Source organism: Malania oleifera, chromosome 4, assembly GCF_029873635.1.
Source record: "Malania oleifera isolate guangnan ecotype guangnan chromosome 4, ASM2987363v1, whole genome shotgun sequence".
Classification (NCBI taxonomy): Eukaryota; Viridiplantae; Streptophyta; class Magnoliopsida; order Santalales; family Ximeniaceae; genus Malania; species Malania oleifera.
Window position 1 is genome coordinate 3,536,321 of NC_080420.1, and position 58,792 is coordinate 3,595,112.

General features: G+C 36.2%; 2 non-coding genes across 2 annotated transcripts; both read right to left on the minus strand.

Moving 5' to 3' along the window:
• Positions 1 to 5,848: 5,848 nt before the first annotated feature.
• Positions 5,849 to 5,929, minus strand: TRNAL-CAG (transfer RNA leucine (anticodon CAG)). The gene has a single exon. It is a non-coding gene; the product is annotated as a tRNA-Leu (tRNA).
• A 30,264-nt stretch (positions 5,930 to 36,193) lies between these two features.
• On the minus strand, positions 36,194 to 36,274 carry TRNAL-CAG (transfer RNA leucine (anticodon CAG)). Its single transcript has one exon. It is a non-coding gene; the product is annotated as a tRNA-Leu (tRNA).
• Positions 36,275 to 58,792: the final 22,518 nt, after the last annotated feature.

Genomic DNA, 58,792 nt, shown 5'->3' on the forward strand with positions numbered 1-58,792 from the left:
AATAAAATCCCGGCCGTTTGGAAGTTAGAAATGATTGATTTCGATCCAGAAATTTTTTTTTTTTTTTTAGCAAAGTGGAGGAAATAATAAGGGAAAATTTTGTTTTGTTTTTTATTGTATTTTTATATCAAAATGTTATTACAAATTATTTTTTAAATATATATGTTAAAAAATAAAGAAACTTCAAATGCATAAAATTGATTTTTATTTATTACTCTGTTTTATATATATTAATATATATATTCCTACCATTTTTAAGTTCCAAACATGCCTTAAGAAAAAAAAAAAAGGAAAATACAAATAAATCCACTTTTTTGTGTGATTATCAAGAAAAATACGAAAGAAAATAAAAATATTTTAAATACAAGAGAAAATAAAAATATACTAAATCGATCAATGATAAAAAAAAAAATAATTTATACATTATCAAATTTATTTTTAATTATATTAGAACCAATTTTTACTTTTAATATTATTTGATATAGACAAAATTTTTAACGAAAAATAATTATTTTTTATTTTTTCAAATAAAATATTTAATTCAAATGAGCCCTCAATGAAATTAAAATTTAAGAAAAAAATTATTTAAAAAAAAAATTGATTAAAAAAAAAGAGATTTCATTGAACTGTGAGTGTGTGTGTGTATTTTCAATAATGACATAATTATATAATTAAAGGGATGTGATATGATTTAGGGTTTAATATGTAATTAATATATTAAATAAAATATGTATTTAATACATCAAATTGAGGAAAGGAAAGTTACTTGTAATGAACTTAAAAATATTTCTTAAAAAATTTGTAATCGTGGATACTGCTAAAATGAAATATAAAAATATGGAATTTTTTTCGGGAAGCAATATAATATAATAATTTTTTTTCTACTAACTATATATATTCATGTTTTGTGGATGGACACAACACACACTATTAACCATTCATGCCTTGTGGATGAATAACCACTTACATGTATACACCAAAACAAATGGGAATGGTGAGAGGGATCAAATATAACTATTATATTTCAAATTTTTAAGTAGAAGGTTTTGTGTCGAGGGTAAGAGACTTGAACCGTCCGAACCTTCTATATATATTGAAACCCTTTTATGTACGAAGAATCTAATGGTGCATTTGGATGTCGGAATACAAAACCTCTTTTTAAGACCGACATTTTTATATTTTTTACGCGCACGCGCGCGCACGCACACACACTTATAGTTCAGAGTTACAACCTTAAGGTATGTTGATCATGTATTTCTAAAAATAAAAAAGTAATAATATAAAGATTTGATAATTTACAAAAATAAATATGTTCTCTCATCATAAATGAAACGGTTAACATATTAGAAAAAGTATTTATTAATTTATTTTATTAATTATAACTTAAGTAATTAATTTCATCCACCTATTGCAACATTATATGTAAAAGGAAAAAAAGTACATTAGTTGCATATTCAAAAAATAAGTTATGTTAATTTCAACCAAATATTGTAACATTATATGCAAAAAAAAATAAATATATTAACTACATATTAATTACACAATGTGTATATTGTTATTTTTTTTTAGGTGTAGAATGCATATATTATTATTATTATTATTATTATTATTATTATTATTATGGTGCCAAAGGGCCATTACCGTCTAGCCTCCATCTAGCTTCGACCCTACTGTAATGACTCGAAGAATAATAGTATTTAAATAATAAGACAAAGGGAAATGGGAAATAGAAACAAAATGTGGCACTATGAGCTCGTCGATGAGGGTGCATTTCATCGACGAGAAGATATTAAAAGGATGTTTTGGGTGACTCTAAATTTCGTCAACGAAGGGGAGAGTTCATCGACGAATTTCCTCTTGACCTCGTCGACGAGGTGACATGGCTCGTCGACGAAACCCATAGTATAAATAGTGCAAAACTTGGTTTTTACGTAGAAAAATCAGAAAATCTTTACTCTCTCTCCTCCCTACGGTTTCTCTCTTCGATTTTGGCTCCGCTATTCGCCGAATCGACGATCTAAGGCCACCACGACGCTCCTGAGGAAGTTCTCTCCAAATCTACTGGAGCGGATTGTTGGTAGGGTAGAGTTGGAATTCATCCATGGTTTAAGGTAAGACTTTTTATGTAAAATTTGGTATTTCCATAGTTATAGGAAATGATATTTACAAAAAAATACTGAAATTTAGTTCTGAGAGTTGTCGTTTTCTGGGCGTTGAACGGGGAACCCTGCGAGTGCATGACCAATAGATTTGAGGGGGGTTTCTTCTCAAAAATCAAGTAAAGGAATAAACTAAAGCAGTAATTTTTCCATGAAAAATTATTATTAATTAGAAGAATTATGTTCAGGAAAGCATGTATTATTTTTGTACATTACTAAGAAAATGCATATTTTGGAAAATACTACTATTATGTTGAAATGTACATATATTAGTATGAAATGTTAGAAACTATGATTTTAGAATGAAATGTATGGTTTATTCAGTATTGTGTGGCATGAATATTATTTTACATGGAAAGTATTGTGTTATGACAATTTTACAAATGAAACATGTTTTTAGAGATTATGAAATAATGCAGCACATGATGGTTTTTACAATACATGATAAATGAATTATTTATTTAGAATGATATCTATGAAATATTTGGCGTAAGGTCGTGATTGATAGTCGGCGCAAGGCCGTGTTATATGTATGATTTTGGCGCAAGGCCGTATTTATGAAATGTTCGGCATAAGACCGCAGATATGAAAGAAACGGCGCAAGGCCATATGTATGTATGTTATTTCAGAGAATGCTATTGTAACGACCCGAATTAAAAATGGAATTTCAATGATAAAAGAAAGGGGGATGGAAACAAAAATAAAGAAGGAAGCTGCCAAACTTCATCAATGAACACAGGGTTTCGTCGACGAAGGCTTTAAAGATTTCGTCGACGAACACAGGGCTTCGTCGACGAGAAAATGCTGAGAGGGGTTTCGGAGCTAATTGAATTTTGTCGACGAGGAGTGGATTTTGTCGACGAAATTTGTGAAGAACTCGTCAACGAAGGTCGGGCTCGTCAACGAATTCCGCCACCTATAAATATGAAAAATCCGATTTTTATTTCATATGCAAGCTTCCTCTCCACTCTCTCTCTCTCTCTCTCTCCTCTTTAGTCCTCTCACTCTCTCTCTTCGATTTTGGCCCCGCTAGTCATCGGATCGAAGATTTGAGGCTGCCACGATGCTCCTGGCAGAATTCTCTACAAGTTTTCCAAAGCGAATCGTTGGGAAAACGATGTTGGAAATCATCCCTAAGTTGAGGTAAGACTTTTTAAGCCAAATTAGACTTTATGGTAGTTATAGAAATTGTTGTACGTATGAAAATATGGATGTTTAATACTGGAAATTTTAAGTTTCAGGGTATTGAGTAGGAAATCCTACAGGGGTTAGGCTAGGAATTTTGGGGGCTTTCTCAGTAGCCAGGTAAGGGAATAAACTAAAGCAGTAATTTTTCATACAAATTATTATTGATTATGAGTAAATTTATTTTCATAAAAAGCATATGTTATGTTGTGTATTATGAATGAAATGTACGATTGGGAAAATACTGCTATGATGATTAATATATATATGTATGAGATGACTAGAAAGCATGATTTTAGAATATGAAGTATGATATTTAACAGCATATGTGTGACAAGAACATTATTTTTTTTTATGTGAAGCGAATCATGATATGAATGATTTTATGAGCAAAACATATTTTCAGGTATTTTGAAAAGACGAATTATGCTATACTGAGTTTGATGAATATATGATAAATGAGTTATTTTCAGAATATAAATACCTGAAATGATTTTGGCGCAAGGCCACATGTATGTTATCGGCACAAGGCCGTATTTATTTTTTGCCGCGAGGCTATACTTATATTATCGGTGCGAGGTCGTATTTACTATGTTTTGGCGTGAGACCATATTTATATTATCGGCGCAAGGCCGTATTTACTATGATTTTGGCACGATGCCATATGTATGATTTCGGCACGAGGTCGTATCTATGTTTTTGGCACAAGGCCGTGACGATATTATGTATGTTCATGTATTATATGTTATTACAGTCAGGATGTTAGTTTAGTTCAATTCAGGGCTCGGTACTGTAGCTATATGTGTAGATCAGATATCTACTTCAGATTAGTGCTAACCGTCCCACGAGGGGATGGGAGATGGATAGTCGATGTGGTTTTCAGTAGAGTGTGGACGTCCACCTAGCAGTCCGCACCAGGGTGTGGCAGGCTCATCGTACTTACAGACATATTTGATTCGGTAGTGGTCGGCCAGCCATTGTGGAGTCTCGCCTTCGGGCTACACAACCCATCATGGGGGTAATACATGATATTAACTAGCTATTCATCCTGGGTATATTTTCAGTATTACAGTTATAACAGATGCTTATATATGTTATAATTATCCAGTATGATATTATGATTATTTCCAAAGTTACGATTGTACTGTATATGTATAAGTACTTTAAATGTTCATGTTACCACACAGTTGTATTTAGTTTATTTTCCCTTACTGAGAAGTGTCTCACCCCCAACATTAATATATTTTTCAGGAAACCAAGAGAAACCAGCGGGTCAAGGCTGCCGTTGAGTGAGTGGAGCTTCCCTACTACAAGGGTAAGCGTTGAGCTAGGACTAGGAGATTTTGTTGCATAGTCTTAGAGTTATTTTGACTTTTTGGAGATTGTACATATAAACAGTATATTGATGTTAATAGAAAGTTCTTGTATTATGTTTTATGATTGGATGTTTGAGATTTTTATATTTACTGCTGCTAGGTTTTCCTCTGTGTTTGACAGGTGTCCCCACTACCCACGGGTTCGAGTTGACCATTTGATCTATTATGTGACATTTTATGTTTAGAAATTGAGGGACGTTACAGCTATCAATCTATTTATGTTAGACAAGTATATTATCATGTATTATATGTTATCAGAACCCGGATGACAGTTCAGTTCAGTTACAGGAGCATGGTACCGTTGCTATACAGATCAGATATCTATGTTCAAACTTGTGCTAACCACCCCACAAGGAGGTGGGAGATAAATAGTCGATATGGCTTTTAGTGTAAAATTATAGAAGACATCCACCTGACAGTGCGAATCAGGGCGGACATGAGCTTGGTTCAACTTTTCATAAATGCCTCTCTTATGGGATCTCATCATCTATAAAGGTAACATGATTAGTTATTGTGATGTTCCCCACCAAATGATTAAAATTTTCAATGTTAATGTTGCAGGGGACATGGGCTTGGTTCAATACTTTTATCAATGTCTCTCTGTGGGGCTTTGAGTTCAACAAGGATAAAATGAAGATCCTACCAGGTAGATTATTTAGTTATTCAACAACCCTAAACTTATTGTGTTTTAATGATCTTTAGAAATTTACATGCATCCTTATGAGTTATAGGTTCTTGAAATGGTTGTAGTACTTTAACTATTTGTTGAATTTTAATGTTTAAAAATTTAATTTACATAAAATCAAAACAAAAGAAAAATATCAATTTATATGAGTTTTAAATTTTAATTGCATCTAATGGTTAGATGTTGGTATAAAATTTGTTCTGGCATCTTTTGTATATATATTTAAAAAAAAAAAATGGTCCCCATGTCACTGACAAAAAACAATTGGGGAAAAAAATCCAATTACATTAAGATAAAATTATTTAAAGTATGTTTTAAAGTAATTCCGAACAAAAGTCCGTGCAGTAGCTTCAAATCATGCCATGTGGGGCCTTAGCCAATTATGCCTGGAATGGGATACGTAAAAATTGAGGTGAAATAAGAGGTAAAAGACATTACAATATTGTCAAGAATGGGATTCGAACCCATGCCCTTTCGGACCAGTACCTGAAACTGGCGCCTTAGACCAACTCGGCCATCTTGACAATATGAATTTTTTTCTTCAAACAGATACTCTTATTTATACTTTTCACGCCTATATTTTTTAAAACTTTTAAAAAATTATAAAGAGAATAAAGGACTAATTAAATAAGAGTATTTTGAGATAATTATTAGTTATAAGAAAAAAAATTGATAAAATTATAAGCATATTTTGAAATAATCACGGGCAATTAAAGGACTACTTTGAAATAACTATTGTGGGTTATAGTATAGATAGACATATTAAATGAGTGTATATGGGTCTAGATGGGTAGAGTCAAAATAATTACGTAATAAATTACCTAGTTTAATTTAAATTGATAATTATAAAAAATAATATAATTACGTGTTAATATAATTATAGACTTATCTTAGCCAATGACTTACGTAATTAAATACATGCATGCATAATAATTGGCATGCATAATAATTGGCTTGCATAACCGAAATCAACCAATTACGCACATTTATAATTAAATAATTACGTACACATATATTTAAACTAATGTATCCACAATTACTAAATTAAGTATATAGATTTCCAAATCATAATATTGATTTTGTAGTTAATTATATAGTTTAATTTAAGAGTTAGTTACATTATGCACATATTTATAAATTATGGATATATCTTAATCAACCAATTATGTAATTACTTACATGCATGCATGCATATTAACTAATTATAGTTTGCAATTTTACATAAACGAATCCAACTAATTTCGTACACTCATAATTACATAATTACGTACACGCACAAATAAAACAAACCAATTATGAACATATGATTACATAACTACTTACAATATATATATATATATATATATATATTGTTGACCTTATAGGTCACGCCTGGTTTTGATTATGACAAATACTCATTGTATCTAATAAGTATTTGAAGTTTTGTGCAGAAATTAAAATTGTTAAGATCAAAATGTGCACAAAGCAAGCAAATCCTGAAGACCAATTTCTATTCAGCGTTGTAATATATTTCATTTTAATTGGTCTGTAATAGTAACTAGGACTCTGGTTTGTAATAAGCTCACACACATCACATGTATGATAATACGTAAGCTCAAACAAACCGTAAGTGAGAAATGACCTTAGGGTTTACCCTTCGGTCGACCGACATCAGACTTTTTCGATGTCTTCAAATTGGACCCCAAATGACCTTAAGACACACACATGTGCACATATATTTGTTAGGCACTTCATTAGGATTTGTATGTCTCAAAACAGGACCGAAATACACACTTGGTGCACTTTCGGTCGACCGAACCAGGCAGTTCATTATGCCCTGGTCGACCGAACCAGGTAGTTCAAAAAGGCCTAGTCGACCGAAACCTCCCTGGGTCAACATTTTGACCATCTGGTCGACCGAGTCAATTTTGTACTCCAACTACCTGATCGACCGAGGGTTCTCGGGAGAAATCTCAGCGTTGTGGTCGACCGAACCAGCTAGTTCAAAATGGCCTAGTCGACCGAACCTCGAAAAATTTAGAAATCGCCCTCTCCTGGTCGACTGAGTCTTCAATTCAAAAGTCCCCTGGTCGACCGAACCGTATGAGACTTGGTGGACCGGACCTCTCGAGTTGCCCTGATTTTTACCGCAGTTAAATATTTTTTAAACAGGGTTAAAATGCTTTAAACATCATTAAACTTCCCTAATAATACCCAATAGCTCCCCAACGGTCATATTTTCTCCTATGCCTATATATATGAGATCATTTGAGAAAATTAGGAAGAATTAGCTACTTTGATTAAGGGAGAATTATCTGAAAATCCAAAAACCTATACTACTCATTTTTTAGTCTTATTCACTCATGCTTATATTCTATTAGTGCTTACATCATCTGTAAGTGGATTGAGTGTGTGTTTGGAAAGGTTTGCTCTCCTTCTTCTATTTTCTTGACACGTTTTTGTTTGAGAGCAAAACCTAAAGATTCTTAGGGGACTTCGTTGATAAGTCTATCCTAAGAAGACTTTGATAGATCTTCTAAGCTTGCACATTCATTACAATATATTGAGAAGATTGTATTTATTTTTGGTTGTAAAATATTTTCAAAATACTTTCAAATATCTATTGTACTTTTATCTTGAAAAACATTTAAAGAGATATTTGTTTGTGTGATAAAATCTTTGTTACAATATTCATCAACTCACATGTACTTTGCTGAATACAAAGATTGAATATCTTTTGTAAACCGAACATATATATATATATATATTGTCTGACTAGTATCTTTGTGTGAACTATTAAATTGAACATATCTCGTGATATAAAGATTATTTGTTTGACACTCTCACGTACGCATTACACTGATAGAAAATATTTTTGAGAGTTGAACCATCTAGACCATATTGAGCTTACATATTGAATCATATTGTGGTGTATGTTATTGCACATATTTGGGTACATATCTGTTTTACACGAAAGCACAATCACTGTGCCATTTGATTGCAATACACATCTATTGTATTTCCAGGCACGGGCCTGAAGAGGGAGACTAGCCTTGGAAATAGTCTTGGGTTGGCTTAGACCCAGTTAGGAAAGCTAGGTGTGTTGTCCTGTTAAGGCGTGTAGGTTGAGGTTAGCCCCGCTAATTGACCTGGTTAAGATTGAGGTCGGCCCTGTGTTAATTTGACCTGGTTGTAAACAGTGCTGCTCCACCCTTAAGTGAGCAATTAGTGGAATTCTCTGACTTGTGAGCTAGAGGCGGGGACGTAGGCACAGTTGGTCGAGCCCCGATAACATATCGTGTGCCTTGACCATATTTCTGCATTTTACATTTACCGCACATGTATGTTATTGTGTGATTGATGCGCTTGATTTAAATTTCCGTATACTATATTTATCAGCGCATTTGGAATTGCATAGAAAGACCCTAGGTTTGTGTAATACTAATTGTAGTATTAGTCGAACCTAAGAAGAAAGTTTAAAATTCCAATTCACCCCCCCTCTTGGGAATACACCTTTTCTAACATATATATATATATATATATATAATTGTATAATTGTGTACATATATTCTTACTTATAATATTAATTACATAATTTATAATTTAATTACAAATAATAAGTATAGACAATGCTATAATCATATACCAACATAATTACAAACATGTATAAACTAAACTAATTATGAAATTGTAAGAACCCGAACCGTGAGAAATTGGAATTCTGCAGATTTTGTTGACGAAGCCAGAATTTGTTGACGAAGGTAGAAGGCTTTTCGTTGACGAAATTCAGAGGTTCGTCGACGAAGAGAAGCTGAGAGGCGGAAGTTGGAAATATCAGGGTTCGTCGACAAAGGCACCATTTCGTCAAGGAAATTCCCGATATTTCATCGACGAAGACACCATTTCATCAACGAAATTGCCTGAGTCAAAGGTCTATAAAAGGAAAATTTCATTGCTTAACCAGTAAGTTACTTCAAAATCTCTCTCTCTCTCTAAACTCTCTCTACTCTCTCCTTCTCTCTAGATTTCTTCGCCGATAGTTGACGGATTCGGGAAACGGAAGTTACCATGAGGATCGTGGAAGGATTCTCTACAACTTCTATGGATTGGAATCTCGTTTCGGAGGTTTTCGGGTTTTGGCGAAAAATCGAGGTAAGGCTCGATTTTCATTTCTGATCTGGTAGTTTTGTAGAGGATGGTCTTGTGAGTATATTCTGTATTGTGATTTGTAAGTTTTGGAACTCGGTTCACTGTTTAGGAGACTTGGAGTTTGAGTTTTGTTATACGGGGTTAAGGTAAAGGGAAACTGTGTTATATTGGTTATTTTTGAAATCGGACTCGGTGGAACTGTTGTCCACGGTCCTGTGTGTGTTTTGACTACTCATTTGGGGGGGATCTAACGAGGAAAACTATAGGTTTTTCATTAATGCAGTTTTGGGACAAAGGGGGCGACGGGCTGAATCTCGGGTTTTGTTGAAAATCGAGTATATGTGTGATTTATATTGCGAGATTGGGATGGTCGTGCCTTGACTGTGTTTAAACTGTATTTGTTTGGAAAATCATGATTTAGATTACCAAATAAGTGTGGTTTGTTTGGTTATATGAGCATGCATGTGTGTGTGATGTATTGAATTATTAATGGGACTGCGATTCCAAAATGAGTCCAGGTACTGAGAGTGTCCGGCTCTATATCCGAGGGCGTGTGTTATCGCCTGCCACGTAGGCAAAAGTGTCCAGCTCTATGTCTGAGGGCGTGAGCCTATTCCGGCAGATCAGGCCCAAGGGTGTGGATCCACCAGTTAGCGCCGGTACGATACCATGGGCATCAAGGACTAGCCATGTGTCGGTGGCATTGTGCTTCGCAGATGGCTACGAGCCAATGCTGGATTGTCGCGGACCGGCTTCAAGCCGATGGGTGTGACGACACCGGGTTACTGATCATGTGTGTGTATTGTGATGGGGTTGCGTATAAATGGCCGCCATATATGTGCGTGAACGCACTGTGTGAATTAGTACTGGATTCCATTCAACTGCATGTATGTTGTCTCATGATAACACTCAAATGCCACACACCGATATAACTTGTGTCTTCCTTACTGAGAGGTGTCTCACCCCTGCTGTACGTACATTTTTTTACAGGTCCTTCGAGTAACCGGAAGTAGCGTCCTGGTGTAGGGAGCATAGTGGCCAGTGTACTGCGTTAGCACTTGGGTAAGTGCTAGGACTGTAATTTTGTTGGGTTGCCATTTTTGGTTGTATTTGGGCACCAAGTTTGTACGTTTTGTTAAAGTCATGTTCTACTCTTGTATAGACTCTGGTATGGTACTGCATATGTTGATATAAAATGACTTTTTTCGCTGCGTATATGATTATGTTGGATGTGTTTAGGGTGCCTGGGAACCCCACGGGTTCGGACCCTCATCCATTGTACTATATCTTTGATGATTTGTATGATACAGGGACATGTTAGGTTACTTTACTCACCTCTAGGTCCCATTTCGGGGTTCGGGGCGTGACAGCTTGGTATCAGAGCTAACCAGGTTACTAGATCTTGTAGACTTGGTTAGGCTTAGTTATGAGTACATACAAGAGTATAGGATGTGGATATGGGTAGAGTTGGTTAAGGGTTGTTCGGTTGCTAGACCGGGATTTGTCGATGGTATTTTGTGTTTTTCCTGGGATGACGATTCCAGTAAAAGCAGGGCAGATCATTGATGACTTTCGTGTCGGTGTGATAGGACAGACCTAGACCTGGCAGGGAGTAGTTAATACGATTAGTGTAGATTATTGTGTTAACTGTATGTGTTGTAAGGATATTGATAGATTCCTATTGTGTTGCAGCATGGAGCCCAAGGATAATAACCTAGGAAGTGGCTCCGAGAAGACTGCGAGTGATGAGTCTCCTTTTATGCCTCGGGGTTTGACGAGGTAGGTATTACGGGAGATCGGGCAGAGTGTGAGGAGACGCGAGCGCTCTTTTGTTGCTGCGGGGTGCACCATTGAGAGGTTCACACGCATGCATCCTCCGACGTTCTCTGGAGGACCTGACTTGACGGTAGCATAGGATTAGGTGGAAAAGACTAAGAGGATCTTGGAGGTCTTGCACTGCATAGACAAGCAGCAAGTTCTCTATGCCACCTTACAGCTATTTGGGGAGGCGGGTCGATGGTGGACTGCGGTGAGTCTGCTGGAGAAGCAGAAAGTCTGTTCAAAGGAGATGACGTGGAACCGTTTCAAGGAGGTGTTCTTTGACAGATACTTCCCGGCTTCAGTATGTGATACGAAGGCAGATAAGTTTTCTATGTTGGTACAGGGGAGTTTGACGGTGTAGGGGTATGCGGCTCGATACATAGAGTTGTCCCGCTTTGCACCATGTATGATCTCAAGCGAGTATGAGAAGACTCGGAGGTTCGAGAAGGGTTTGAGAAAGGATATCTGCAGACTGGTGAGTATGCTTCAGATCCGCGAGTTCTCAGTATTGGTGGATAAGACCACGGTGATCGAGACTGGTATTCAAGAGGATGAGGCGGATCAGGAATCGAGAAAGAGGACAGTACCTTCTAGTTCTCAGGCAAGATCTCGTCAGGGATCGTGGAAGAAGAGGAGCAAAGGCTCGAGTTACCTCCAGAATACCGAGTTCTAGGATTCTCAGGGGAGCTAGACTCATGGACGTTATGCCAAATGCCACAAATGGCACGATGGTGAGTGCTAGTCATTTGGAGGCAGTTGCTACAACTGTGGCGAAACAGGCCACAAGTCTCGTGATTGTCGAGCACCGAGGCGAGACATGCCTGCAGTTAGTGGGGACCGAGGGAGCAATCAAATATCTCGGGGAACCTCTCAGACGAATACAGCTCCGACCAGAGTATACTCCCTTACTCCAGCGGACACTGAGTATACAGGTAACGTGGTGACAGGTACCTTATTATTGCTTTCAAATAAAGCTTCTGTTTTGTTTGATTCGAGTGCAACCCATTCCTTTGTGTCTGTGAATTTTGTGGGACAGTGTAGGGTTGAGACCCGAGATATGAATGAGGTGTTATCTGTTACTACGCCATCTGGGAGTGTATCTTTCTACAGGAAGATGTTGGTAGACTACCCGGTGGAAATTCAGGGGAAGCTGCTACCGACGAATCTTGTGGTATACGACATGTCAGGGTTCGATATCATTCTGGGGATGGATTGGTTATTCTTCAGTTATGTTGTGATCGACTCTCGAAGGAAGGTGGTAGTTTTTAAACCTCCTGGGGAGCAGGAGTACGAATTCGTGGGATCGTGTGTGCGTTCAGCGCCACAGATTCTATCGGCACTACAAGCGAGGAGGCTACTCTTGGATGGATGTCAGGGGTACCTAGATTGTATAAAGGAACTGCCAAGGGATGAGTTGAGACTCGAGGACATTCGGGCAGTTAGCGAGTTCCCGGATGTGTTTTCAGATGATTTACCCGATTTACCTCCGGATCATGAGGTGGAGTTTGCAATAGAGTTGCTGCCCGATAAGGCACCAAACTCTAAAGCTCCGTACCAGATGACTCCAGTAGAACTTCGGGAGTTAAAGGAGCAATTGCAAGAATTACTAGACAGGGGATTCAATCGACCTAGTGTTTCACCTTGGGGAGCTCCAGTGTTGTTTGTGAAGAAGAAGGACGGAGATGCGGATGTGTATTGACTACCGTGAGATTAATAAGGTAACTATGAAAAATCGATATCCTTTACCTCGTATAGATGGTCTTTTTGACCAGTTCCAGGGGACACAGGTCTTTTCGAAGATCGACTTGCGGTCAGGATATCATCAGGTAAGGGTTAGAGCAGAAGATGTAGCAAAGACAGCTTTTTGAACCAGATATGGCCACTACGAGTTCTTAGTTATGCCTTTTGGGTTAACGAATGCTCTAGCGGTGTTCATGGATCTGATGAACAAGGTTTTCCATGAGTACCTGGATCGGTTCGTGGTGGTATTCATTGACGACATTCTGGTATACTCGAGGAGTACGGAAGAGCACGTGAAAAATTTGAGGTTAGTGTTACAGATTCTGAGGGAGAAGAAGCTGTATGCTAAGTTGAAAAAGTGTGAATTCTGGTTGAGTCAGATTACGTTCTTAGGCCATGTGGTTACTGGGGATGGAATATCAGTTGATCCTAGCAAGATTGAAGCTGTGGTCGACTGGGTAAGGCCGAAGAATGTGCAGGAGGTTTAGAGTTTTCTAGGACTAGCGGGTTACTATCGTTGGTTCGTAGAGGGTTTCTCTAAACTGTCTAGACCTCTGACTCGATTGACCAGGAAGGGAGTCCAATTTGAGTGGACCAATTGTAAAAACCCCAAAAACAGAGATATAAAAAAATTAGTGGATTCATTTCCAAAAAATAAATAAATAAATAAATAAATAATTAATTAATTAATTAAAATTTTAATTAATTACCTAATTAATTAATCGAATTTAAAAAGAAAAAGAAAAAAAATTAATTAAAATTTATTTTTATTTTTATTAATAAAATATATTATTATTATATTAATTAAATATATTATTATTATATTAATTAAATATATTATTATTATTATTATTATTATTATTATTATTATTATTATTATTATTATTATTCCTGAAGCTAGAAGCATCAGGAATTCATTTGGCAGGCAGGCCCCCCCCCCTTTCTTCCTATCTTCTTCTTCTTCTTTCTTTATTTTCTTTTCTTTTCTTTTCATTTAACTTGCAGCTCTGCAAGTTTTCTCTCTCTCCTCTCATTCTCTCTCCCTCTCTCCTCGATTTCGTGACGGATTTTCGCCCGATCGAAAATATGAAAATACCACTGGACTCCATTCCCTGCTGCCGTCATTTTTACCGGAGCGGATCGGTGGTAGGAGTGGCGTAAGCGTATTCTCTGGGGTAAGCCATTTTTTCCTTTTTCTTTAATTTCTTGCAAAATATAAGCCCAATTGACAAACGGACACCACCACGAGAATCTAGGGATGATTCTCTACAAGTCTAGTGGGACGGAATTCTCGTGGAGGTGTCGGGCCAAACCCCTAAATTTGGGGTGCGGCGATTATTAAGGGGTTTATTTTTAATTAATTAGTATTAATTTAGAAATACTAAAATATTAAGCATCTGTGACTGAAGTAGGATTTCTGGAATTTAGGGCCTGGGTGAGCGCCGCGGGTGTAATTTTGGGACCCACAGGCAAAATTTAGAAAAATTAAGTGGGGATGTTAAATAATAGTTTAAATATTAATTTTAGGTATATGGAGCCTAGGGAAGGCTATATGAGTATTATTTTGGAGAAATAGATTAATTAATCTGAGGAAAATGTAAATTTCAGGAGTTGAATTTCGAGCGCCAAGGGCGTGAAATTTTGCGTCCTAACGAATTTCTTAGTAGCCAGGTAAGGGAATAAACTAAAGCAGTAATTTTTCATACAAATTATTATTGATTATGTGTAAATTTATTTTCAGAAAAACATATGTTATATTGTATATTACGAATAAAATGTACGATTGGGAAAATACTGCTATGATGATTAAAATGTATATGTATGTATGAGATGTAAGTAATTCACGATTTTAGAATATGAAGTATGACTTTTAACAGCATATGTGTGGCATGAATATTATTTTGTGTGAAATGTATTATGATGTGAAAGATTTTACGAACAAAGCATGATTTCAGGTATTATGAAAATATGAGTTATGTTGTGATGGTTTTGACGATTATGTGATAAATGATATATTTTCAGAATATATATACCTGAAATAATTTTGGCCGAGGCCATATATTTATGTTATCGGCACGACGCCGTATTTATGTTATTGGCGCGAGGCCATGTATTTATGTTATCGGCACAAGGTCGTATTTATATTATCGGCACGAGGCCATATTTATGTTATTGGCGCGAGACCACGTATTTATGTTTTTGGCACGAGGCCGTAATTACTATATTTTCGGCACGAGGCCGTAATGATGTTATATATATGATCATGTATTATATGTTATCACCACCAGGATGTTAGTTTAGTTCAGTTCAGGGGCTCGGTACCGTAGCTATATGTGTAGATCAGATATCTACGTCAGCTTAGTGCTAACCATCCCACGAGGGGATGGGAGATGGATAGTCGATGTGGCTTTCAGTAGAGTGTGGACGTCCACCTGGCAGTCCGGACCAGGGTGTGGCGGGCTCATCGTACTTACAGACATATTTGATTCGGCAGTGGTCGGCCAGCCATTGTCGGGTCCCGCCTTCGGGCTGCACAACCCGTCATGGGGGATAATACATAACACCAGCTAGCTAGTCATCCTGGGTTTGTTTTCAGTACTATAGTTATAACAGATGATTATATGTATGTTATGATTTATTAACAGATGTGAAAATATATGTTTACCCAGTACGATATGATGATATTAATAAAATTATGAAATGTACTGTATACGTACAAATGCATTAAATATTCATGTTGCCACACAGCTGTATTTAGTTTATTTTCCCTTACTGAGAAGTGTCTCACCCCCAAACTTAATTAATTTTTCAGGAGCCCCTGAGAGACCGACGGGTCAGGGCCACCGTTGAGCTAGTGAGATTACCCTGTGAGAAGGGTAAGATTTTGTAATAGCGTTAGAGTTATTTTGTGTTTGACCCTAGAGATATTTTGATGTATGTGAGGATGTATAGAAAGCTCTGGTATTATGTTTTATGATTGGATGTTTGAGATTTTATGTTTACTGCTGCTAGGTTTTCCGCTGTGTTTGACAGGTGTCCCCGCTACCTACGGGTTCGGGTTGACCATTTTATTTATTATGTGATATTTTATGTTAAGAAATTGAGGGACGTTACACCAATGATTGCGAGCAGTGCTTTCAGGAGTTGAAACACCAGCTGGTTACTGCTCTAGTGTTGACCATTCCTTTGGGGGATGGTGGATTTGTGATTTATAGCGACGCATTTCTGAAGGGCTTAGGATGTGTGCTTATGCAGTAGGGTAAGGTTGTGGCGTATGCTTCTCGGCAACTAAAGGAGTATGAGAAAAATTACCCTATGCATGATTTGGAGTTGGCTGCTGCTGTGTATGCACTGAAGATCTAGAGAAACTATTTGTACGGGGTGCAATGTGAGATCTTCACTGACCATAAGAGCCTCAGGTATTTTTTCACGCAGAAGGAGTTGAATATGAGGCAAAGGTGGTGGCTAGATTTGATTAAGGACTACGATTGCACGATCAGTTATCACCCGGGGAAGGCAAATATAGTGGCTGATGCGTTAAGTCGGAAGTCAGGACCTACAGCTGTATCTGCGGTTGTAACTCAGTGTCACATCAGACCAGATTTGGAGAGGTCAGGTATAGAGTTGGTGGTTGGTGATTATCAGGCTTATTTTGCTGGTTTGCTAGTCCAACCGACCCTATTTGAGCGTATAAAAGCAGCACAGGCTAGTGATGCGGAGTTGTCAGAGGTTATGGAAAATGTACAGCAAGGATTCGCTACAGAGTTTAACATCTCTGAAGGAGGTGTGTTGAGGTTTGGGACCAGACTATGTGTTCCGAACGATGATGAGATCAGAAGGATGATTCTAGAGGAGGCGCATCGTTCTATGTATACGGTACATTCTGGTAGTACAAAGATGTATCGGGACTTACGCGAGACCTTCTGATGGTCTCTTATGAAGAGGCAGATTGCTCAGTTCGTGGAGCAGTGTTTGACGTGTCAGCAAGTGAAAGCTGAACATCAAAGGCCGGTAGGGCTGTTGCAGCCTTTGCCTATTCGTAGAAATGGGAGCATATTTCCATGGATTTTGTGACCGGTTTGCCACTAGCGCTTCACGGGCAGAATGCTATTTGGGTGATCGTGGATAGATTGACGAAATCTACTCATTTCATACCGATGAAAGTTAGCTATCCTTTGAGTAGGCTAGCAGATTTGTATATGCATAAGATTGTGAGAATGCACGGGATACTAGTGTCCATAGTATTAGATCGGGACTCGAGGTTTACTTCCCGATTCTGGATGAGCTTGTAGGAGGCATTAGGGATGAAGCTTACTTTGAGTACAACGTTCCACCCCTAGACTGATGGACAGTCGGAGAGGACGATACAGATATTGGAAGATATGTTGCGAGCTTGTGTGTTAGACTTTGGTGGTAGTTGGATACAGTTTATGCCACTTGTGGAGTTTGCTTATAACAACAGTTTCCAATCTAGGATCAGGATGGCACCGTTCGAGGCTTTGTATGCTCGGAGGTGTCAATCTCCTTTGTGTTGGGATGAGGTTGGTGAACGTCAGGTGTTAGGACCTGAACTTGTGCAGTATGCATCTGAGAAGGTGGGTTTGATTTGAGAGAGGATTAGATCAGCTCAGAGTCAGCATAAGAGTTATGCAGATGTTCGCCGCCGTGATTTAGAGTTCGAGGTGGAGTATAAGGTATTTTTGCGAATTGCTCCGATGAAAGGGGTGATGAGATTCAGCAGAAATGGCAAGTTGAGCCCGAGGTATATCGTACCATTCAAGGTACTTAAGCGAGTGGGTCCGGTAGCCTATAGAGTTGTATTACCTCCAGCACTTTCGAGGGTCCATGATGTGTTTGACGTATCCATGTTGAGGAAGTACGTGTTAGATCCTTCGCATGTTATTTTTTATGATGAGTTGGAAATTGGGGATACTTTAGCGTATAAGGAGATACATGTCCAGGTTCTAGACTGTAAAGTTTAGAAGCTTCGTACCAGAGAGATACCGTTAGTGAAGGTATTGTGGCGAAACCACGAGATTGAGGAAGCTTCTTGGGAATTGGAAACAAAAATAAGCCGAAAGTATCTACAGTTATTTTGAGCACTTGTACATGATCCTACTGTGGGTTGGGATAGGTGGTTAGTCGTCGGGAGTGTGTATGTATTGTGAACTCCTGAGACCGTTGTATATGTAACCACGGTATTCCTCCGCTATAAGTGAGGGTATGTATGTGTATGTGTATGATGGGACTGCGCTGTGATGATCGCCAGTTCGCTCTTAAGTTGTGTCTATGTGTTCGATTGTATGTATGATTTTATGAATGAGAGACGACAAATTTTGAGGACGAAATTGTTGTAAAGAGGGGAGATTGTAAGAACCCGAACCGTGAGAAATTGGAATTCTGTAGATTTCGTTGACGAAGCCAAAATTCGTCGATGAAGGTAGAAGGCTTTTCGTCGACGAAATTCATAGGTTCGTCGACGAAGAGAAGCCGAGAGGCGGAAGTTGGAAATATCAGGGTTTGTCGACGAAGGCACCATTTTGTAGACGAAATTCCTGATATTTCGTCGACGAAATAAAATTGGTCAGGTTAAAGGTCTATAAAAGGAAAATTTTATTGCTTAACCATTAAGTTACTTCAAAATCTCTCTCTCTCTCTCTAAACTCTCTTTACTCTCTCCTTCTTTCTAGATTTCTTCGCCAATTGTTGACGGATTTGGGAAACGGAAGTTACCACGAGGATCGTGGAAGGATTCTCTACAACTTCCACGGATCGGAATCTCATTTCGGAAGTTTTCAGGTTTTGGCAAAAAATCGAGGTAAGGCTTGGTTTTCATTTCTGATATGGTAGTTTTGTAGAGGATGGTCTTGTGAGTATATTCTGTATTGTGATTTGTAAGTTTTGGAACTCTGTTCGCTGTTTAGGAGCCTTGGAATTCGAGTTTTGTTATATAAGGTTAAGGTAAGAGGAAATTGTGTTATATTGGTTATTTTTGAAATCGGACTTGGTGGAACTGTTGTCCACGGTCCTGTGTGTGTTTTGGCTACTCATTTGGGGGGGATCTAAAGGGGAAAATTATGGGTTTTTCATTAATGCAGTTTTGGGAAAAAGGGGGCGACGGGCTGAATCCGAGGTTTTGTTTAAAACCAAGTATATGTGTGATTTATACTGCGAGATTGGGATGGTCGTGCCTTGACTGTGTTTAAACTGTATTTGTTTGGAAAACCATGATTTAGATTACCAAATGAGTGCGGTTTGTTTGGTTATATGAGCATGTATGTGTGTGTGATGTATTGAATTGCTGATGGGACTGCAATTCCAAAATGAGTCCAGGTACTGAGAGTGTCTGGCTCTATATCCGACGGTGTGTGTTATCGCCTGCCTAGGCAAGAGTGTCCGGCTCTATATCCGAGGGCGTGAGCCTATTCCGGCAGATCAAGCCGAAGGGTGTGGATCCACCAATTAGCGCCGGTACGATGCCATGGGAGTCGAGTACTAGCCATGTGCCGGTGGCACCGTGCTTCGTGGATGGCTACGGGCCAACGCTGGATTGTCGCGGACCGGCTTCGGGCCGATGGGTGTGACGACACCACGTTACTGATCATGTGTGTGTATTGCGATGGGGCTACGTATAAATGGCCGCCGTATATGTGTGTGAACGCACTGTGTGAATTAGTACTGGATTCCATTCAACTGCATATATGTTGTGTCATGATAACACTCAAATGTCACACACCGATATAACCTGTGTTCTCTCTTACTGAGAGATGTCTCACCCCTGCTGTACGTACATTTTTTTACAGGTCCTTCGAGTAATCGGAACTAACGTCCTGGTGTAGGGAGCGTAGTGGCCGGTGTACTGCGTTAGCGCTTAGGTAAATGTTAGGACTGTAGTTTTGTTAGGTTGTCATTTTGGGTTGTATTTGGGCACCTAGTTTGTACGTTTTGTTAGAGTCATGTTCTGCTCTTGTATAGACTCTGGTATGGTACTGCATATGTTGTAGACAACCCATTTTTTCCCAGGCCCAATATAACAAAATTTTCATTATTATTGATATTACCATTATGTTTATTATTTTTTATTATTACTATTATCACTATTTATTATTATTATTATTATTATTATTATTATTATTATTATTATTATTATTATCTTTAACTATAAATATAATTATTATTATTACTATTTTACTATGATTATTTTCATTATTCTTATTATTACTACCATTATTATTATTATTATTATTATTATTATTATTGCCAGTATTATTTTTAGTATTTTCCTTGTAATTATTGTTATTGTTATTATTTTATTATTGTTACTTTATTATTACTACTTTCATTATTTTTATCATTATTATTATTACCTTACTATGATTATTGCTCTTTCCATCTTTATTAGATTATTATTATTACATTATTATTATTATTATTATTATATTAGCATTATTTCCATATATTTTGTTACTATAAAGATATAAATAAAAAAAATAAAAAAATAAAAAAGAAAAAGCAGAGGAGCTAGGATTTTCCAAAAATTTTTATAAAAGGAGCCCGGGGCAGCGCACAGCGGGGGCGCGGGCCAAGGGAGCCAAATAAAAAAAAAAAAAAAACTGTTTTCTTCTTCTTCTTCTTCTTCCTCTTCCTGCCAGTTGTCTCCTCGGACCCATAACCGCGCACCATCACCCTAACCTCTCACTCATCTCTCAAATCTCTCCCTCAGTTCTTCCGGCAGCTGCTACCCGAACCCCTGCAGACCATTATCACGCATCATCTCCCTTCCGGCAGCCTCCAGGCAGCAACTCACCATCCACGCAAGGCCACAAACAGCCCAGCCTGCCGCCATCGTCGCCGCCGTCCTTGCCCCTCACGACCTCACCTGCAACCACGCCTGGCCGCAGCCCTCCACGTTCTCACCTGCAACCACCATCAGTCCCCCATACACAGTCATAGCCCCGCCCACAGCTTCCTCGGATCTGCGAACACCATACCAGCCTGAAAGTTGAACCTGCTACAGCTAGAGTTCCATCATTGCCGCAGCCGAGCACCACCTGCATGAGCCAACCACCCGAGGAGTTGCTCCCCACTGCTGCTCCGCTGCCAGCCCCCTCTGCTCCAGCAACGACATCCACAGCACACCCGAGAATATCCAGCCACCATCTCCACACCAGCAGCCCAACTCCGACAGCCAAACGTCCAGTTGAACAACCATCCAGCATTGTCATCTTCCCTGCAGGTAGCCACCGCGACCAAGGACAGCCGTGAGCCCTCTCCTTCTCCAAAGGTTTGATTTTTAGGTATTGAATGTATTTTAGGGGAATTTTTTTTATTTTTATTTACTTGGTTATGTCTTGTATATATGCGGGATTGTATATTTATTTTCGCAGGTATTAAATCACTGGTGTATATTCATGTTATTTTCGTATTATTATTATTATTATTTTGTATCATCATATTATTGTTATTGCAGTGTATGTTTATGTTATGGTATATTCAGAATGTTTTTATTATGGTGTTCTATATTTATATTGCATGCTTATTTATTTTGTAGGTTCCGATTATTATGGTGTTCTACATTTATGTTATTTTATTTCGTATATTTATGCTATTGGTAGTATGTTAGTATATATTTTCACATATTTGTGTTATTATTAATGTGCAATATATTTATGTTATCGGTATTTTATTGTATATTTAATTTGCATATGTATTATTTTCATTGCCTTAATTGTTTATTGGCATATTTATATTATCATTTAATTGCATGGGTAGTTTGCATATTTATTATAGTGATTGCCTCATATAATTATTTGCATATTTACATTATTATTGATCACACATTTTATTGTGTTTCTTTTTTTGATGTTTGCTAGGTTTCCTAATTATCACATTGTTTCCATATTGTACATGTATACACTTGCATAATAGATTTGTAGTTTGAATTATTTCCATAATTGTGTTTGCATGTTGATATATTGTATACTATTTATGGGATTTAATTATTTTTACATTTGTATTGTCATATTTATATATAATATTCGATGTGCGTACCATTATTATTATTATTATTATTATTATTAGTATGGTAGGAAGCATTATTATAGTATTTTTAGTATATATGGTATTATTACTGTGTTTGTAGTTAGTATTACTTATTAGGGTAGTTTTAGTACTTTAATATATATGGTATTACTTATTATACTGTATATTTATTATTTTGTACTATGGTACTTATTTTTATATTTTAGTATTATTGTTATTATTTTTAAATAATTTCGATTTTCTTTATCCCTATGATTTTAATGCGGGGGTATGAGCCTTCGGGCTTTATGTATCTTAAGCTCTGAGGGAATATATATATGTATATATTATATTTATTTATTTATTTATTTATTTATTTTTTAGGTGTATTTATAAATTCATAAAAGGAGTAATTTAAAGACTTTTTAAATTAACTTAGGGATAATTTCAAATTAATTAGGTACCGTTCGTAAGAACGGGCGCATAGGGGGTGCTTGTACCTTCCCCTTGCGTAACCAAACTCCCAAGCCCAACTCTGATAACGTAGACCCATTCTACCCCTAACGGGGTAGTAATCATATGATCTAACCATACTAAAGGTTAGTGGCGACTCAAATATTCCTATTTTTCCTTGAAAATTTTAAAACACATTTTTATTTCGCCGCCCGGTGCACACGCGCTCCGGGACGTCGCAACAGATATGTTGATATAGAATGACTTTTTCTGCTGCGTATATGATTATGTTGGATGTATTTAAGGTGCTTGGGATCATCCATTGTACTCTATCTTTGATGATTTGTATGATACAGAGACATGTTAGGTTACTTTACTCACCTCTGGGTCCCATTTCGGGGTTCGGGGCGTGATAGAAATTACAAACATGCATGAATATTAATTAGTTTGAAAACCAAGTTAAATTATACATGTAATTATTCAAATATTCAAACTAAACAATACATAATTACATTACATACATAGAAATTCGAATTATAATATTAGTTATTTACTTGTAATATATTTCAAAATGTGATAAATTAAATAGATTAATTAAGGTTGAAAATTTAAATGGGTTGATGGATTAAGCGGGTATACCCATTTATGACCCAAATAATTATATGTGTCTATCCTAACCCTTGAAGACACCCTAGTTTGCCTTACCGTTATATAGAAAAATTTAGGTCTTTTACCTTACTTTTCGTTTTGATTTGAGACTTTTTTAGGGTAGTTTTGAAGAATGAATTGGAGTGTCATCTAAGGTATTGGCCTAAGTGTTCACTCTTCAGACAGAGTTCGACAAGTCTTCTTATCTTTTCCTTCATGTTTTCACCTTTTCTTCTTTGTTTTTTTCCATTTTTGATCATTTCGGATAATCTAGAATAGCTTGAAATGTTTAGGTGGGGTCCAACAATTTCACCCTCGAGCATGTAAATTGAGGCAAGTTGATGTCATTATGGGCTTTTCTAGTCTCATTCTGCCAAATCAAAATGCACCAAGTGATTTGGGGCAATTTGAAATGGTAAGGAGATGCCTGATGATGATTTTGTCCTTAGAGACTCAAATCGGGGCAAAACCACCGTCATTACAGGCTTTTCTGGTCTCTTTCTACCAAATCAAATTGTATTGGGTGATTCGAGGTAGTTTGAAATTGTAAAGAAATGTTTGATAGTTATTTTGACCTCAAGCATGCAAATTGGGGCAAAATCGTTGTCATTCCGAGCTTTTTTTTTTTTTTTTTTCACTTTCTATCAGATTAGACTATATTAGGTGATTCAAGGCAATCTATAAATGGTAAGGAGAGGTCGGATAGCGATTTTAAATTTGGCGAGCAAATCAAGGCAAAATCCTATCATTTTTTGCTTTTCTTGTAAAGACCCACATTGACCCTATGAGTCATACTCGGTTTTGAAAATGACAAATACTTTTTGTTTTTTATGGCAATCTAGTTCATGTGCAGGTTTATATTCGCAGATACTTTGATGGAACATAAAGTAGAGCATGAAGACCTTGAAGATTAATTTTATGTCGTAATTCATTATTATTCAATCTAGGTCTATAATAGTAATTAGGGAAAATGGTTTGTAATAATCAATGTTTTACCCGCATAGTAGGATGGATAAGCTCAAAGGATTATTGAATGACCTTAGGATCCTCTTATTTTTAGGGTATATGTCCAAAGGCCTTAAATCAACCATAGGACCCACAATAATGCATAAATGAGTGCCCTATTAAAATTAAGTTAATCACCATATGAATAGGGACAACATTTTAAAGAGAAAATGACCGAAAATGCCGAAGTTGGCATGTTCGGTCAACCAAACTTAGTTACACTGAGATCCTCGGTCGATCGAACCCCAACCCAGTCAACATGTTGACCGCTCGATCAACCGACTAGAAACATATAGCAACGCCGTGGTCGACCGAACCTCCCTAGGTTAACAAGTTGACCTCTCAGTCGACTGACCAGAAACATATAGGCAACGCCCTGGTCGATCGAACCCCCACGTGGGAATTTCCAACCGCCCAATCAACCGAACCTCCTAGCTCAAAATGATCCAATCAACTGAACCGCGCAGATTTGGAAAATCGCTTTTGAAGCCCTTAAGTATGGTCGACCATCTTCCTAGTTCAAAATTCTCTGACCGAACCCAGACACTCGGTCAACCAAACTTTAAGTACGGTCGACTGATGCTCTCAGATAGCAAAAATTATCGAGGTTAAAAATGCTGTTATTTTTATTAACCTCACTTAAACTTTTGCAAAAATGACTCATATGTCCCAAACGGTTATAATTTTGAGGAAGTCTGTATATACCTCCTCATTTGAAAAAATTAGTGAGAGATTAGCAAAACAATTAGCAAATTTTCTTTGATTTTCAAAAGCTTTATTTCTCATATTCAAGCTTCATTTCTTCTATCTTACTCATCCTTATTGCAAACCTTGCTAAGTAAGAGTGTTATTGCGAGTTTCTAGTTAAGCTTATACTCTCGTTAGTTCTAGTTGATTGAGATATATTTTTTGTAGATACCCAAAGAGTTATAGTAGTTAAATAATAAAAGAAATGAGGAAGTAAAGGAAAATTTTTAAGAAAGTTAGCAGGGTCTCGTCGACGAATAGGCTTCTTGGGATTGTCGATGTAAAGATCCGAATTGTGATGCCCCGAACCCGCCAAGTGGGGCCCGGGTGCCTTGTGTTCTAATCACCTGTATCAGATACCATAATTAACATGCCTGTAGCGAAAAAATAAATATCCTCAAGTAAATACCAGAGTTCTATATAGCAACCCAAAAACAAACACTACAACATCCAGATGTCTATATCCACAACCAGTATTTAAAACATAATCCCGTACAAATATATCTATACATATATTAGTATCTCACAATACCCCAAAAAGTAACCAGCAAAAACAGTCCCAGCATAGGCCTTCAAACCCGGTCTCCAGCAGAACCTAAAAAATTGTTAATCCACCAGGGTGAGACACTTCTCAGTAAGGGAGGAATAAATTATAACAGTGTGTGACAAATGAGTTTTAATATTTACATATCAAAATAAACTGCTTCTCATATAATATCAATAACAACTGAGAAAATGTACCATTAATAACATTCCCGACATCTAATATCATACACACATCCAATATGCACAAGTACATAATTTTTATGCAGGCGAAAGTTCCCAAGGATAGGGAAGATTACCCGCCCATACAAGGAGCTTCCCTCTACTCTGGTACCTTAAAGATCCCTACCAAAGCACTCACCTTACTCAATAAGCCCTCAAGTGGAGAATTACCTCACCGTCAGTATACACATTTTAATTATTTTAAAGGCAAAGGCTTCCGAGGATCGAGATGTCTACCCACCCATACAAGTAGCATCCCTTTGCACTGATGCCAAGAAACTACCTATCAGAGCACTCGCCTTTCTCAGCAAGCCCCTGGTGGTATGTTTATCTCTCCGCATGCACACACATGCATTCACAATATGCTATATCATTATTATTATGCTATAATTAAATTCACATGCGCACAACACATCCACACAGAAATCATGCATCTCATACTTCGCCTTCCAATGTCCTCAGTACGTGGCCCACACAGAGCAACTGCGTACATATCAGTACGTGGCCCACACAGGCGCCTACGTACTTCTTATCTACACATGACCTACACAGGCACCACTACCCAAATAGGGTACATAACATGGCCCACACAGGAACCACCATCCACACAGGATATATAACATGGCCCACACAGGCGCCATTATCCACACAGGATATAATGTGGTCCACATAGGCACCACTCCAGCTTCCGTGACACATGGCCCACACAAGCACCACTATTCACCATATCCAATCCCCATGACCTACCCGTCGTACATCAATATAATAAGCTCTTCAACCTGCCAATGTCCAACCCTATATAAATGAAAATATGACGAGCTCCTCGACCTGCCAATGTCATATCATGATTTATATCTAGGCAATATAACAACATCCTCATGCCAATATTATATTGAGATGTATACGAATAACCACACAAATTAGTTCACACAGACGCATTAATGTATTTCCACACAGGAATCCAACAAATCAATACATTTCCCACACAGTATCCCAACAGATCAATACATTTCCACTTAGGAGTCAAACATAACAATTCATTCATCATGCCATAATCATTCCAAACATCCCCACATGCAAACCCAAATACCACAGTAATTCATATTCAATCTATTAAGAGATTGTTCCCATGTCACATGAATTTAATATCATACGCAATTATCCCAAATATAAATCTTAAACAAAATCATCATTTTCCAGTATTCAAATTGTTCTAAAAAAATCATATAAATAAATAATAATTTTCATATACTCGTAAATAATCAGTTCACCTCAATAAAATACTGATATAATTTTATTCCTCCTTACCTAATTCCCTGAACCATACCTGCAGGGCTCCCAAAATTATACCCGCAGTGTTCACCCGAACCCTGATTCAATCAAATCAACCCGAATAAAATATTATTTTAATATTTCCTAATTTACAATAATTAAATAACAATTAATTTCTAAATAACCCATTTATCCTAATTTTGAGGCTATTTCTATAACGACCCCACGAGAAATCTGTTTCACTAGACTTGTAGATAATCATTCCTAGATTCTCGTGGTGGTGTCCGATCACCCATTTGGCTTAAAATTTAAGAAAAATTGAGGTAAGAATGAGAATTTTCCTTACCCTAAGAGATATGCCTACATTACTCCTATTACAAATCCGCTTCGGTACATATGTCGGTGGCGAAGAATGGAGTCCAGTGGTATTTTCATATTTTCGATTGGCCGAATATTTGCCGAGAAATTGAGGAGAGAGAGAATGAGAAACGGAGGAGAGAGAGAGAGAGAGAGAGAGAGAGAGAGAGAGAGAGAGAGAGAGAGAGAGAGAGAGAGAGAGAGCGTACGTGAGAGAGCTTGAGAGAAATTGAAAGGCGCAGAAAGAAGGCTCCAGAACTTGAAGAAATTGAACTATGCAAAGGTGAAATCAAAGCCTCTGGATTTCAGGATCAAAGCAAAAAAAAAAAAATCTATCCTGAAGCTTCTTCCTTAACATATAATATACTATATTACTTTTATATATATATATATATATATATATATATATATAACTTATATTATGTATTACTTTAATCATTACATATATTATTTTAATTAATTAATAAATCAATTCAATTATTTATTTATTTATTTGTTTGTTTAATTTAATAATATTTAATTAATTAATCTTAATTTTTTTTCCAGGTTACTACACGAATAATTATCATAATTTAATAACAGAAGGAAGAGAGGAAAGAAGAATTAAAGGAAGAATATAACAGGGTCTCGTTGACGAACACAGGGGATTCATCGACGAGCACACATGAGGGGCTCGTCAACGAGGACGTGTCTCGTCGACGAGAAGATACTGAGAGATTATATGTCAGTTCCTGAACTTCGTCGACAAGGAGTAGTTATTCGTTGACGAATGTACTTCGTGGCCTCGTCAACGAAGTGACATGTCTCAACGAAGTGACATGTCTCGTCGACGAAGCTTAGAGTATAAATAGTCCTAAATTCGAATTTTTACATAGAATTATCAGCAATATCCTCTCTCTCTCTTTCTCTTTCTCTCTCTCTCTCTCTCTCTCTCTCTCTCTCTCTACGGTTCTTCCCTCTTCTCTCTTCCATCCTTGCCCCTTTTTTCATCGGATCGACGATCTGAGGCCACCACGACGCTCCTAGGAAAGTTTTCCCCAAGTCTGCTGGAGCAGATCGTTGGTGGGGTTGGGTTGAATTTCATCCCAATCTCAGGGTAAGACATTTTATTCAGTATTTGCCTTTTCCATAGTTATAAGAAATGCCTTTTCCATAGTTATAAGAAACGTAGTATACGAAGAAATAATGATATTTTGTTTTGGAAAATGTTGTTTTCAGGGTGTTGAGTGGGGAACCCTGCGAGTGTAGGAACAGTCACAGAGACTTTCGCATAAATCAGGTAAGGGAAATATGCTATGCTAGAAAATCTTAGTATGATTCCAGTATAAATTATATGTTTTTACCAGATTATTATTCAGAGCAGGAATTTATACAGTTTATAAATTATGTTTAAGATGTTTTAATTATTGTGTGGCATGAGAAAAGGGATATAATACAGAATCATGTTTTACAATATGTATATAGAAACATGTTTTACAGTATTTTTAGGATCATGTTTTACAGAATATACAGACAGGGAAATGCTTTTACAGTTTTTCATAATACCATGATTATACAGTTTTACAGTACCATGACATATAAATTTACAATTTATTTCAGAAATATAGTTGATACATATACAATTTATTACAGCGTCATGGTTAATACAGAATCATGGTAAAATAGATAGATTGTATATAGAAATGTATTATATAGTATCAAACCCTAATGGACCATTAGAGATCAGATTATAGAGCACGGTACCGTTGCTATTTTCAGCTCAGAGTGCAACCACATAACTCAGATATTATGTGGATTTATAGCAGTCGATCGTGCCTATGAAGTGGACAGGCTCCCCATCAGTTAGGGTTGAGGAGGCTGATAGGACTTTCATAGAATAGTGATTTATCCTGGTAGGCCAGCCAGTGATAAGTCCCACCCACGGGCCGCACAAGCCTGTCATAAGGGGTTAAATCATGACATACAATTATCCATCTAGGGAAGTTTTCTCAATTATTATATGTATATACAGATTTACAGAAACAGAGGATATAGCTATGTATATTAGAAGTAATATGAATAGAAAATTCATAAAGACATATATGTTAAGCAACATAGATATAAGTTATGTCATATGTTATTTATACCTGTATCTTCAGATTCAGTTAATCATGATATTTTTAAATCAGATTTTTACAGAAGTGTAACTCATTTGCCACACACTATCAATAGCATATTTCATCTTACTGAGTATTGTCTCATCCCGGTGATTTAATATTTTTCAGGTGATCCAGTTAGGCGAGCAGATAAAGCTCGTAGGTAGAGGGGCTACAGTACTACCCTTTCTGAGGGTGAGTATTTTGGGAAGTTATTTTGTATATCCCTAGTTTCAGTAGGGAGTATTTTTGGAGAACAGTTGTGTATGTACAGTTTGAGGAATACTTAGACACTCTGGTATTGTAGTATATATGGGGATACATTTTTATGTATTCAACCTCTCGTTGCTTAGGTTGATGGTTAGATTTAAATTAGCAGGCATCGGAGCAATATAAATTTTGGTATATATATATATTTTAAAAATTAGCAGGTCATTACAGTTGACGTGGACACGTGTCTCGTCGACGAGAAGATACCGAGAGGATAATTTTCAGGACCTGAATTTCGTCGATGAGGAGTAGGGGTTCGCTAACAAAACTCCTCTTGAACTCTTCGACGAGGTGACATGGCTCGTCGACGAGGCCACGTGTCAAGACATTTATAAATATGCAGGAAATGGGTTTTTAGCGAAGGAAATTCTCTCTCCCTTATTTTCTCTCTCTAAAAACGGGATTCTCTCACTTCTCTCTAAGTTTCTGGCTCTGTCTCTCCCCTGTTCGATGATTAGAAACTACCACAGTGATCCTGGAGAGATTCTCTACAACATAGTCGGAGCAAAATGTTGATTTGAGAAGTTTGGGAACCATCCCAAAATCAGGGTGAGTGGATTATTTGAGTATTTCCAGTATTACCAAGTTCATTTGAGCCTAGATTTAGTATTATATGTGTAACGACCTGTTAAAATTGTATATATTTATATATTAAGTTAAACTGCGCCGATAACTCCTGGTGGAATAAAACATCAACCTAAGCAGCGAGAAGTTGAAGTCAAGTATCCACAACCATATACATATACAATACAATACTAGAGTGCTAAATATTCCCAAAATATAAATACATAACTGAACTAGGGCTACACAAAAATACCCTCTACCTGCGAGCTTGATCTGCTCGCCAAGCTGGTCACCTGAAAAATATCAATTAAATGGGATGAGGCGACGCTCAGTAAGAAGAAATATGCTATTACTAGGGTGTAGCAAGTGATTCATATACTTGGAGAATCTTATTTAAATAAAAAAAATACTATATATAGCAAAACTAAGAAAACCTGTATACCTGTTATCATATAAAACATGCTTACGTAGATTAACATAAACTGATTATTCAGAATGTTCTATTCATAATACTGATAATACTTGTAGAATAGTTGTCATCTGTAAATCTGATCATAATATGTATAAATAATAACTGTGAAAATTCCCTAGACGGATAACTGAAGTCATGAATTAACCCCTCATAATAGGGTTGTGTGGCCCGAAAGCAGGACCTAACCTGGCTGGCTAACCAGGGTAAGTCAACTGAACTCCGATAGTCAGATCAGCCCCCTTAACCCATATCTGAAGGGGAGCCTGTCCACAACATAGGCACGATCGACTTCTGAATACCACCTATTATCTGAATAGGGGTTGCACTCTGAACTAAATATAGCTACAGTACCATGCTCTACTGCTGAATATGGTCCTTTGAGTCTGATACTATATACGTAACTGATATTTTTTAAAAAATACTGCTTTTACCATGATTCTATAACATCTGAAATAACCATAACATCATATAAATTGCTGAGTAAGCTGTAATAATTGAGATTCTGAGATATTTGCATATCTGAATAACTGAAATATCTGATTTACTGTATGAACTAAATGTTATGGCTTTGAAATAGGTATATCATAATATTCTGAAAATACTACAAAATACAAGTTTCTGCATGTATGCTGAATATCATGGTATTCTGAAAATTATGGAAACCTTGTACTGAACTAATACTAACTTATGCCACACAATTAAATATCAACATTATCAGGCTCTGAAACTGCATAAATAATCTGAATAATAATTTGCTGAAAACATATAATTTATACTGAATTATAATAGGTTTGCCTAACATAGCATATTTCCCTTACTCGACACCTACTAAAATCTCCTATTGTGATGGGTCCTACACCCGCTGGGCTCCCCACTCAATACCCCGAAAATCAAATATTCTAGAACAAAATATCACTATTTCCTTGCGTACTACATTTCTTACAACTGCTGGAAAGCCAAACTTTGACAAAAAGACCTTACCTTGAATCTGGGATGAAATTCAACTTTGTCCCACCATGGAGCGTCATGGTGGCCTCAAATTGTCGATCCAGCGAACGATGAGGCCGAAATTGAAGAGAGAGAGAGAGAGAGAGAAGGAACTGTTGAGAGAGAGAAGAGAGAGAGTTCCTCTGAATTTCTGCGTAAAAATCCTCGTTTAACACTATATATACTGTGGCCTTCGTTGATGAAATTCAGAGTCGCCCAGATATATTCTTGGTATCAACTCGTCGACGAAGGACGCCATCGTCGATGAACCCAAAGTGCAATGTCATCGATGAACGTGAAGCATTCGTCGACGAAGTCTGCTTCCTCCTTATATTTCTGTTTCCATTTCCCTCCCTCTTTATTATTTAAATACCATTATTCTACGGGTCATTATAATATGGGAATATATTGGAGTTTTGTGAAGTAAATTAGAGTATTATATTTTCAGGAATATGGTGTTTTGGGACCTTGTAGGCAAGGGTTGAGGACCCTAGTGGGTGGTATTTTAGGAACCCAGGTAAAATGATATATGGATTATAGTTTAGGAAATTGTGCATATGGATTTGGGGAAATATGTATGTGATGATTGTTTAGGTGAATTCAGTTGTTTGATTGGGAAATTATATGTGTGTATCTTAGGAGGTTGAAATGATAAAATGCCGCACGAGAGAGATTGTAATAGCAGTTAGTGTTCAGATAGTCAAGTAAGAGAAATATGCTATGCTAGGAAATTTTAGTATGATTTCAGTATAAAATATATGTTATACCAGATTACTATTCAAACCATAAAATATTAGTATAACAGAAAATACAGTTTTCTGGGCATGTAAATCTTATTATTTAATTGTGTGGCATGAGCTTGGAACAGACTTGTACAGTATTTATACAATTTACAAATACCATGTTTTACAATATACTAGACAACAAATATCATAGAAACATATATTTACAGCATTTTCAGAATACCATGATTTCAGTCAGATATTTATATTATCATATCAGTTTACAGTGTTTTGGTTATTAAAAAATCATGGTAAAACAGTAATATAGATATTTGGTTACAAATATAGTATCAGACCCTAATGGACCAGATTCAACCAGCAGAGTACGGTACTGTAGCTATATTTAGTTCAAAGTGCTATCGCATAACTCAGATAGTATGTAGATATCAGCAGTCGATCGAGCTTATGTTGTGGACAGACTCCCCGTCAGTTAGGGTTGAGGAGGTCGATCTGACTTTCGGAGTCCAGTTGACTTATTCTGGTCGGCCAGTCAGGATAGGTCCCACCTCCAGGTCACACAACCCTGTCATAAGGGGTCAAATAATGACTTTCAGTTATCCATCCAGGGAAATTTTCTCAGTTATTATATATATACCCAAATTTACAGAAACCATAAATGTACCTATAAATATTAGAAGTATTATGAATAGAAAATTTAGAAAAACAGTTTATGTTAAGCAACATAAGTATAAGCTATACTGTACATCATTTATACGTGTTTTCTCAGATTCAGTTATTTATGGTATATCTAAATCAGATTTACAAATATGTACACTCACCTGTCACACACTAGCAATAGCATATTTTGTCTTACTGAGCGTTGTCTCATCTCAGTGATTTAATATTTTTCAGGTGATCCAGTTAGGCGAGCAGATTATGCTCGCAGGTAGAGGGGACTACAGTACTGCCCTGACAGTAGGGTGAGTATTTCGGGTAGTCATTTTTGAGTAGTCCTTAGGTTCAGATGAGGATATTTTGGGGATGGTTGTGTATGTATATTTTGGGAAATATTATGACACTTTGGTATTGTATATATATATATGGTTATGGTTGTATGTATTCTACTTTCCGCTATTTAGGTTGGATATTGTGTCTCAGATTCCACAGGCCCTATCTGGTTCGTGATGATGGTTTGAGTTATATTTAAAGGTATCAGAGCAATGAAACTTCACAGTTATATATAGCAGTGAAAAAAAAATGGTATGAAAAATTTGGTCATTACATTTTTATCCAAGAGTAAGCTCGAGTTTTTCTAGGGGACTTCACTAATAAGTCTTCTATAGGAAAACTTCGTAAAGCTCATGAGTTTTGTATCATCATTGCAATACTCAATAGCTCATATTGCTTTTTTTGTGAAATAAATTTTTTACGAACCATTTTCAAATATCCCTTGTGCTTAGTTTTGAGAAAAATACTTTTGGGATATTTGCTTGTATTGTGAAGATCTTTGTTATTGTACCTTTTGATTGATAATATCATCTTGACACAAATATCAAATAATTTTTACAAACCAATTTCAAATATCTTGTGTGGTTTATTTTGAGAAAAATATTTGTTGAAGGTGTTTGAAAGTGTGCTTGAAGATAAACACTATTTTACAAATCAAATTCAAATATCTCTTGTGATTTATCTTGAGAAAAATATTTGTTAAGGATATTTGAAGTGTGCTTGAGATCTTTGTTGCTGAATTGTGATTGATACTGTTGTTTTTTGACACAAAGATTTTTTCACATACACTCTCACGAACTTATTGTCATATTTGCATTAATCTTTGAGAGTAGACATTAAGACTACACTAAACTTATCATATCTTATCATTTGGTAGTGTGTTGATTATATTGGTACATATCTGCTTAGTGTAAGAAGCATTTTACGTGTACGCACATTATCGGTTAAATTTGTTGTATTCCAAGCACGAGCCTGAAGAGGGAGACTAGCCCTGTTGAATAATCTTAGATTGACGTAGACTCAATTAGGAAAGTTAGGTGCACCATCCTGGTAAGGTGTAGGTTGAGGTCGGTCCCATGAATTGATCTGATTGTAAATGGTGCCGCTCCACCCGTTAAGTGAGCTTATAGTGTAATCCTTGTATAGGTGTGCCAAGGTGGGGACGTAGGTAGTATTGGCCAAATCCCGATATCATATTCGGTGTCACTTTTACATTTCCTACATTATATTCTACTTTGTGCTTGATTTAAATTTGTCTGCTGAATATACTGCATATCTGATTGACACGTCATTATATCTGGTTGAGAAATACTAAAATTGTGGTGCATGTACTGAAAATTATTTAATATATTGTATCTGCAATTTCATATATACTTAAACTGCTCTTAGGTTGCGTTATATTGTTGCTAGATTAGTTTAACTTAGGAGGAAATTTTTAAATACCAATTTACCCCCCCTCTTGGGATTGCACAAAAGCTAACAACCTGGAAAATTATAATGATTAAATAATTAGGAAAATAATAAATGGAATAGATAAATAAAGAATAAGGGAAAAAGGGAAAATTTTGGAAAGTTAAACAGCAGACCTCGTCGATGAATATCCTGTCTTCGTCGACAAGTGTTCTTCTAGAGATCGTTGACGAAGTTCAGTCCCTCGTCAACGAAGATATCTTAGCAGATTTCGGATTTTTAGTTTCGTCGACGAACACAATATCTCGTCAACGAAGTTTCTTCTGTAACTTGTCAACAAATCCTGTCTTCTCGTTAACGAATTCACATGGCAACATCATGTATAAAAAGATCTAAAGTTGCTTCCTTGCGAAGAAATCATTCTTCCTCCGATTTTCTCTATTTAAAACGTCATCTCTCCCTTCTCCCTCCAAATTTGCTCGGATTCAGCCCAAATCGACAAACGAAGACCGCTACGATGTTTTAGGGAAGATTCTCTACACATATAGAGGAACAGATTTCTAAACTGGACTTTTCGGGAAACGCTCCAAAGTTGAGGTAAGGTTTAAGATTCTTAGTTTTGGGATTTTAAATGTTTTTTTGAGGTTTATAAGTTGAGAAAATGTAGAAAAAATAGATTATTTGGGATTTATCATGGTAACCCTTTTATCTTTTTATTTATTTTATTTTATTTTTATTTTTTTGTATTACATAGGAACTCCAGCCACCAACAAGCCCTTCGGACCCCCTAGTGTGACACCAAAATAAATACAATAATGAAATTGTGATATCATCTTAAATAAACTTAAGTTAGCAATATATAATATTAGAAGTTTTTTTATTTTTATATGTTACATATGTACACAAATGGCATAAATAATATTGCACAAGTATCTATATTATATATTAGGGAAAGAGATTTTTGGTGTTTTTATTTTTATTTTATTTTTTGAGTTTTTAGAAAGTGTATATTAATTTTTTTATACTAGACATACATAAGGACTCAATAAAAATAAAGCGATAAATATACTTAAATAGTATTTTTGGGATTGTTATATTAATTTGTGTGAATTAAATGAAATTCAATATTATTTTATATTTTAAATCTAGACAAATGTAAATTTAAAATCGAAATTCTCAATCATAAGGTTTTACAAAAATCACCGCACTAGCTTCACAATTATGCCATGTGGTAGCCAATTACGAAAAAGGACATACAAAACCTGTCAAGAATGGGATTCGAACCCATGCCCTTTCGGACCAGTACCTGAAACTGGCGCCTTAGACCAACTCGGCCATCTTGACTTGATACTTCCTGTCCTCAAACAATTAATTTTACTTACAACCTCCACGAATCTATTGTTTAAAACTTTTTAAAAATGATAAGAGTAAATAACTAATTAAATAGTAAAAGGGTTTTTTTTTGGATAGTTATAAATAATTGCAGGGGTATTTTGAGATAATTATTAATTATAAGGATAAATTTGGTTTTGAGATAATCGTGGACAGTTAAAGAAATATTTTAGAATAATAATTGATAGTTATAGATAGATAAACATATTAAATGGTTGGGTATGGGTCAAAATGGATAGGATCATTTATGAGCTATTGTATTAAGTACATAATAAATTATATAGTTTAATTTCAATTGATAATTATGGTAAATACTATAATTACGTTTCAATATAATGATATACATATCTTAACCAATGAGCTATTGATAGAATTCCTTGTCGACTCTTTATAAAATATTCATTTGGACGAGGACTTTCAAACATATCGGAAGCTACCCATTGCAATATTGTAACTAAGTCAACTATAATTTTAATAGTTTTTCTTACTTAGACATACTTAATATTATCTATAATTTATTGTTACATGTATTTTGACCTCAAAGCAAAATTTCGATAAATACGTGTTAATTTTGAATTTTATATATATATATATATATATATATATATATAGAGAGAGAGAGAGAGAGAGAGAGAGAGAGAGATATGAGGAAGCAATATAATTTCATTAATATATTAAAATTGGACTTCGCTTTTTTTTTTTTTTAGGATTATTGTTACGGCAGCAGCCCCTCTCCCCATGAAACCTGTCCCTCACTCTTCACATTTATTATTATATTATTATTGTTATTATTATTATTATTATTATTATTAAGGAAGGTTCAATCATGTGCCGTACAAATTTAAGGTTTTTTTCTTAGGCTTCTAAATTTTAAATTTTGAGTTCGATAAAGGTGGAGAAAGCTTCGGAATCAGAGATGGATTAGTTCATGTCTTGTGAAATCAAGTTTCCTGTATACACCTAATTGATTCAAAAGGGATAATCCAATCATATATTGACTAATTTCTTCACTCAGGAGATGGCTTCACAAAGTTTTGTTACATGTGATGATTACTTAACTGTCTATTTGATTTTATAGGAAATTAATTTGAAAATTTTTAAGTTGGTTGCTCCAATGAAAAACATTTTAAATGTGAAGGGCACAGAAAGGGTAAAATAGTCAAGTATTTGAATTTTAATATGACTATTTAATGGTAATTAAATTGATACAAAAAAGTATACGAACCTCAAAAGTCAAATATTAGTAGAAGTTTGGGAAATTTTTTAAAGTAAAAGGGGTTAGGGTTCACGAGTTTTTCCTGCTCTTTAGCAAAAATTTAAATACTAAAAATACTATAAATTTAAAAACGTGAAAGAACGAAATAGTTCTATTTATGTCTTGTTCATTATAAATGGTAAGCTCAATGCGTCCGAGAATAACCATCATAATTAGTCTAGTTCGGACCCATAAAGTCAATTCGACAAAATACATGCACCCTAGTTGTCCTACTAACTCACATAACATCGACAATAAGGAGAAATTAGAATATGTTAAATTGTTAGGAAGAACACTTACTTTTTATTTTTATGTTTAAATAATTATAAAAATTAAATTATTTTTAGAACTCTATATTTATGTGAAACTTTAGAAAAAAATAATTTTTATTTTAAATCTTTTTATCTATATATTTTAATGACTAAAAAGTAATATTACATTTTTGTAATTATTTGAAGTTAAAAATAAAAAATTAAATTGTTTCACAAGTAAACATGCCTTGCATTTTCTCATTTTGTGACCAAAGCAAATGAGAAAGGAAGCCATATTTGTATTTTACAAAATAAACTTTTGATTTTTTCTTAAATTAATTTTAATTTAATTTTTAATTATATTTTGAAATAAACAAGTAATGTCACAAAATCAAATTAAGAACCTTTTTTTAATAAAAAGAACACAATAAATATAGTTAAATAGTATTTACGAGCATAACTTTAGAATTTTTTATTTAAATTTATATGAATTTGGATGAAATTTAATACGATTCCGTACCATGTTTTGCCCAAGTCCACATAAACACAAATCTAAAGTCTAAAATCGAAACTCCCAATCACAAAATTGGTTCACTTATAGATGATTACTTTCTATTTGTACATTACTAGTTTTTAAACATGTATTTCCTTAAAAATACACTTTTATCCTTTACTTTTTCTAACCGAAGAGCTCTCAACACATCTCGTCGAGGTACATAGACGGACCGAGTTAAAATAAATATAATTTGATATTTAATAATTTAATTATTATATTAATTCATATCAACATCCTGATTTTATATTATTTCCAAAATTTACTTTCGAAGATGAGTTTGAAATCTAGTTTATTCAAACCAAATTTATTTAAAGAAATAATGAACTTAGCTCAAATTCAAGTCAAGCTTATTTCAGATCAGATGGATGCGGAAAAATATTAGATATATCATATCTAATATGATTTTGTTATGATAGAAAAAACTAATTAATTTAGTTAAATACATACATATGGTGAAATCGTATTACATTCTGTGTATGCATCCGATATATCTAATAATTTATATGACGGTTTAAAATTAATAAAATGGATTATTTGTAAAATGGGTTGAATTTAGTTGGATTAGAACTATAGGATTTGAAAACAAATGTAACATCTAATTTTCAAGTTACGACTACCTTTGAATGTAACCATTGAAGCATACTGAAGTAATTTTGAAAAAAAGAAAAAATGAAAAACAAAAAATATATTTATTTTATTGATATAATGTAATAAATAAGATAGGGTACAACTACTTCACCAACCTAGGTCCTAATAATATTGTAGCTAAGTCAACTTAATACCATCTATAATTTATTGTTATATGTATTTTGGCCTAATGGTTGAATTTGGATAAACCCGAGCTATTTTTTAGGATTGTCATGTGGCGATTTTGTGTTGCTCTCCGGTGATGTTTTTGGTGGATAAATTTGAATTGTGAAGAGCTTTATTCTTTATTTGACCAAATTGAATGTATTTTTAAATTTAATTGACCCAACGAACACTTATTTATGTAGTATTATAGGAAGAGTAGGTGTACTATCGATCTAATAGAGATAAGTGTTCCCCCAAATATTAAAAACAAATGAAAAAATGATATTCTATTTATATATATATATATATATATATATATATATATATATATAATTTTAAAAGAGTTCATGGTAGATTAGAGAACCCTAGCTGCCCTATAAAATCTTTTTTTAAAAAACATTTGCCATAAGTTACACGAAGATCTATTTATTTTATTGGATAAAGTAACATAAACTTGACTTGCCCAATTTACATAGCATCAAGAAAATTGACAAAATAAATACTCTAATTGTCCCACTGACATATATAGCGTCAAGAAATTAGAGTATGTTCAATTGTGAAGGAGAACACTTATTTTTTAAATAATTGCAAAAAAAATTTATTTTTAAAACTCTCTATATTTATGTGAAAATTTAGAAAAAGAAAATATTTTTTTAATTTTTAAATATTTTTACGTACTTATTTTTAACGATGGAAAAATAATATTACATTTTTGTAATTCTTTGAAGTTAAAAATTAAAAAAAAAATGAATTTTTTTTGCAAGTACACATGCCTTATATTTTCTCATTTTGTAATCATGGAAAATAAGAAAGAAGACCATATTTGTATTTTACAAAATAAACTTTTGAATTTTTTTCTTATTATTTTTTTATTTATAATAAATTTTAATTCCATTTTTAATTATATTTTGCAATAAGAAGGAATGTCACAATATCAAAATAAGAACTATTTTTCACTTGTCATATAAAGACTCGATAAAAAGAAAACAATTTTGTATTGTATTTTTGGTCAAGTCCACAAGAGTACAAAGCTAAAGTCTAAACCCGAACTAGGAAAATAAAAGAAAATAAATATAAAAGAGAGAAATAAAGGAAAACAAAAGAAAAAAGAAGGAATTTGGTTGGCAGGGCCAAAATCGTAGATGGTTTCAAAGAGCATAAGAAAATCGTCGTCGGTTTTGGGTCAACTAGGCGAGTCAACTGCAAAACCGGCAACGATTTTGTGGGTGTAGGGAAAACAGGCGCTAGTTTTCTCCTGGGCTGCCCACCTATAAATAGAAGCGATGTAATGACCCGAAACATAATGGTATTTTAATAATAATTAAGAGAAAAAAAAATGGGAATAGAAAAGAGGGTGCAGCAGACTTCGTCGACGACGCGGGTATAGGCTCGTCGACGAGGGTATGTCTCGTCGATAAGGAAATACCGAGGAGGGTTTTGACAACTCTGAATTTCGTTGACGAGGGGTGAAGGTTTGTCGACGAAACTCTTCAAGAACTCGTCGACGAATCCAACTCTATAAATAACCTAAAACTCGGATTTAAACACAGAAAAATTAGGAAAATCACTCTCTCTCTCCTCCCTACGGTTTCTCTCTCCTCTCTCTTCGATTTCGGCTCTGTCATTCGCCAGATCGACAATCTGAGGCCACCATGACGCTCCTAGGAAAGTTCTCTCCAAATTTTCCGAAACGGATCGTTGGTGGAAGCGAGTTGAAATTCATCCCTAAGTTGAGGTAAGATTTTTTATGCCAAATTTGGTCTTTTCGTATTTATAGGAAATTATATTCACGTGAAAATACTGAAGTTTAGTTCTGGGCATTGTTGAACAGGGAACCTTGCGAGTGCAGGACGAGTGGAATTTTTAGGGGGTTATCTTCAACACCAGGTAAGAGAATAAACTAAAGCAATTATTTTCCACGCGTATTATTATTATTATTATTATTATTATTATTATTATTATTATTATTATTATTATTATTATTATATATCAGCAAATTAATTTTCAGGGAAACATGTATTATATTTGAATATTACTGAGAAAATGCATATTTGGGAAAATACTGCTGTTATACAGAAAATGTGATTTTAGAATGAAATGTACGAATTTACTCAGTTTTGTGTGACATGAATATTATTTTCATGAAAAGTATTATGATATGACAATTTTACGAGTAAAACATGTTTTCAGAAATTATGAAAAAATACAGTACATTATGATTTTGAAAATACATGATAATTGATTTATTTATTCAGAATGATTTGTATGAGATAATTGGCGCAAGACCGTGACTGATAGCCGGTGCGAGGCCGTGTATGATATATGATTTCGGCGCAAGGTCGTATTTATGAAATGTTCCGTGCAAGGTCATATTTATGAAGTTATAGAAAATGATATCAATCCATTTATGTTAAACGCTATATTATCATGTATTATATGTTATCAGAACCTGGATGTTAGTTTAGTTCAGTTTCAGGAGCACGGTACCGTAACTATATAGATCAAATACCTATGTCCAGATTGGTGCTAACCACCCCACGAAGGGGTGGGAGATGGATAGTCGATGTGGCTTTCAGTGTAGAGTTGTAGACGTCTATCTAGCAATCTGGACCAGGGTGTGGTGAGCCCATCGTACTTGCAGGAATTTTTGAATCGGCAGTGGTCGGCCAGCCATTGTCGGGTCCCGCTTTTGGGCTGCACAACCCGTTATGAGGGGTAATACATGACATCAGTTAGTTATTCATCCTAAGTATGTTTTCAGTATTATTAGCTATACTAGATAGTTATGATTAGTATGATTTATTAAAAATATGAAGGTATACATTTATGCAGTTATTAAATGATTAATGTTTTCTGGTATGGAAAATGTACTGTATATGTGTGTTATCATTAAATATTCATGTTGCCACACAACTGTATTTAGTTTATTTTCCCTTATTGAGAAGTGTCTCACCCCCGAACTTAAATAATTTTCAATAAACCCAGAAGGACCAACGGGTCATGGCCGCCGTTGAGTCTGTCGTGCTACCCCGTTTTGTGGGTAAGTTTGAACTAGGATCAGGAAATTCTGATGTGGGATCCTAGAGATATTTTTGTGTTTTTGAGAGATTGTATATAAACACAGTGTTTTGGGATTATAGTTAACTATGGTATTATATATTTTGTGGTATTAAGGTTGATGATTTACATTTACTGCTGCCTAGGTTCTGCTGTGTATGACAAGTGTCCCTCCTGCCCACGGGTTCAGGTTGACTATTTTATTTACTATGTTCTATTATATGATTAGTTAAGGGGGTCGTTACAGTTTGGTATCAGAGCCTAGGATACTAGGTTTTGTAAACTCTAAAATGCAGCTTTAATCATACGAGAGTATGGGATAAGGGAATTTAAGGTCTGGTTTTGTAGTCTAGATGCAGGACTTCCATAGTGGTTTATGTGATTTTCCTGGGGTGACGATTTCAAGAAAGTCATGGGAAACTATCGTCGGGTTGGGTATTTAGGTTGCAGGATTGAACCTTAAATTAAGATCATGAGAGATGAATTAATTAAGAGAAAATGTTATATTGGTTGGGTGATATGTATAGTGAAGGAGTTCTAAGTTAAGTTATTTGTTTTTCAGGATGGACCCTGGTGGTAGTAGTGCCCACGCCAGTGGGAATGAGGGTGTTGGACCCTTAGGTGTTGCGGGTGGTGATTCAGATGCAGTTTTACGCAGCGTGGCATAGCAGGTTATGGTAGAAATTGTCAGGAATTCCAGGGAGCTGGGAGGTTCGTCTGCGGGCCACGGTAGCTCGATCGAGAAATTCATTAATATGAATCCTCTGACTTTCTCAGGAGGAACAAACCCTATAGTCGTTGAAAATTGGTTGCAGGAGATAGAGAAAGTGTTTGCAGTGCTGCAGTGTTCAGAGGAGCTGAAGGTACTATTCGCTACATATAAACTGACTGGAGAGGCCGAGAGATGGTGGTCGGCGGTGAAACTTTTAGAGCAGTAGAGGACAGTACTTGTGGAGATGACGTGGGAGCAGTTTAAAAAGACATTCCTCGACAGGTATTTTCGGTTTCGTCCAGGGAAGCTAAGATAAAGGAGTTCTTGAATCTGAAGCAGGGACAATAGACCGTACAGTAGTACGCAGTGAGATTCATTGAATTATCTCGCTTCGCCTCGTACATCATACCAGATGAAGAAAAGAAGGTACAACAGTTTGAGAAAGGTCTGAGAAGAGAAATACATAAGCAGGTATCGATATTAAAGTAACAGGATTTTATTGAATTGGTGGATAGTGTGACAACCCGAATAATAAATGGGATTTAAATAATGATTAAGAGGATGGAAAATGGAAACAGTAACAGAAGGGGGAAGTTAATGACAATGCACTTTGGAAGGAATAACCGAGAGAGGTTATCAGGGCCTCATCGACGAAGGCAAGATTCGTCGACGAGGAAATGCCAAGAGAGGTTTTTGAGCAGTCTGAATTTCGTCAACGAGGAGTGGGTTTCGTCGACGAAATTATTGAAGAACTTATCAACGAGATGACGTGGCTCGTTGACGAATTCAGTTATACAAATATCAAAAACCCGGATTTAAATGTCAAAATTTACAAAAACTCTTTCTCTCTCTCTCTCTCTCTCTCTCTCTCTCCCCCTACGGTTTCTCTCTGTTCTATCTTCGATTCTGGCTCCGTCGCTCGCCGGATCGATGATCTGAAGCTACCACGACGCTCCTCGAGAAGTTCTCTACATATCTGCCGAAGCGGATCGTTGATGGAACTCCGTTGAAATTCATCCCTGAGTTGAGGTAAGACTTTTTATGCCAAATTTGGTCTTACGATAGTTATAGGAAATGATATACACGTGAAAATACTGAAGTATAGTTCTGCGAGTTTTCATTTTCAGGGTATTGGTCAAGAAATTCTACGGGTGTGAGACCAAAATTTATAGGGGCTTTCTCAGTAGTCAGGTAAGGGAATAAATTAAAACAGTTATTTTCCACGCAAATTAATATTATGTATGAGTAAATTATTTTTAGAAAAACTTGTATTCTATACGACTATTATGGAGTAAATGTATATTTGGGAAAATACTGCTGTATACAGGAATTACGATTTTAGATGGAACGTATGATTTAATTCAGCATTATGTGGCATGAGTATTATTTTTCATGAAATGTATTACGTTACGGCAATTTTACGAATAAGCATGTTTTCAGGAATTACGTAATAATGCAGTATATGATGATTTTGAAATACATGATAATTGATTTATTTTGATAATGTTATGAAATGTTTAGCACGAGGCCGTAATTATGAAATGTTCAGCACGAGACCGTAATTATGAAATGTTCGGCACGAAGCCGTATTTATGAAATGTTCGGCACGAGGTCGTATTTATGAAATGATCGGCACGAAGCTGCCACAATATCATGTATTATATGCTATCAGAACCCCGATGTTAGTTTAGTTCAGTTTCAGGAGCTCGGTACCATAGCTATATATAGATCAGATATCTATGTTCAGACTTGTGCTAACCACCCCACGAGGGGGTGGGAGATGGATAGTCAATGTGGCTTTCAGTGTAGAGTTATAAACTTCCACCTGGCAGTCTAGACCAGGATGCGGCAGGCCTATCGTACTTACAGACATTTTTGACTCGACAGTGGTCGGCCAACCATTGTCAGGTCTAGCCTTCGGGCTGCACAACCCGTCATGGGGGGTAATACATGAAATCAGCTAGCTATTCATCTTGGGTATGTTTTTAGTATTATTTGATAAAACAAATGATTTATGAATGATATGAGTTACTAGAAAATATGAAAGTGTATGATGATTCAGTATGTTATGACGAATGTCTATAGATATGTAAAATATATTGTGTATATATAACTGCATTATATACTCATGTTGCCAAACAGCTGTATTTAGTTTATTTCCCTTACTGAGATGTGTCTCACCCCCGAACTTACTTGATTTTTCAAGAGACCTTGAGAGATTGGCGGGTTGTGGCCGCCGTTGAGCTTATTAAGTTACCCCACTAGGAGGGTAAGATTTTGTACTAGGATCAGGATTATTTTTGTTGTATGATCCTAGGGTTATTTTGATGCTCTGGAGGTTGTATATAAATACAGTATTTTGATGATGTAGTAAACTTTGGTATTATGTTTTATGGTAGGATTTTTGAGATTTTATACTTACTGTTGCTTAGGTTTCCGCTGTGATTGACAAGTGTCCCCGTTACCCACGGGTTTGGGTTGACTTTTCTATTTACTATATTTCATTTTATATCAAGATTTTTAGGTCGTTACAAATAGGGCCACTATAACAAAGGTTGGAGAATGTTAGAGGCTGAGGAGCAGAGGCAGAAGAAGAGATCTGCACCTTTGGGTTCCCAGTAGGGAGTTGGGCGTGGTTCGTGGAAGAGAGGTGGTTACTATAGAGATCGGAGACAAGAGACTGGGAATCGTGGTTTTTCGGGTGTGCAGCCATCTCCAGCTTACCCAACTTGCGAGAAGAGACACTAGGGGGTGTGTTGTGTCGGGCAAGGTTTTGCTACCGGTGTGGGGAGTCGGGGCATATGATAAAGGACTGTCAGGCTTAGATTGGTGCTGCTCCTACTCCTAGACTTGCTCGAGGAGGCCACCAGGTGCCACGTGGAGGCCAATAGTGGAATATGGTCCCAGCCAAGGTTTTTACTCTGACGCTGGGTGATGCTAAGACAGCCGACGATGTGGTGACAAGTACGATTAATATGTTTTCATTTAAAGTTATTGTACTTTTTAACTCAGGGGCCACACACTCGTTTGTATCTTTGGGGTGTGTTAAATTGTGTGGGGCTGAAACACAGACATTAGATGTTGAGTTCTTAGCAGCTACACCGACCGAGTTAGTAGTAAGATGTAGTAGGGTGCTTCGTGGTTGTCCAGTTGTTCAATGGAGGATTCTATCTGCTGATTTGGTAGTGCTGGACATGCATGGGTTTGATATTATTTTCGGCATGGATTGGCTAGTAGCTAATTTTGCGAGTATAGACTGCCCTGCAAGAGAAGTAATATTTAGACTGTTAGGACGACCAGAATTCAGATTTATAGGGTCACGAGTGCAATCTTTACCTCAGGTGATCTCAGCTATGCAGGCAAGGAGACTGCTCCTGAGTGGTTGTCAGGGATTTGTAGTCTTTGTAAAAGAAATGTTAGAGAATGAATTGAAGCTTGTTAACAAGGAATTTACAGATGTGTTTCCAGATGAATTACCAAGTCTGCCACCTGATTGTGCGGTAGATTTCCCTATTGATTTACTTCCAGGTACAATGCTGATCTCTAAAGCACCTTATCGAATGGTGCAAGCAGAGTTGGTAGAATTGAAAAATTAGTTGAAGGATTTACTTGATAAGGGTTTTATACGACCTAGTGTATCTCCGTGGGGAGCTCTAGTACTATTTGTGAAGAATAATGACGGGTCTATGAGGATGTGCATAGATTACAGGGAGATTAATAAAGTGACAATAAAAAAAAAAGTATCCTCTACCCCGTATTGATGATTTGTTTGACCAGCTCTAGGGTACACGGGTATATTCTAAGATCAACCTCAAGTCAGGCTACCATCAAGTAAAGGTAACAGAAGAAGATGTATCGAAGACGACTTTTAGGACCAGATATGGGCATTACGAATTCCTTGTTATGTCATTTGGTCTAACGAATGCTCTTGTGATATTTATGGATTTGATGAATAGGATTTTTCATCCATATTTAGATCAGTTTGTTGTTGTTTTTATTGATGATGTACTGGTTTATTCGAGGAGCTATGAGGAGCACGAGATACATTTGAGGCAGGTTTTTCTGATGCTCGGGTAGAAGAAGTCGTATGCCAAATTCAATAAATGTGACTTCTGGCTCGAGAAAGTTGTGGTTTTTGGGCATTTTATCTTAGGAGATGGAATTTCTGTGGATCCCAGTAATATTGATGCGGTAGTGAATTGGCCTAGACTGAGGAACATTCAGGAAATCAGGAGTTTCTTGGGGTTAGCTGGATATTACCGTTGTTTTGTTGAGGGGTTCTCAGCTTTATCAGGGCCCCTGACACGACTGACTAGGAAGAATGCCAAATTTGAATGGGACGACATCTGTGAGCAGAGTTTTCAGGAATTGAAGCAGAGGCTAGTCGCGACACCAGTATTGATTATCCCGTCAGGGGGTGAGGGTTACATAATTTACAGTGATTCGTCCTTGACAGGACTTGGTTGTGTATTGATGCAACATGACAGGGTGGTGGCGTATATGTCCAGACAGTTGAAAGAATACGAAAAGAACTACCCTACCCACGATTTTGAATTGGCTGCGGTGGTACACGCATTAAAAATTTGGAGGCATTACCTGTACGGCGAGCAGTGTGAGATTTTCTCCTACCACAAGAGTTTAAAGTATTTCTTCACCTAGAAGGAATTGAATATGAGGCAGAGAAGGTGGTTAGAGTTAATTAAGGATTTTGATTGTACTATCAGTTACCACCCAGGGAAAGCAAACATGGTAGCTGATGAATTGAGCAGGAAGTTTGCGAGATCAATGTTAGTAGTTATGGAGATCTAATATCCGATTATGATGAATCTGGAGCAACTCAATATTGAATTGATCGAGAGTAATCCTTCAGTATGTAACGCCAGCCTATTGGTACAGCCTACTCTGTAAGAAAGAATTAAAGCTGCTTAGAAGGAAGACTCAGAATCAGCAGAGGTGATAGATAGAGCGCAGACTAGTCAGGGGGAGGAATTCTGTTTGTCAGACGATGGAGCTTTGTAGTTCCATTCCAGATTGTGTGTTCCTACTAATGCTGACATCAGGAAGACTATTTTGGAGGAGACTCACAGATCTTTGTATACAGTTCATCCCAGTAATACGAAAATGTACAGGGATCTGCGAAAGTTTTATTAGTGGAGTGGTATGAAGAAGGAAATTGGTGAGTATGTAGCGCAATGTCTGATGTGCCAGCAGGCAAAAGCTAAGCACTAGAGGCCAGTGGGTCAATTTCAGCCGCTCTTTATCCTAGAGTGAAAATGGGATCATATTTCCATAGACTTTGTTGCAAGGTTACCGTCGACATCGTATGGCCAGAATGCGATTTGGGTAATAATAGATCGGTTGATTAAAACCGCCCATTTCCTCCTATCAAGATCAACTATTCCCTTAACCGTTTGGCGGAGATTTACATTCAGGAGATAGTTTGTTCTCACGGGGTGTCTGTGTCCATAATGTCATATCAAGACCCACGTTTCACGTCACGTTTTTGGAAAAGCTTACAGGAAGCTCTAGGGTCTCAGTTATCGTTCGGTACAGCATTCCATCCTCAGTCAGATGGGTAGACTGAGAGGACGATACAGATATTGGAAGATATGCTCCGGGCACGCGTATTAGATTTTGGGGGTAGTTGGACTCAGTTCATGTCACTGGTAGAGTTCGCGTATAATAACAGTCATAAGGTCAGTATTGGCATGGCACCGTTTGAGGCTTTATATGGTAGGAGATATTGATCTCCTTTGTATTGGGACGAGATGGGTGGGCGCCGAGTTGTGGTACCAGAGCTTGTACAGTAGGCGTACGATAAGATTCGACTCATCAGGGATAGAATTAGTGCAGCTCAAAGCCGACAAAAGAGTTATGCCGATAATCGCCATAGGAATTTAGAGTTCGATGTGGGTGATCATGTATTTTTGAAGATAGCTCCATTGAAAGGGGTTATGAGGTTTAGTAGGAAGGGTAAACTTAGCCTTAGGTTTATCGGTCCATTTGAAATTTTAGAGAAAGTGGGGCCGGTGACCTATAGGCTAGCTTTACCACCTGCACTATCCATGATGCACGACGTATTCCACGTATCTATGTTGAGGAAATACATTCCAGATACTTCTCATATTATCAGTTATAGAGAATTAGAGTTTTGTGACTCGCTAGCCTATGAGGAGGTACCAGTGCAAATTCTGGACATAAAGGAACATGAACTACGTAATAAGAAGATTCCTCTAGTAAAAGTTTTTTGGAGGAATCATGTAGTGGAAGAGGCTTCTTGGGAACTCAAGGAACAAATCAGGCAGAAGTGCCTGTAATTGTTCCAAGAAGTTCAGATGTAATTAGGAAATGTAAGTAAACATGTAGTATTTCTTTTGTAGGTACATGTAATACTTTAGTTAGCAAGTGATATTTTAGTTTTGGGAAAAATTTTCTTTTGTATATTTAATCTCCCAAAACTCGGATGTAACTGCGGTATTCCTCTGCCATAAGTAAGGGTAAGTAATAAAATAAGTAGATCATTTTGCCTTTAAGGGATAATGAGTTGTATGAATAGTAAATGTCGAGGACGAAATTTTATAAGGAAGGGAGAATGTAATGACCTAAAGTATAATGGTATTTCAATAATAATTAAGAGAGAGAAAAATGGGAATAGAAAAGAGGATGCGACAATTGGGCTCGTCGACAAGGGTATGTCTCGTCGATGAGAAAATACCAAGGAGGGTTTTGGCAATTCTGAATTTTGTCGACGAGGGGTGAAGGTTCGTCGACGAAACTCTTCAGGGACTCTTCGACGAGGTGATGTGTCTCGTCGATGAATTCGGCTCTATAAATAGCCTAAAACTCGGATTTAAACGCAGAAAAATTAGGAAAATCACTCTTTCTCTCTCCTCCCTACTATTTCTTTTTCCTCTTTCTTCAATTTTGGCTCTTTCGTTCACCGGATCGACGATCTGAGGCCACCACGACGCTCCTAGGAAAGTTCTCTCCAAATCTGCTGGAGCGGATCGTTGGTGGAAGCGAGTTGAAATTCATCCCTGAGTTGAGGTAAGACTTTTTATGCCAAATTTGGTCTTATTATAGTTATAGGAAATGATATTCACATGAAAATACTGAAGTTTAGTTCTGGAGATTATTGAATTCAGAGTGTTGAACGGAGAACCTTGTGGGTGCAGGATGAGTGGAATTTTTAGGGGGTTATCTTTAGTACCAGGTAAGAGAATATACTAAAACAGTTATTTTTCACGCGTATTATTATTATTTATCAGCAAATTAATTTTCAGGGAAACATGTATTATATTTGAATATTAATTAGAAAATGCATAGTTGAGAAAATACTGCTGTTATACAGAAAATGTGATTTTAGAATGAAATGTACAAATTTACTCTGTTTTGTGTGGTATGAGTATTATTTTCATGAAAAGTATTATGACAATACAATTTTACGAGTAAAAGATGTTTTCAGGAATTATGAAATAATACAGTACATTATAATTTTGAAAATACGTGATAATTGATTTATTTATTCAGAATGATATGTATGAGATATTTGGCGCAAGGCTGTGATTGATAACTGGCGCGAGGCCGTGTATGATATATGATTTCGACGCAAGGTCGTATTTATGAAATGTTCAACGCAAGGCCGTATTTATGAAGTTATAGAAAATATTATCAATCCATTTATGTTAAATGCTATATTATCATGTATTATATGTTATCAGAGCCTGAATGTTAGTTTAGTTCAGTTTCAGGAGCACGGTATCGTAGCTATATAGATCAGATATCTATGTTCAAATTGGTGCTAACCACCCCACGAGGGGGTGAGAGATGAATAGCCGATGTGAATTTTAGTCTAGAGTTGTAGACGTCCACCTGGCAGTCCGGACCAGGGTGTGGCGGGCCCATCCTACTTACAAACATTTTTGACTCAGCAGTGGTCGACCAGCCATTGTCGGGTCTTGCCTTTGGGCTGCACAATCCGTCATGCGAGGTAGTACATGACATCAGCTAGCTATTCATCCTGGGTATGTTTTCAATATTATTAGCTATACCAGACAGTTATGATTAGTATGATTTATTAAAAATATGAAGGTATACGTTTATGCAGTTTTTAAATGATTAATGTTTTCTGGTATGGAAAATGTATTGTATATCTGTGTTATCATTAAATATTCATGTTGCCACACAACTGTATTTAGTTTATTTTTCCTTACTAAAAAGTGTCTCATCCCCGAACTTAAATAATTTTCAGGAAACTCAGAAGGACCGGCGGGTCGTGGCCACCGTTGAGTCTGTCGTGCTACCCCGTTAGGAGGGTAAGTTTGAACTAGGATTAGGAAATTCTGATGTGGTATCCTAGAGATATTTTTGTGTTTTTGAGAGATTGTATATAAACACAGTGTTTTGGGATTATAGTTAACTCTGGTATTATGTATTTTGTAGTATTGAGGTTGATGATTTACATTTACTGCTGCCTAGATTCTGCTGTGTATGATAGGTGTCCCCGCTACCCACGGGTTCGGGTTGACTATTTTATTTATTATGTTCTATTATATGATTAGTTAAGGGGGTCGTTACAAGCGAACTCATTTTTTCTTGAAATTTCAAAATCCTCTCTTCTTGGGCTCTACTAGGGTTTCAATATTTTTTTTTCACTGAAAGGCTTCTACGGGTTCTCTCTTACTCCCGGATCACTCTCTCTCTCTTCTCGACTGGTAGGATCTCAAGTTTCTACCAGTTCGAAAAGTTAGGGTTTTTTTTTTTCATAAACAGGTAAGGGGATTAAGTTAAGTCAGCTTTTTAACAAGGTTGAACCGTTTGAAATGTTTTTGGTGTAAGTATATTTGTGTTTTCAATTGTTACTTCGAAAATCGACCGTTCAAAATGAACCTTTTTCAAACCTAGGATATATAATATGCTATTTTGAATAAAATGAATGGTGGGAAGTTTGTTTGACCTTATAAACTAAATATATTGTATTTCTTGGTTGCCTACGAATTATGTTTAAAATACTGAAATTGTGTGGCAGATGGATATTAATTTGAGGGTTATTGTATAACTGAGTTTGTAAGTGTTTTTGAAATACTGCAATTGTTTGTGAAAACACAGGGATTTGATATGACGGTCGTGAAGACCGAGATTTGATATAGTGGTTGTAAGCTGAGTTTTATATGACGGCCGCGAAGGCCGAGAGTTATTAAATGACAGGTTTTATATGAAATGAGTTTGAAATACAGTTTTTATTACTTAAATTGCATGATATACTTTACAACCCTTGATGACCAATTATGTTATTAGCACGGTACCGTTGCTAGAGATTCAGTATTTGGTCATGTGTTACCACACTGTTCTCGATAGAAGTGTAGGGTGGTCTTAGCCGATTAGCCTCAGTAGAGGGTGTACCTTCTCTGGAAATTTGGACCAGGAAGTGGTAAGGTAATTGGACTTGCAAGTAAGTTGCGGATGCTTGTGTAGTCAAAGTTAAATGCAGACGTATGTTTTGACTTAGTCTGGGTTGATCCCCCAGGGCTAAGTATAGCCTTCGGACTGCACAACTCGTACCATGGGGGAAGTAAATGGTGTTTAGTCCCAGGAAATGTCTTTTATGCATACTGTTGATTTATGTAAATGATGTTACTTATTTACTGAACTGTTTATACCATGAAAACGAGATGAGTATTTTCAATTGTAAAAAGGGGAGTTCAATGTAAATAGCTATTTTTGGTTAAATGAAGGGTGTACATTTTCTACAAACACTAAATGCATGTTGACCACACACTAATATTAATTTAATCTTCCTTACTAAAAGGTGTCTCACCCCAATATAAAAACTTTCTTTTCAAGACCATCTCGAGATCGAGTTTAGCGAACTCTGGGGCGGGTTGATAGCCAGTTAGATTTTTGTGAGTGTCAGTAAGAACTATATTGTATTTAAGTTGGATTTGAAGCCCTAAGTATGTAATTTGGTTTTATAAACTGAGATGGATTTTGTTTTGTATTATGGATTGTAATATGGATATTGGGGAGTTTTCTATATATGATAACAGTTTAAAACTCAGGTAATATGTTTTGGAGAATGTATCACTTATTTTCACTACATTTATTAATGAATATGATGTAATGACTCAAATAATAATGAGATTTAAATAATAAGAAGGAAGGGAAATGGAAACCAGAAACAGAAGGAGGTCGTAGACTTCGTCAACGAAATTACATTTTAGGGGATAACCATAATTTCAAGGAAATTGCCAGGACTCGTCGACAAATACAGGGCCTCATCGACGAGTGCATAAGAAAATTCGTCGACGAACACAGGGCTTCGTAGACGAGAAAATACCGAGAGAGGTTCTGGGGCAGCCTGAATTTCGTCAACAAATACAGGGTCTCGTCACGAATTTAATGAAGAACTCGTCGACGAGGTGACGTGTCTCGTCAACGAAATCCCCTGTCTATAAATAGAAAAATCCGGATTTTAACTTACAAACGAAGCTACCTCTTCCCTCTCTCTCTCCCCTTTGGTTCTCTCCCTTTCTTTCGTCGAATTTGGGCCAGATCTTCTCCGGATCGACAATCCAAAGTCACCACGACGCTCTTGGGGAAGTTCTCTCCAAATATGCCGGAGCGGATCGTCGATGAAAGCAAGGTGGAAACCATCCCAAATCCAAGGTAAGGCTTTTTACTCAATATTTGGATTTGTGACAGTTGTAAAAAATGTTATACGCTTAGAAATACTGAACTTTAATTTTGGGCAATATTGTTTCCAGGGGTGTTGAATTGGGAACGTAGGGAATCATCCCTAAGTTGAGGTAAGACTTTTAAACCGAATTTGACTTAGTGATAGTTATAGAAAATGTTATACGTACGAAAATACTGAACTTTAATACTGAGAGTTTTCATTTTCAGGGTGTTGAGTTAGGAACTCTGTGGGTGCGGGACAGTTTTATTAGGGGCTTTCCAGGAATCAGGTAAGGGGATAAACTAAGCTAATTTTGTTTTGAGAAAATGCATGTATATGTATATATAGCATCTGGTTTCAGGAAAAATAAATATATTTATATATATATATATATGATTTATATTTGTAAAATACTGTGAAAATAATCGTATGTTGAATATGTGAAAATCCATTTGTGTGGCATGAGTAAAAATTTTGTGAAATACTGTTTTCTGAGAATGTGGATGATATGGATTTTTATGATGGAAAAACTGGCATATGGGCCGAGATTTTATATGATCTGCCGGCGTACGGGCCATGCTATGTGGATATGATTTGCCAGCGTATGGGCTGTGCTATAATTGCCGGCATACGGGCTGTGCTATGTGGATGTGATTTGCCAGCGTACCGGCTGTGCTATGATTTACAGGCGTACGGGCCGAGCTATGATAAAATGTGTAATACTGGCATACGGGCCGATAATTTTCATGATATACGTATATGTGCAAATGATATGATTGATTTGATAATTAATGATATGAGATATTCATGTATCACGATTTTAGTATATGTATATGATATTAGAATCTGGTTGGCTTGGTCTAGACTAGCACTTGCACGGTACCGTTGCTATGTGTCCATGGTCTTCGTGATCATGATATTTTTGTTAACGCCGCTGTACGGAGTGGTGTGAGATTGGATGGTCGATGTGGTGATTAAAGAAGTGTGTTGTTATCGCTCTTGGTGTACGGACCAGGTCTGGCAGATCCATCGGACTTACAGACTATTGTTTGACTTGACAGTGGTCGGCCAACCATTGTCAGGTCCCGCCTTCGGGCCACACAACCCAGTCATGTGGGGGTAATACATGACAACAGCCAACTAACCTACCAGGATTGTTTTTATGTTATTATTACTATATGAGATGAGATAAACTTATGAAAATGTAATATGTTCTACCATGATTTGATATATACCTGTTTTCTTAGATTTGACAAATAGTTATTGAATATGTTATGTATGGTATATGTAGAACACAGAATACTCATGTAGCCACACACTGGTATTAGTTTATTTCCCTTATTGAGAGGTGTCTCACACCTAAATCTTATAAACTTTTTGGGAGCCCCAGATATGAGAGTGGGAAAAGCCCCGCTGAGCTAATGTTGTTTATCTGTCCTCTGCGAAGGGTAAGTTTTTGTAGGGACAGTTAGATTTTGTGGGAAATGTCCCTAGATATGATTTTTGGGATGTGTATATAAAGAAATACAGTGCTATAGTGACTTTGGTATATTGTAATGCATGTTATGGTGAGATGTATATGATTATATGTTTTCAGTTGCTTAGACTTCTGCTATATATTTTGTTAAATCCCTGGTACCCACGGGTCTAGGTGGATGGTGACCTACTGAGCTGGGATTTATGATGTTGATGTTATTATAAAAAAAAAATGTGAAAAAATGAGCAAGTCATGACATATGATATCAGGTACACAGAAGTCACTAAAGTAGCACCCCGAGCCCACGTGGCGGGTCGGGGCGTTACAAACTTAGTGAAAATAAGTGTAATTTGATATTATTCACATCCTAATTTCTTTTACCTTAGGCTTTTGAGAAGTCTTATGATGCATTTGAGAGTATGAATTTCAGACCTTAAATTTGAATTTGAGGGAATTTGGACAAATTTTAATATAATTTTATATTACATCTTATTCAAATTCAATACAACTTCATATCCAAAATCTCTCCAAAACATAAGGTTATATTTGAATCTGTATTGAATTTGCATAAGTTGTGATAAAATTGTATTAAAATTTATCCAAATTTATTCAAATCTAAATTCAAGATAAAAAATTATGGGGTGTAAGTGAGTTAAGCTTACTCACTAGCTACTCAGATTTGATTCGTTCCCTAACTCGACTCAACTTGATTCTACTTGAATTTGAGTCAAGTTCGAGCTACTCGAGTATTTTATCGAGCCGAGTTTGAGCTTAATAATAGTACTTAAACTAAGTTTTGTATCTAATCGAGCTTTTAAATTTTAATATTATATATATATATATATATATCATATAATATATATTTTTATAAATATAGTTTATACTATTCCTATATTATATATATTTATAGATGTATTTAATATCAATTTATAATCAAGTCGAGCTCGAGTTTATCAACTTATAGTTGAGCAAGTTCAAGTTTAACAATTATGAAATCGGTCGAGTTTGATACAAGTTTCGAACTCAACATTTTTGAGTCGAGTTCGAGTATTTTATTGCGTCGACTTGACTCGACTCAAATACACCCTTATCCAAAATTCGTACTCCTAAATGTAGTATTATATTATTTCCAAATTTTACTTTTTATGTAGAGTTTTAAAATCTAATTTATTTTGTCCAAAATTTGTTAAAAAAATTAATGAACTTAGCTTAATTTTAATTCAACCTCATTTTAATTGAATATAAACAAAATTTAATTTGAGTTTGACTTTAAAAATTAATAAAATAGATTATTTATAAATTGAGTTAAATTTATGAAGACTAGTTGGGTTAATTGATATATTGTAATAAATAAGATAGGCTACATTTCTTCACCAACCCCTAACAACATTTTAGTTAAGTCAACTATAATTTGAATTATTTATGTTTTTTCATGTTTAGATATATTTAATATCATCTACAATTTATCGGTACATGTATTTTGACCTAATGATCGAATTTGAATAAATGTGAATTATTTTTAAATTATATATATACGCACACATCACAAAGCAATCTAACTTTATTAGTATATTAAAATTGAGTTGTACCCTTTTTTCTTTGTTTTTTTTTATAAGTGTCGTATGCCGTTTTACGTTGCCTTCACGTGATGTTATTGGTGAACAAATTTAAAATATGAGCAATTTTTAGAACTCATATTTAGTTTAGTCAAAATCAAGAATCAATATCCCCACGGGCATGGTGCGGTGGAAAGACATCAGCACTTAAGAAGGAGCATCAGGGGTTCAATTCCAAATAGATACACTCACGAAACTAGCAATACCTATGGATGGTGAGAATTTACTCTGTGAGCCAGTGAAGACCGTGGTTGGTGAGAGTTCGCTTTGTGAGCCAGTGGGGACGGTGGATGGTGAGAGTTTTCTGTGAGCTAACGGGGACCGTGGATGGTAATGGAGATGTGTCCTGGGAGCGGGTTGGCCGAACGTCCACCTAATGCACGGAAGTTGTGTTTGTAGTGACCCAAAAAATAATAGTATTTTAATAATAAAGAGGGAGGAAAATGGAAACAGGAACAAAAGGGGGCAGTAGACTTCGTCGACAAACGTGGAGCGTTCGGCGTCCGCGTTCGTCGACGACATCGCACTTTGGAGATAATAGTAATTTCAAGAAATTTCCAAGCCTTGTCGACGAACACAAGGGTTTTATCGATGAGGGTTCTTTAGGATCTCGTCAACGAAAAAATACCGAGAGAAGAATTTGAGCTACTCTAAATTTCTTCGACGAAGCTTAAGGTTCGTTGACGAAATTACTTAAGGACTCGTCGACGAGATGACGTGGCTCGTCGATGAAGCCCCAGTATAAATAGCCCTAAACTCATTTTAATCACAGAAAATCAGTACCGCTCTCTTCTCTCTCTCTCTCTCTCTTTCTCTCTCTCTTTCCTATGGCCTCTCACTCTTTTCTCTACGATTTTGGCCCCGTCAGTCATCGGATCGACGATTGGAGGCCACCACGACACTCTTGGCAGAGTTCTCTTCAAGTCTGCCGGAGCGGATCGTCAGTGGGGCAAAGTTAGAATTCATCCCAAATCCAAGGTAAGGTCTTTCATTCAAAATTTAACTTTCTAGCAGTTGTAGAAAATGCTGTAGACGTAGAAATAATGATATTTTGTTCCGACACAAATTATTTTCAGGGTGTCGAGTAGGAAACCCTGCGGGTGTAGGACCCATCTTAGTAAGGGATTTTAGTAGGAGTCAGGTAAGGAAAATATGCTATGTCAGGGTTTTAAGAATATTAACAGAGTTTTCATAGATACATATATACTAGTTATTATGCAGTTTCTACAGAACGAATGTTTTAATGTTGTGTGGCATGAGTAGATATTTATCCGATGTAAAATTTATACAGTACTTCAGCATATCATGTTATATAGCATGTATATACAGTTATTCACAGATGATTAACAGATAGATTTATATAGATTTTATTCAGTTCAGTGTATCATAGTTTTTACAGAATGCTATGTTTTCCTGAATACCATAACACAGTTTATAAAGACAGATTATACAGTTATAGCATCGAGATGCTACAGTTACTCAGATTTTACAGTACATAATTATAGCGTCATGGTTATTTTGGAAACATAATGAAAACAACAAAGGTATATATATATATATATATATATAGATGTACTTATATAGTATCAGATCCCTGTGGAGTTATTACAGACAGATACAGTTTATAGAGTACAGTACCGTTGCTATATACAGATAGAGTGCAACCACATATCTTAGATAGTGTGTGGGTACCGTCTAATCATGCTCGGAGAGGATGCAGCTCCCCTATACACTGGGTAGAGGGGGCCGGTTAGATGAGGTAGCAGCCAGTCCCACGCTTAGGAGTGGATGCAGTTTGGCCGGGCTGAGGTAGTGTAGAGTATGATGACTTACCTGGAGGGCCGACCAGGTTAAGTCCCGCCTACGGGCCGCATAACCCTGTCATGAGGGGTTAAATCATGATATACAAAGTCCCAGAGAAAGAACACAGTTATATATACATATATATATATATACAGTTTTATAGTTTTTATTGTATGTGGTATGTTATAACAGTATGAATGATAGAAAGCTGAGATGATACAAATGTTTTAAGCTTTTATACATGTGTTTATAGATTTGCCAAATCACGCAGTTTTA